We start from the raw sequence: 72,089 nt of genomic DNA, 5'->3' as shown, positions 1-72,089 counted from the left end.
TTGTACCCTGAGATGGCTTAAAAAATGGAATATTCATTAATGGGGCATTGTCTGCAGGAAGAAGTGTTTGGTTGGAAGTAAAATTGGTTGCTTGTGATTGTTGAATGGGTCGACCTGAACTTCTTTCATGGGAATAAGAATTACCATCTTGGTTACAATAATAAGAATTATATGATCTTGTGGCTCTGTTATAACCTTGAGAACGATTCAGTCGTGGTGCTGCTTGACTGGAAGTGTTAAGTACACGCCTCTCTATCTTGATAGCTTGTTAAATAGCCTCAACCATCGTATATACAGATTGAGTCATTCCTTGCTGAATAAGTCTGTTTAACCCCTCTATAAAACGTGTAACTAACCGTTCTTCAGTTTCATTCACTTGGTTACGTGCAACTAAACTGCAAAATTCAACTACATATTCTTCAACCAGTCTAGCTCCTTGTCTACAATTTTGAAGTTTGATAAATAGTTGTTGTCTATAATCTCTCGGTAAAAACTTATCTCTTAATAAGCCTCTCATTCTTTTCCAAGTGCGTATAGGAGGATTTAGATACTTACTTCAATCTTCACGGAGTTTTTCCCACCAAGCTGAAGCTCCACCTTTTAGTTATATGCTACCAGTTTCACTTTAGAAGAACCAGGTACTTCCATGAAGTTGAAAAACGATTCTACTTCATAGAACCAATCCAACAAATCTTCAATTTGTAAACCACCATGAAAGTTAGGTATATCAACTTTCAATTTATATTCTGGTAAAGTTCCATAAGGATTCATACTAGACTTTAATCTTCTATCTTCTATCCACTTTTTTTCTTGGTCTTCTTCTGCCTTGTCCTTGTCCTCATCACTGTCGAGATCCACAGTTGCTGGCTTTTTATAAGGACTGTTAAGAAAGCTCTCAAATTGCTTTTAGAATTTAAGAATTTTTGAAACTTCTTTTGGGATGGAAGTATTCTGAACAAAAGAACTTTGCTTAACTTTTTTTTGTTTCATCGTCTTCTTTTTCTTCTGCTTTTTTTCTTCTTCTTCTTTTTCTTCTTCTTCTTCTTTATCATCGACTAACACTGGCATCTCTTTGTCATCCATCCTTGCATGTTTGGCTATCATGATCACGTAAGTTGCATGTGATTCTAACTTCTTCTCGAAATCATCAAATTTTCCAAGCTTCTTTTCGAAATTTTCTGTGGGAGATTTGATGCTTGTTTCATTAGTTTCAAGTTTGGTTTCAATATTTGTAATGGAAGTTGTAAGTGGTTTCAAGAGTTCTTCAATATCAGCTTTTGTAAGTGACTTATCTGCCATTGAACTGAAACTAAATATAGATGAAAAATTGTTTTAGGGCACTACACCATTTTTAAGGTATTAGCAACCTATAATAAATGTTGCTAAACGGGGTCGCAACAGGATTTCGCCGTTGCTAAAGACGGTGTCGCAATTTTTAACAACGGTGTGGTCTCTGTTGCTAATCTCGGTCAGCAACGGTGGATGCCGTTGCTAAATATTTAATTCGCAACATCTATGCGGCGTTGCTAATTGTTTTGACAACAAACAAAAGGCTTAGAACCAAGCCGTAGCTTAGAATCAAAGCCACGGCTCAGGATATCAAAAGTTCACATGGAAATCAACCTGACATAAAAACCGTTTTTGAAATCAAATAAACTGAGAATCCATTAAGAGTTTGAAAATTTACACAATCTAATAAACTGAGAATCCATGTAATTGAAAAGTTATACAATTTGGAAACAATATACCCACACAAAAATAACTTGAAGGCGAAGACAGATCTTACTTTAAGAAGATTTTGCAATACAGTTCCGGTAGCCCGACTTTTAACCTTTTCACTTCACTTTCTTCCTTCTCCCAGCACAAGACCTGAACAATTTTGAATTTCAAAGATGCATAAAAGAGACAAGTAGCCAGATCAGTAAAAGAGAAAGAACAATTACCTAAAATAGAAGATGATCAGCACTTGCGTAAAGTATGGATTTTTCTACTGACCACTTTGAAGTGGATATGGATTTTTCTTCTGACCACTTTGAAGTGGATATGGAGTTGTGTCTTCCTCGTAGGAACGACGCGAAACACAGGATTCTTTCCAAGGTTTTGATCGCGTTGTTGACTCACCGTTGTTCTCGAGGATCTGCATCATGAACAAATGAAAGAATATTGAGATGATAAAAGATGATAACAAAAGAAGTCCACAGATCTACCAACTCCCACATTCATCCACTTCATCAAACAACAACACACATCTCCAATCATAGTAACTTATCTAGGATGAGAGAGGAAGATGGTTATAGTTAATTTACCTCTGACCCACTCAAGAGTTTGGAGGCAGTATGATGAACCATCTTCTGGACCTCATTGTATGAAGGTGTGATTTGCCTTGGTGCAGATTTCTTTGTTATAGTTGGCTAACGAAAATAAAAATTCTGAAGGACTGCCTTGCAAACAAAATAATATTGATTAAGCGCTGACCTTGATTCCTACAAGTATACCATTGATCCATAGTGATAAAACACAAACAAAATGCTGCCAAAAACATATCTTGGGTTGTAAAAGGTAACAAATAGAGTATTGCTTGCAGACGCATGAGCAGATGAAGCGAGAATTTTTGTATATGCATGCTATCACTTGATATTACAGATGATGAGAGTGTTGTTTCTCTATTAACCCGACTTATACCCAAAAGAAGTTGTGATTTCTCATCTCATCTCAGCACAAGAACTATGTTACTTTTAGTGTGATGAACAGAAAATTTATAATGGCAACCAAAGTGAACTTTACTATATTTGGATACTTTATGAAAAGGACTGAATCTCCTGTGAAAAGCCTTTTTTTGCTAACAAATACACTCCAACCCGTCGTCAGTAAGTGTCTTTTCAGTTGTCCTGAACAATGAAAATGAGCATACAGAGTGCCGAAGGGACACAAATAGGAAACAAAAAAAGTTAGTTTGCAATTTTCACATACCCCGATGATTTGCCTGAATGTCATGCCACATCATGCAAGTCTCTGGATACTAATTCTGGAGCCAGTTGCATCGAGAAGTCATGTCGATCATGATCCTTAATAAGCACTTCAATTTGTAGATATAATATTAATTAACAAGTGTGTGTAACATTGGTACTTTAATTAAGATGTGGACAGAAAAATAAGAAACCACATGCACTAGCGGAGGAATGTTCTTTTTAGCCGCTCTGCGAGGTACAAAAAATCCACCATGAGTACTCGTGTCACAAGCCACAAGGGGTTTTCAAAAGAGCTCAGATGGCTGCTTACTTTGCTTGAGCCTCACAGTTGCCAACAATGCTTCTTTATCATACTGAAGAGAAGATATATTAGACTCAACAATCTGTCGCCGCGATATTTTGCGAAGAAGAGCTGCAAGAAACAAATGGGATTACTAGGTGGACGCGTATGTATATAACAGAGTTCCATAAGGGGAGTGAAAAAGTGGTATTTGAAGAGGTAACCTATGAGTTTGGGCCGACGCGGGGTCCATATCCTCAGAAATGAGAACTAGGGGTTGCGCGACCAAACCAAATCCTGAACCTCTTTGCACAGTTGAATAAACAGTAGGATTAAGCTGACCTGATGCAGGGCCATTAGAACGAGGCAAGCTGGAACTACCGGAATCACCAGTAAATGGAGCAGATTGACCAGCAGGCAGTGCATTTGTACTATGACTAGGTTGTTTTTGCCCTGCAAACCTTACAAAATCCTATTAACCACCAGATGTCTTAGAAGATCCTCCGGCTGCCGGCAGTATGCATTAGAATCACTTTAGCAAGACTCAACAAGACAACAAATTTAAGTAACAAAAACTATAAACTACACATTTCAATACCACCAGGAATATATGTTGATTAATATATGAGTACAACATGTTTATTAACCCATAAATTTCATGTTTCAAAAAAAAAACCTAATTCTCAAAATCTAAAATCAAGTTTACAGAAACCCTAATTGAAGACAGTTTGAGATTGGGTATAAGTTTATTCAAAAAAAAAACAGAGGTGAAGAGAGCTGAAGCTTATCATGATTTCTAAGTTCCATATAAAATCAAAATCAAAATCGAAAAATAAAATAGAAACTAAATCTCATAGACAGCCAAAATTGAACCCAACACATAAAACTAGAGCTTAAAGATGATTATACCTGGTTTACTACGATTATCATTAGCAGCTGAAGAATTATCACAGAAAGATGACCTAAAATTTCCCTTCTCTACATTCAACTGCAATATTATTCAAAATGAAATCCATTAGAACATGAACTTTGTTCTTCGGAGTACATGAACCCAAAACAAAAATACACAAAGCGCAAAGAACATAGGGGATTAAACGATCTTTACCTTATGTCGATACAGAAGAACCAGAGTTCTCCAGAGCAGATCTGAATTGAAAGAGAGAGAGAGAGAGAGAGAGATTTATTTGTGGCTGAGAAAAATAGAGAAGGTAAAGAAGATAAACCCGATTACATCACACGCATACATCACACGACTGAGAAATAGAGAAGGGTGAAATATAATTTAGGCCAATTGACCTTCTGTTGACTTGGGCATAAAAATAATGAACGAAAATGGGTCATTTGTCCAAATATTTTTAAATCACGGTTCAAATGGACGAGTAAAAAAATAGTTTGGGTGAAATGGCCAAAAAAAAATATAGTAAGGATGAAATTGGTTTCATCATAGCTTAAATTTAAAAAATAGCAAGGATGAAACTGGATACATCCTGTGTAAATTAAAAATAAGAAAAAATATTTGAAACGGAAAATGGGTCATTTGTCCAAATATTTTTAAATCACGGTTCAAATGGACGGGTAAAAAATAGTTTGGGTGAAATGGCCAAAAAAGAAATAATAAGGATGAAACTGGTTTCATCCTAGCTTAAATTTAAAAAATAGCAAGGATGAAACTGGATACATCCTGTGTAAATTAAAAATAAGAAAAAATATTTGAAAATGGGCACGATGAAACTGATCACATCCTGCCTATTTTTACATTTTTGTCCATTTAAACAGTATCAAAATCTAACTGTCCATTTCACCCGGGAATTGTTGATTTTGGTCTTTTTAACCAATTTTGTGTATTTGAAAATGGGCACGATGAAACTGGTTACATCCTGACTATTTTTACATTTTTGTCCATTTAAACAGTATCAAAATCTAACTGTCCATTTCACCCAGGAATTGTTGATTTTGGTCTTTTTAACCAATTTTGTGAATAATGAAAGTGTTACCGACCACACACATATATCACACGCATGAAAACTTGGCAGCTGCTATTCGCAACCGGAACTTTGCTGTTGCGAAATTAGCAACAACAATGTGTCGTTGCGATATATTAGCAACAACAATTAGCAACGGAAATTTAGCAACGGCGTTAGTGTTGTTGCTACTCTGGGTTGCTATATCCTTAAAATGATGTAGTGGGGTTTGAGTTGCGGTTTGATTTGCGAACGCGATACCAAAGATCTATCCTAGATGAGAATCTAGGATTGTGGCTCAGATGCCAACTAATGTAGTAAAGATAAGGTGAAAGCAAACTAGTTGTTGGGGATGCGAAGAGAGTTTAAGTTTCGTCAGAAACTTTGATAAGCCTAACTGAAGACAAACAAGATAATAGGTTGCAATTGATTATAATGATATTGAATAATAAGAGATCTAGCCTTTAAATAGGCTTACATGAACCGACTAAAAGAAAATAAAAGGACTTCTACGTAAACTAGGAAAGGAAATGCTTGCAAACTAAGTAAACTAAAACAGACGTAAAGGGATCAACAGTTATAGTTGGTACAGACTCAAGGAATCAACAATCATTGTTGATACAAAATTAAGGAATCAACTTGGAGAGTTGATACAGAGAAAGATGTACTACATCAGTTTTATCTCTTTTTCTTGTTTCAGAAGTTACTTAGTAGTACTAAGTTAGTACTTAATAGTGTACGGTTAGTTGTATTAGGTTTTGTTTTGACCTCAATTGTGATTTTATAATTGTATATGATTATTTTTGTGTGTTTCACCTTATTTGCTTGTGTTTTCTACTATATGGTCAGAAATTCTCTTTGAGCTCTTTTGACGGTTTTTCGTGATATTAACTGTGATTGTAGGCGGTACTTCTTCAAATATATCAATCTAAACTTCAACGGCTTGAGCATATTATTTATTTATTTATTTTCTTTTGAAAGAAAGCATCCTTTTTAGAAGAAATCTTTTTATCATAATAGTTAAAGTATAATCCAAAAATCATCCTCCAATCCTTGAACGTCCATTCAGGTTGCTCATATCAGCACTCGTGCTGATATTTCATATTACGTTACTTCTCTTCACGAGCTATTTATATCTTGGTGTACTTGAATTATATGTGATCTACATTTTAACTTGTATCTTGAATTTTGATCTTGATGTACTTGAATTACATATGATCTAAACTTTAAGATGAATCTAATATTGTGAAGCTTATTAAACAATAATAAAAAAAATAAAAAAGATAAAAAAAAAGGAGTAAAACCGTAAACATTTTAACAATAATATTATCGACCAGGAAATTGTAAAGCCGGATGTAACCTGTCCTCACTTAGCGGGAGCCACGTGAGATGACGTCACAAGTCCGTTCCTGAAGCACAAATGCTGCCATTGTCTCGAAATATCAAGTAAATACTATTGACTAGATAAAACAATATTACAATACACGGAAAATCTCAACACGCGGACATTCTCGAGCAGTGGAGTACTTTTTATTTTATTTTTACTGAAAACAAAATTCCACCTTCATAAACTCCTATGAGTAGAATCTAATTCTAGTGGAAGTGCTCTTCTTCTAGTATAGCAATTGAGATGCCTTTTGGTGAATAACTAGGTGGGAAAGAATAACGAGAAAGAAAACAACTATATAACAATAAACACAGACATCCACAAACATCATTTTAACTTTACCTACAAACAAAAACAAACATCATGTATTCAACTTTATACATTTCAAACAAATGGAGAAGAAAAAAAGTGATTTTCTTCTAGTACTTTGGACAATAATACTTTCAGATAAATCTTTTAATTTTGTCTTACATTATCACAAAATGTTTAAAAATATCATAGTGAAATAATGGACTGCTGAAATGCAAACCCGTATCAGAAGTTTACATAATTTCAAATACACGAAATTTTGGTATGAAAATGTAGCGCTAGTAAAAACAGATGTTACCCGAAAAGAGAAACAAATTAGTGATCTTCCACTGTGAAAATGGCCGCACTCGTTTAGTCATTACTTTGGTGGTTGTTGCTGAGATTATTTATTTCTTGGTTTTTCTTTGTTTCTTTTTGTATGTTAGTGCAAATGACGTAAAAACGAAAGCATGCTTTCTTTGCTATTCATTCGAGGTCTGTTGGGGGATTAAATAACCATATAGCTTCCTCGCAGTAGTGGAAACTTTTATCCACTCTCTCTGTTTCTGTGTTTTGTGCTAATAAGTAGTAGCTCGAATAGCTATAGGCATTTTCATTCTGTTTAGTGTTCTAGATAGAGATAACAAGTAGGCGATTAGCTAATAATAGGCATATAGAGGAGTGCGTCCTGAATACTAAAAGTTAAAAAGTGTGATTCCAATGTAGTTATGTGACTGATTAAAATACTATACAGTGTGGTAATGTCAAACTTTTCGCACTGTACTCATCATCCGCAGGAAAGAATTCCCTAGTTCGTTCTTTAGTTCAGGAAATGAACTAAATCATCTCCTACCTTATCCATGCACTTTGGCCACACAATTCGAGGGTTTTTCTGTGTGTGTATCTGGACTGTGGAGCATGAGGGTTGTTTTCCCCGAGATTTACCCGGGTGAACTGAAAGATTTTTTTGGTTTACGTTCACTTTGACAAAGTCATGAGTAGTTGGCAAAATCCTCTATATTTGAACTTTAGAAGATGCTAGATTTGAGTATTGTTGCAAAATGGAATCGTGAGCAGCCAGTGCGTAAGAAAAAATTGTATGCTTGTAATCTTGTAATATACTAAGCCAGCTAGACTCTTAAAAGGAATACAAGACCAGATTAATCCCAAGCTTAGAGAGTGAGAAGACGGTCTTTATCATCTTCACTAAAGATGGTGCAATTTGGGCTTGCAGCAAGAGAACATGTTATTAAGCTACCTAGAGAGAACATGCAGCGTGAATCAACTACTCATGAAGTACCCAAGATGGTCATGTGACCATGCACGTGTTAATTATATGTCGAGCAAGAAACAAAGCATGCAAGACACTGATTCCAGAGAGAAGCTTGTTTTACGGAAGAGATAAAACATTTTCTTCTTGCTTCACAGACAGAAACCTTTACAAATAAACGTCAGAAACAAACCCTAAACAGTGACCAAGCCAGCCTGATCAGATAAGAAACTGATGTACATATGATGATGTTTCTGGTTATTAACAACCAGCTTGTTCGTATTTTCAAAGTCAAAAAAGTCTAAAACGGCGCGTCAGTGCGTCACTACAACAGCACCTGTACAAACTATTTACTAGTAGTACTACACTGAAAAAACAACCATTAAAATAAAGAGGACTGAAAAGTTTAAGCCGTTTTTGTGTGGGATACTGACATTACCGGTTGCAGGAAATGGTCGGTTATGTTGGTGACAGTACAAGGCAGACAGCACGCGAGGTGACCTAAGTACGGGTTATTACAGGTAACTATTCTCTTTCTTCTCCTCTGGTGGCCTCTGCGGCTGGTCTTGTTGATTCCACACATTTCACCTCGAACTTGTCACACTTACTCCAAGGCACTCGCTATTTTCTGTTCACTTTTATTTTGCTTATTTTAAATTTTTGCTTAGAGAGAGACGAGCCCGAGGTCTTTAAATTCAACACCAAACTCATTTCCCATCTCGCTCTTCAAAGCAGTGCACTCAAAGTTTGAGAGATTTTATTTTCTCATCATAACAGTGTTGATTGGGTTTTGATTTGATAGAAGATTTTAAAGTATAATTCAGGGTTCAGTCAAGACGGGTCTTCCATTGTGGATGCTTGGGTGGGGTGTGGAAAGGTTGCGAGCTGACATGAATCGTTTGCTAGCCTTACTCTTCCATCAGGTTTCTTTACTACACTCATCAGATTATCATTATTGATCCTCTTCTAATTATATCTTCTTCCTGGTTCTCAATGTTACACCAAAGAGTGAAACATTGATCTTCATCCCAGAATTTTACTTGGAGAGATCTTTGTCGATTATATTTTTGGTTTACACTTGTGACAGTGACACTATACGAAAATTTTATCTCATATTTGATCTATATGTCATTAGGGAGTCCTAGACGAGCAATTCTTGCAGCTTCAACAGCTTCAAGATGAGTCATCACCGAACTTTGTTTCAGAAGTAGTCACTATTTACTTCCGGGAATCAGAGAAGCTTCTTAGAATCCTTAGAGAACTCCTGTAAGTTCACTGTACCCCTTTCACTATTCACATTAATATACTAGCATTCTAGCTAGGTAGCATAACAAGTATATACAAGGTGATAATTGATTAAGCTAAATGTCAAATTTTGGGGTTTTGGAAACGCATTAGTATATAATAAATGCGTAACAAAAATGTGCAGGATGGATAAAGAGTTGTTGGATTACAAGAAATTGGGAATACATGTGAACCACTTCACGGGCAGTAGTTCAAGCATTGGAGCTAAGCGAGTCAGAAGTGTTTGTGTTGCATTTCTTGCTGCTTCTGAACAGGAAAATAGAGCTGGGTATGTGTAGTTCAGTACCCTCCTTGAAACTCAAAACGAAGTTCTTTCTCTAGCTAAAGTTCTTCCGAATCGGCTTATCGGAAATTGAAAACATCGCATGCTAATAGTAAATGAAAATTATTGGGTAGTGAATGGGAATGGAGTGTAGTTCGAATTTGAACGTATGGGTTTTACTATTGTTTATCATTTTTAATTAATCAGAATCATTAGTGGAGGGTTTAATTTAATAATTGATCAGAAGTGAGAATTCTAATGATTTCACGTGTTTTTTCAGGTGTTTGCGGGCACTAGAGGTGTTGGAGCATGAGTATTGTTATCTCAAAAACAAATTGCATGAACTGTTCCAAGTAATATACTATGCATTACGAGATTTAAAAAAGTTTCATGATTCCTTAGAGAGTTTGCTAAAATCTGTTTCTTCTAATTATTTTGTTTGACAGATAGAGCAGCAAAGAGTGATGGCTTCTGGTGTTAGATATCCCATGCATCACAGATGAGAAGATGATACAACTTTTTTCTTTCCAGATTTTTGTACTTTAAGTAGTGTGTGTAGTTCTTGTTGCCGGTGATGGAGACAGTTTGAATGACAAAGAAATTAACTGTTATCTTCACTGGTGAATCTGCGTTTACTGATTTATGTGATTATATTGGGTGATCATAAATATATTTTGGTGTGTCTTTAGACTCTTTACTCGATTATGATTTCAACATGATGTACAAAAGTCAGCGAGATCAATTGGTTTTAAAATAGACATATACACGATGGAGTACTTGGATCATCCAAATGAGAAATTAGGAAAAGATGATCCATCAATTCCCAAGGGCATATATTCTAATGAATTCCTGGGTATCGTTTCACTAACAAGTAACGTCATTATCAGCTTCATATTTAGCTAACTCATTAGCTAATGTATTCCCTTCCCGTCAATGTGTGGATATCTAAATTGTATTGCCCTGAGGGAAGACACGCAATTCCCCCAATGAACAAGCAAACTCCGAAGGACTAGAGCCTCTATCACCAAACTATACTATCATTTCGAAAAACAACACCAAAACTTGTCCCGCCTGGATTACCCAGAGAGCTGTCATCAACTTAAAATTTGAACCAACCGTACTGGAGATGCCACTTTAATTACCTCACCAATTTTTGCCCCTCTGCGGGCGGCACCATCAACACCCAATAAATGCTGTATAAATAACTTCCCGAGACTTTTACACATAATATCTTTAACTAACCTCCTAGCTACCGGATTCTAGGTTAGTTTTTCAACTGTTCCTAAGCATGCCTAACCTGATTTTGTTTCTAGCCATTTTTACTATTGCACTGTCTCACAACGTTGGCACCATTTTTATTTTAAAAACCGGGAGCCATTATTTTTATAAGTTATTTTACAGTGTTATATACATTCTTATAAAGAAAGTATGTATTATCTGAGGTATGTAACATCGTCGCTTCGCATTTTAAAAATCAACCGTTGGAAATTAATTGTTGAAATCAAGTCGGTAAATGATGAGGTTTATCCGGTTCGCGTGGATGGTGAGGTTTGCGGTATCGGAATGCACTAATTAATGCTCGCCTAGATGATGTTTTTTGGCACCCAAAATATTGACAATTTGAGTTAACTTTTTAATCTTCGAACATTACATTTTTACTTTCGCAAGCTTTAAAGATATATTTTTCCCGGACGTCAGGAAACAAAAGTAGTAAATTAGAAGAAACACTCATTTTTGCCAATTCTCTTCACTTTGATTTTTTCAACGCGGGCGAATAGAATAGGAACGAAGGTCTATACAGTATAACCTCGCTGACAAATGTATATTCTCGGAACCCAAAGAAATATTCTTTTAAAAAAGTAATTATTTATTGTTAAATGAATATTTATTCATTTAAAGAGTACTCTTAGATTTTCTTTTCCACTAATTGTTGTCATTTTTAGTTTATATTACAGAAATCTGATGGACATCAAAAAAAAAAATTGAACTATCCAAACTACAATTATGTAGTTATGAAATCACAAAATTGGTTAAAAAGATCAAAATCAACAATTTCTGGGTGAAAAAGATATCTAGATTTTGATACTGTTTAAATGGACAAAAATGTAAAAATAGCCAGGATGTAAACAACTTCATCCTGCCGATTTTCAAATAATTTTTCTTATTTTTAATTTACACAGGATGCATCCAATTTCATCATCGCTATTTTTTAAGTTTAAGCCAGGATGAATCCAGTTTCACCTTTGCTATTTTTTTTGTGTCCATTTCACCCATACTAATTTTTACTCGTCCATTAAAACCGTGTTTTAAAAATATTTGGACAAATGATCCATTTTCCGTTATGAAATCGCCTACAGTCGAAGAAATTATTAAGTCCATGATAAATAATGAGAATGATTTTAAACTATATGATAGTAGCATCGAACTGAATGTGTAATCAAAAGAGGCATTCTAAACAGAAATCACCATAAAAAATTACTTGTTACAATGCGACCAAAATATTCCAGAAGTTGCGCATACTAAAGATCAAGACCATGAGATTTATTTTGGCTTAAATGGAAACCTCAACTTTAGATGCATTTTTTAAGACGCATATTTCTTAACTATTTTTATTTTATTCATTAATGCATTTAACGAGACTATGTGTCTGGCTCCTTTATCTAAGTTGGGATTAAAAATAATTCACTTGAGGAGATTAGTTTATCATATATTAAGTTATTAGGGTTGGACCGCAAAGTGAAAAAGTCAAACCGACAGACCGTCAATAATAGTGATCGATCATGTTACTATAAAATTTTGGCTTACCGATCTTAGTATAATTGATGAATTTTGGGATAATATATACCCTCATGTAATAAATAGTCTTTTAGTATCTTAATAAATCTTATGCTCCAAAAAAAACTAAAAAAATACTAGTGAAAAATAACAGTCATCAAATGGACGTAGTACTGAAGCTTAAATTGGAGATATGCAGGACAAATGCAGGTCAAAGTTAATAAGATTTTGCACATAGTGATAGTTTCTACTCATGATTGGCCATATTCACGTAGACTAGTTTCTGCGCATGATCGGCCGTATTAAGGAATACTAAGATTTTTCTATGATGAAGTATGTTTCATTTTGCCATTTCTAAACTATGGATGCACAAAAACAGTAGATTTTTCTAAAATAGAAGATTATATAAATTAAGTGGTTTTAATTGATAAAAATGATAAACCAACTTATATGCCATTGATTTTCAACTCGAAACAATCATTCATATGCGGCTGCGGCCTTGCATATTTTATATATGATTTCAGTTGAAATTGCTGGCCTCACGTTGAAAGTTAGGCCAAAAGCTCGAATTCTAGAGCTCCTGGGCCACGACCAATAAGAATCAAGGATTGACGTAGCAAATTATAATGGATAGGTAAATGAGCGCCGAATCATGCTCTTCCTGGGCCACGACCAATAAGAATCAAGGATTGACGTAGCAAAATAGAATGGATAGGTAAATGAGCGCCGAATCATGTTCTTGGCCCTCGACCAATAAGAATCAAGGATTGACGTAGCACAGTAGAATGGGTGGGTAAATGAGCGTCGAAAGTTAGGCCAAAAGCTCGAATTCTAGAGCTCCTGGGCCACGACCAATAAGAATCAAGGATTGACGTAGCAAATTATAATGGATAGGTAAATGAGCACCGAATCATGCTCTTCCTGGGCCACGACCAATAAGAATCAAGGATTGACGTAGCAAAATAGAATGGATAGGTAAATGAGCGCGCGAATCATGTTCTTGGCCCTCGACCAGTAAGAATCAAGGATTGAGGTAGCACAGTAGAATGGGTGGGTAAATGAGCGTCGAATCATGCTCTTCATGGGCCACGACCAATAAGAATGAAGGATTGACGTAGCAAAATAGAATGGATAGGTAAATGAGCGCCGAATCATGTTCTTGGCCCTCGACCAATAAGAATCAAGGATTGACGTATTAATTTGATAGCAACTTTTAATTTGTTACTGTTGCATTTTTTCCTTGGATTAGAACTCGATAGAAACATTAATTAGATTCCAGACTGATAATCTCTCCGAACCAAGATGAATCTGTAAAAATAAGTAATAATTTTCTTTTTTTTTTATTACGAAAATCTAATCATATCTTGATGAAACTGATAGAAGAGAAAATATTTGTCAATTGGTAACTGAAGATGTTTATTACAATTTACCTATCTGGGAAAAAATTACAAAATTTAAGCAAAATCCACGAATATAAAAACATTGAATTACTTAACTTATGCATTTATATAATAGTAACAAATTCGGTAGGACAGACTTAAACCCGTGCAACGCACGGGCTCAACACTAGAGTTCCTGGGAAAATGCTGGCCTCACGTTGAAAGTTAGACCAAAAGCTCGAATTCTAGAGTTCCTGGACCACGACCAATAAGAATCAAGGATTGACGTAGCAAAATATAATGGATAGGTAAATGAGCGCTGAATCATGCTCTTCCTAGGCCACGACCAATAAGAATCAAGCATTGACGTAGCAAAATAAAATGGATAGGTAAATGAGCGCTGAATCATGCTCTTGGCCCCCGACCAATAAGAAACAAGGATTGACATAGCACAATAGAATGGGTGGGTAAATGAGCGTCGAATCATGCTCTTCGTGGGCCACGACCAATAAGAATCAAGGATTGACGTAGCACAATAGAACGGGTGGGTAAATGAGCGTCGAATCATGCTCTTGGCCCCCGACCAATAAGAATCAAGAATTGACGTAGCAAAATAGAATGAGTAGGTAAATGAGCGCCGAATCACTTTCAATATACATAACCTATTTTTTACATAAAACCTATACGCTTACATGGATTAGTTACCTTTGGGACAACCAATTTGAACCCGTGCAACGCACGGGCGCACATCTAGTCCATATAATGAAAATTGGAACGCCGTATTCTGAATTAGGGATTCTGAATAAACGCCTCTTGCTTCAACAATGGAATAAAATATACTCCCATGATATAGTTTTTATTCGGCCGGTTTTTATTAATTCTCCGAATATTTCTAACAAGAGAAATATAAATTATATACCATATATTAATGAAAAAATTAATTTACTCCACCATTCATGCATATGAATATCAACGTAATTTATATGCCATTATGAAGTATCTTTTGCTTTTATTGTTTTTGAACTTTGAAGGTAAAATTCATGCATCTTTTGATATTCTCATAATTAATCTCCCAAAGAATCACATATCTTTTATATTTTCTTCCTTAAAATACACTAAAATCCTAAAATTATCACCCCATCATTCTACATATATACTGTACGATACCTAACAACAGGATACCTAACAACAGAAACCGAAGTTTAGACTAGAAAAATACTGTTATTAGTTTTGGATCATATAACACGGTTTATACTGTTATACAGTAATCTGCTATTCCAACAGATGGTGAGAAATGTTCTCATTTCTGTTCTCGTAAATTACTACTTTCTTTAGTTCTTAAGATTATTTTGTTTCATATTTTTCTAGATTTCTTACAGACTATTTGGTTGATGTTTAGGAACTTATTCGCATTATCTGGGTGATGTGTTTACTAAGCATAGCCCAAGGAAGGGACATTGGTTTCAGTAGATTTGATTTCAAGAAACTATCTGCTAACGGTAATGTCAATATCAATGTCATGAACTTTGGTGCTGTTGGAAATGGCATAGTTGATGACTCCAAAGTGAGTATATATGTTCATATTATCGGCTTATCATATTTGTATTTTTTTCTCTTTTTTGGTATATTTTGATGTTCTTATCTCCATTGTGCAGGCTTTTCTAAATGCATGGACACAAATGTGTAATGGTACTACGGGTCTCATGACAACCCTAATCGTACCACAGGGGAGAACGTTCTTATTGAGTCCTACAATATTCAACGGTCCTTGCAGAGTAAAATATCCTGTTGTGCAGGTAAAAAATCGTCAATGCAATTTAATATAGTTTCCTTTTTATCATGTACGATAATGTTTCTTGGACGGTCATCCATTGCTTGCTATGTTTACTGATATGAACATCTAAAAAATATTAATTTCCAATTCCAGGTTGATGGGAAAATTATTGCACCAGTAAAGGGTGCTTGGAATGGTAAGCCAGATAGATGGATTTCATTCACAAATGTGTATCGTCTCACCATTAAGGGATCAGGTCAGATTGTGATGGTCAAGGTTCAACTTGGTGGGATCAACCTAATGAAATGAGACCAACGGTATCTGGATTCAACTCTATATTCAGTTATCTTCTCAATATACCATGCGATCTTAATTAGTATTAAACATATTGGTTGTGCTTAACAATGTTGTGCAATTTGATGTAGGCATTAGTATAGGGGAACTGTATGGGTTGTCTGTTGAGGGGATTAACGCATCTGAATAGCCCGAGAAATCACATCAGCATATTCGGTTGTCGTGAACTAGTCATTTCTCATGTAAACATAATTGCTCCTGAAAACAGCTATAATACCGATGGTATTGATATTAGTCATTCCAGAGGCATCAGCGTTCAAGATTCGTTCATCGGAACCGGTAAATTTACTAGCATAATCTCTTTAAGTGCTTTTAAATTTAGAAAATATTAACCAAAAATAATTCGTGCTATTGCAGGTGATGATTGTGTTGCTCTAGGTGATGGAAGCAAGTATATCAATATTACTAACGTGCGTTGTGGTCCTGGACACGGCGTAAGGTTGGTGAACACTTTTTCTTTCGATTTCTCATGGAATGCTGAGTCCATCAAGTATGAATTTGCATTTTTTTTTCCTTCTAGTATTCGAAGCTTAGGAGCTAATGGGAGTGAGCAAAGAGTAGAACACGTGCATGTTCGAAATGTTCATTTTAATGGAACTATGAATGGAGCAAGGATCAAGACATGGGAAGTGAGTATAAATGCACCGTTATTGTGTTGCAGAGTTGGCCGAGTACGGGTTATAAAAATAATTTGCTCTCTTTGTTTGTTTTTTTTTCCTTCTCAGGGTGGCAAAGGATACGCAAAACGGATATCATTTGATGGGATTACCCTTGAAAATGTGTATAATCCGGTTATCATTGATCAACACTACTTCAACAAACGCAGCAGTGAAGTAAGATGTGATGCCATTTTTATATGATCATTCTAGTTTTAATATGAATCCAAAATGGTCTGTTTTTGAATTTGATCTAAATTTTGAATATTTTTATTCGTTGCAGAGGTCTGCCGTTCAAATTAGCGATGTAGTGTTCAGAAGAATTCGTGGAACTTCGACAAATGCTGTAGTGATAAATCTAAATTGTAGTGAGGTAATTCCTTGCACAAACATTGTCTTGGATAACATTGGCATACGATCAACAAGACCGGGAGCCAAGGCCTCTTCCTACTGTGCGCATGTATTTCATTTCACTGATCAAATAAAATGTACGTTATTCTTTTGTTTCAAAATCTCATCCATCCATTGTCCACCTGCAAGAAAAATGAGTGTCATGATTCCCCATTTTTTTTGTTCTAAGAGCAACCACAGTCACGACCAAATTTGGGTACTAAACCCAAATTTGGTCCCAGAAAGTGCCGCAGTGGTGAGGAGTAAAGCCATATTTAGTCCAGAGAATTAGGGTTTGTGACCAAATGTGGTCGCCAACCCAGACTAAAATGATCAATAGTGGGACGGGGTTATTACGAGCGTATGAATCGAGACGGAAGTATAGTGGGCGCTTCACACCGGGCGTATGTATAAAGAACGTATGATATTGGGGCGGATGTATACAGAGCGTTTGAATTAGGCGTATTTATAAACACCGCCGGGCCATACGGAGATAAAACATACGCCCCATAGCAGGAGTAATTAGAATGTACGTTCCAATGGGGCGCAGTTATTAAAAACGCCTGGTTTGGGCGCATGTATTACGTGCGCCTGTGTGAGGCGCATGTATTATGAGCGTCTGTGTGATGCGCATGTATTATGAGCGTCTGGAACGGGCGCACGTATTGTGAGCGTTTGTTAGCAGGCACAACTTTAATTTACGCCTGCTTTGGGCGCATGTATTACGAGCGTTTGTTACCAGGCGTACACCCAGACGTGCGCCAACGGTTATATTTTGGAACTGATTTTCTGATTTTCTGATTTTCCGACCGTTTGATACATTGCAACGGCTCTTTCGTATATCTATATATAGCATTTGATAGTACTAACTTATTTCTGCATCCATTATTATCTTATCATTTATCATTTCTGTTTCAAGAAATATAGAAGTATGGCACCACGCGGTCCCAATTTTACAACAGAAGAAGATACAACGATATGTAGAATCCATTTAGCCATATCTCAAGATTCTGCTACCGGAACCGATCAACCAGAAAGATTATTATGGAGTCGGATCAAAGCTAAGATGGAAGAAGCCCTTCCTTGTAAACCGAAACGTACTTGGACTTCTATCCAGAGTCGATTTCAGGGAATAAGTAGAGAGGTTTCACTTTATTCTGCAAAAGTGTTGGAAGTTGATGGTGAATATCATAGTGGCTGGAATGAAGTCTTGAAGGTAAGTAATCGTCAATTTTTGCACCCTTAATAATTATATACATGTAAATGAACTGATGAGTATTCAAAACAATAACAGGTTGAAGAGATAAGAAAGCGATTCAAAGAAAGTAATGGTAACAAAAAATTTAAGCACGAAGAGTGTTACGAAATTATAAAAGATAGTATCAAATATTCAGGACGGTCGACGTTTGTGTTTGATTCAGCCCAACAAATGGAAGATTCTCAGAGTGGTGAGGAAAACGCTAATATTGAGGAAACAATTCCAGGCGAGTCCAGTGATGATCTATATATTGGAGATATAGAGAACACACGTAAGCGTCAGTTGGGGAAGAAAGCATCGAAACAACTAAAGAAAACAGGGAGAGCAAAATCCAATGCCCAGGAGGAAATGCTAGAGGATATAATTAAGGAGCAACAAAGTTTCAATGCTCATTACAAAGCACAATCACTAATGAAGATGGGACAGAGACAAGCTGAGTTTGAAGCAATACAAGCTAAGTCTGCGGCAAAGTTTGCGGCGAAACAAGCTAGGCAAGAAAAACTCGATTTAAAGAAAGAAGCGGATGATGACTTAGCCATAATGTTGAAGGATGTCTCTGCATTGGACCCTGTAACAAGAGAGTACGTCGAACTTCGAAAGATGGAAATACTACAACGCAAAAGAAACCAATCTTAAAGCATTACCGGATTAGTTGAACCTTAATATTTATCATTAATAAAAAAACTAGTGAATTTTAATATTTATATGATAAATAGTACATTAGTAAGCAATGTTACAACATATTTTCGAATGAAGAAATACGATACAACATATTTCCATCCCAACTTAATAATTATATCTAAAATTTGACCATATGTGTTCGATTAAATCTTGACGCAAGCGAAAATGTGTTTCTTTATTGTGTATAGCATGACGCCGATGTGCAGCTCTCATTCTGGAAAGTTCCTCAGTACCTACCCTCGATATATTCATCGGTGCCGACCTGTTACGTGAGTCATATTCATGTGGCAAATCGCCGGGAAGACGCTCATCCTCCACTATCATATTATGTAAAATAATAACCGTTTTCATTATATAGGCAAGCACATCCGGGTTCCACATTCGTGCAGGTTGTTTGACAATGGAAAATTGTTGTTGCAGTACACCAAATCCACGCTCTACATCTTTCCATGCACCCTCTTGCATCGATGAAAATTTATATTTTTCTGGTGTATCTGGTTGTTTAATGGCCATCACAATAGTAGCAATCTGTGGATAAATGCCATCACCGAGATAATATCCCATATCATATGCATGCCCGTTTATTTCAAAGTTCACCGGCGGTGTTTTCCCGTTGATAAGTTTTCGAAAAATATAAGAACGATTCATTACATTAATATCATTGCAGGAGCCGGGCATACCAAAAAACGCATGACAAAACCAGAGATCATGTGACACCACTGCTTCTAGCACAATACTTTCACTCCCTTTATACGCGGTGTATACCCCTGATTCTGCTGACGGACATCTATCCCATTTCAAATGCATACAATCCACGCTCCCCAGCATCCCAGGAAATCCTTTGTCTTTGTTTTCTTTCAGCAACAGTTCAACATCACCCGCAGTTGGTGAGCGTAAATATTCTTTCCCATACAGTACCACAATCGTCTTACAAAATCGACGGGTTGCTTCTAAAATGGTGGTTTCTCCAATGCGTAAATACTCATCTATTGCATCTGCTGCACATCCATAAGCTAACATTCGGATTGCTGCAGTTACTTTCTGATGAGGGGATAATCCAAGAATGCCACAAGCATCTCTTTTTTGAGCAAAGTAAGGATTTATAGACACCACATCTGCCAATATTCGGTTGAACAATTCTCGCCGCATTCTGAATCTCCTACGAAATATGTTAGCTGGGTAGGTGGGGTTGTCAGAAAAGTAGTCATTCCATAGAAGTATATCTCCGGCTTCACGATTTCTTGGTATTTTTATACGAGTATGAGACCATGTCATACTTGTAATGGCAGTTCCCAAACTAACTGCTAGGTTATTTCGGGTCAATGCAACCGCATCTTCATCTGATGAGTAAAAACTGTTATCAAAGATCGCAGAAGAAGAAGTAGAAGAAAATTCGGAGTCCGAAGAAGAAGAAGAAGATTCAGCGTTATTGTCACAGTATTCCATTGGAATGTATAGTTTGAGAAGTGATTGGGAGAGTTCGAAGAAGAAGAATATTTGCAGTGTTGGTTTGTATTCACCGAGATATGTAGTATTGGTTTTATAGACACATGATAGACACTTATGGCATTGCAGATTGAAAATGCGAGTGAAAAGAATTGACACTGTAAAAACTAAGACTAAAGCTAAAAATAAGCGACACTGACAATAGGTCAGATTGAAAATGGAGGCTTAAAAAGAAATAACACTAATTAAACTACAAGTACCCAAACGGAGGCTGAAAAGAAATCAACAAGTCATAATGAAAATGGAGTCTGAAAATGGAGGCTAAAAAGTGACTCTATATAGAGATAAGAATAGATATTGTAGATTCACTGAAAACGGAGGCTAAAAAGTACCCAAAGTGGAGGCTAAAAAGTACCCAAAGTGGAGGCTAAAAAGTACCCAAATAACTGACCTTGCCAATCCAAGTTTGCGCTTAATCTGTAGGAGTATGCGATGGCGTTTGCCTTGGTGGGATAAACGTCATTCTCGGAAGGGGGTTAACAGACGACATTGTTGATGCTTGACTCACTGGAGTCCACACCGCTGGTGGGATAGTTTCAGAAAAACTGCCGAATCCAATAGGAGGACGCGGTGTTTGTTGCATACGGGATTGCATCTGATCCTCCAGGTAATTGTTACGAGATACAAGTCCTCGTATTACTTCATCTTTTGCCTTTAAAAGTATCATCCTGTCTTCCGTTTCATATAATATAAACTCGCGAAACGCACGATTAAAATCGGCATGTTCTTGAACCAGATTATAAGCTTCAGGCTGTCGATTTAAAAAAAATTAACGAAGAAATGAGATTACCATATATTTTAATATAATGACGGGATGTACTTACGTATGATAATTGTTGTGGTGGTGGAATAGGTACATGCTGAGCAGGTCGTTGAATAAGGTGTTTAACACGGTTACCATCAATCCCATGTAGTTCAACTACCCAATCAACTTTGGTCACGAATTGATGGAAGTTAGTTACATGTCGCCAATATCGAAGATACATATTATATGAAACATCTTTCACAAACATATTTGCATCTACCCATCCAGCTTCTTTCACAAGTTTTGCTTTCTCATGACTGACCTCGCCAATTTTAAATGGTGGATTTCTAGGAATTCCAAAAGTAGGATGATTTTGCCTCCAAGATCGTTCTCCTAGGTACCATATATTCTGTAAAATTACCAGTAATCAGAGAAAATAAGTTCTTCAATTTAGGATAAAATGATAACTTTGAAGTAATAATGTTCATATAAAAACAAAGTACTAATTCGGAAGTAGAACTAATAACTCGTGTTGTGTTCATATAGGTCAGACACTTATGTCAGACACAAGGTCAGACACTTATGTATGACCTTTCTACTTCCTACTTATATAGGTCTTCTATAATATAGAACCATATAACTGACCTTGCCAATCCAAGTAAATATAACCCTTTTGTTTGAAAGCTCCAAAGCCTTGCGACCAACATCAGAGTCAAGAACACAAATGGCGGATTCCCACGGTTTCCATGTCACGATGTCTGCAGTCAACTGATTAAGCGCATTCCTACAGTGAACAATATCAATAGTCTTTTTCTTTGCTTTCCACCGGGAAGTTCTTGGCCATTTTTCTTCACTAGTTGGGTCGCACGGTCTACATATGCCCAGATATTCATATCCCCAAAACTACTCCATCATAACCAACCAAATAAATCAACTGCCAAAAAATATACATTTAAATGAAATAAAAATAAATAATAATTTACCTCTAATATTTGGAACGGCCCACTTAATGACTTCTGTCCCCTACCAGAGGCGTTGAGTGCCACATACAATTTCGCAAAAGCAGGACCACCCCATTCATACATATCAACTGCATTTAGATCCTCAAAAGCAGCTAACCAAGCCGCATCAATGTAGTTCTTTGCATTGGAAAAGAAAAAATTTCCCAAAACATACATAAAAAAGGCCCTCGCCACTTTTTCTGCAAGTTTGTCATCCAAATTAGCTGCAACCAAGATATCTTCTTTGAAATATGTAGTCAAAAACTTAATTGTGATTGCATCTGAAATCCACTGTGGCGAGGGGCGTTTTTTTCCAGAAATTGGGGGATCTTCATAATCAAAGGGTTCTTCTATTTCTGGAAAAATATGCTCACGGACATAATCAAATTTGTACTTGCCTGGGTTATACGGAACCTCATCCCCAATTCCAATACTCAATCCTGTCAACATTACCCAATCAAGCGGCGTGAATCCCATTCACCAAAAGGGAAGTGAAAAGTATGCGTTGTATCCACCAACGCTCAACAAGATAATCAATCAGTGGGTGTGATGCTTCTCCTATTTCCATGGCTAATAAACGTCCCCATCCTGCCTTGTCGATAATGTATTTAATTTTTGGACTATGTTTTGTTATCTCCTTATAATAAACAATGACCGAGAAGAGTGAACCACGATGTTGGTACCTGAATTTTGGATCGCTTGAATATGTAATATCTGTAGAAGCGTGTTTGTCACTATCTTCCAGGCAATTGTAGTTGTCTAGGGATACCATTGACGGTGTTGTTTCATCTTCGCTATCTTCATCGAACCCGGTATCTGGAATCTCCAAATCTCCAACATTAGGGTCTATTTCAGGCTCCATTGGACCTTTACCTTTGCGTTTCTTATTATTCATCTTTTTTCCTTGTGCAAATCTCGACGTTATTCTGCTCAACATCTGAGCACGATATAAATACAAGTTAGTGATTGTTTTTTCAGCAGTACAACAGTACCCTCCATTTTAACAGATTTGCAACAACTGAGTTAGCAAATCAGCAGAAAATGAACAAATCAACATCTGTTATGCTTAAAGAAATCAAATTCCACCCAAAAACAAATCAAGAAAATTACGCCTAATTAACCTAAATACTTAGGAATAAAAACCATACCTTTAATCTTCAATCAAATTTCCCCGCACCCAATTAACGAATTAGATTACTCGTTTCTTTCACAAGAACATAGATTAATGGCCATCACATGAGATTTAGGAAGAAAATTTGCCCTAGATTTTTACTTAGGTTTCGTCGTCGTTTTTTTTTCTTCTGTAAACATAGGTTATGTAAAAAGAGGAGGAGAAGAGATAATAACGTATATATCCAGACGGTCTTTCTAAAAACGCCCCACTCAGACGGATATTCTATGCACGCTCCACTCAGACGCTGCTTCTATAAACACCCCACTCAGACGCTGCTTCTATAAGCGCCCCACTCAGACGTATTTTTAATAAACGCCCGACACAGACGCACAATCCATCTACGCCTGAACTAGACGCACTTTCTATGTCCGCCCAACACAGACGCACCTTCCATATCCGCCCTACCCAGACGCACCTTCTATGTCCGCCCGAGTCATACGCACTTTCTATCTCCGTATGTATCAGACGCACATAACTTCTCCGTCCCAGTAGACGCACTTCCCATCGTCGTCCCATGTTAGGCGTGAACTATACCTACGCCTCAATCAGGCGCACGTAATAACTCCGTTTCATTCAGACGCATATTTTAAAGAACGCTCGGTCAAGAAACGTGAGTATAAGTTCCGTCTGCACCAAGCGTTCGTATAAGTTACGCTTCACCAAGTTTTGGTCGTCCCCCATTGCGCTTGAACACCCAGAATACCAAATTTTTTTGGCTTTTAGTCTGGCTTTTGGTATTTGGTCCGTCTCATGACTGTGGTTGCTCTAAGATGACTACTTTTCCTTCTTATGATGAGCATCGTACTGGCCGCACAAGGTTGCTTTCTTATTCTACCGATATCTGCAACCTCACATTTGATCGAATGATGAGCATTCCAACCAATCAAAAGCATGGTGAAGTACATATCTCCAACAGCAAACACGAAATGGAAAAAGCCATGTCCATATGGAACATCATTTTCATCTTGTGTCTCATCCTTCATGAGATGCAGAAATTTTTGTCATCATTTGCAGTATAGAGGAATTTCATTAGCTTACCATTATTATACTGAGTGAGGGACATATATACCTGAAAAGATTGTATGGAATCAATCCTTCTTGAGAATGTCGCTATAACCATGGCAAATACTGCAAATGATGAATGAAGCTTTCTCAAACACTATCACGTAAGCTAGCTGGCATGGAAATAGCTTTTGAAAAAGGCGTAACCGGTAAACAGTGAGTGAATAAATAGATGCGGGAAGACATGGGAGGGCAAGACTAAGAAATTTTACCATTTGAATGTTTAGTTTTTCCCAACATCTCAATTTACTTTAGCTTCACAACTCTGTGTTTTAGAATCTGCTCAAAAACTAAGACCCCTAAAAGAAGAGCCGCAAATAGTTTGAACTCGATGAAAAGACAATTTATTTAAACTTGAACTCATGACAGATTTATCGATCATGCATCTCTGGCGAACACCAACATCCCGTGATCCAACAATAACTAGATGGGGTAAACCGAGTGGAACGATAAATTGATGTGCAGTTGAGAGATTTGGATGGTGTATTTGGAGCGCAACAATAGCCCATTTGGTGGTAGAGCTAAGACAGTGGACAAGACTATTTTGCTTGATAAGCAAAATAGTGTGCTTCGGTTTTTTATGAAAGAGAGGTCATTAAAGGGATATATGCAAATCAAAATTGATTTTATTGGAAGACAGTTCTTGACATGTAGTTGTGTGATGGATTAGCTCTAGGATTATACATATTTTTTCCTTTTTCTAATATAAAGAAAGGCGTAGATTACAAAACTGCAAAGTTAGCCTTAGCCACCAAGGCGGTTCAAAGAACAAATTCTTTCCGTTAGTAATTGCTTCATGGTGATTTAACCCAAGACATGACAGGAGTAGAAATTGCCCAGAGATAAGCACTTACCATGGACGCTTCCTGCCAATAAACCTTCCAGTGTTACTACCAAACATTCCAACAAATACGGATAATCATTTCTCCTCTACCATGAAAGTTTCTAATTTTTCAGACAACCATTGAAATTTCAAATGTATATATTGTATTTTGTACAGACCAGTATTGCCGAATAAATAAAATGATCAGCAATGTCCAGTTTAATACTCCGACAGTGTAATCTCACCTAAAACTGTCCTAACGAATCCTGAACTTGCCCAACCTGTAACATGGAGAAAAGAATCAACAAAGGTTGAAGTCGACAGAACAAAATTCAGCCCTAAATCGTTTCTAAATCGTTCTCTCCTCTTCTCTTAATTTGATTTTTTACATGTTCTAGCTTTTAACCTGATTTTCACTTCAATCTTAATCTGTTTTTTTAATCTTATTCTTCTAATTTAGTGTGTTTATGGATCTTCTATAGGTTGGCGGTGCGCTTGGATGAAGCTTGGAGAGTTAGAGTGGTTTTGCCTGACTCCACAAATATTATCCCTTTCTTACAATCTTTAAGGCTTTTGATTACGTGAAGATCTCCCTCATACTGTCAGATCCTAATATTTTATAATCCTTGATTCACTCTTCTATTCAATCTCTTTCACACGCTGATCGACTCACTAAACCCTGACAACAGACTTTCTATGAATAACACCTGTACTCATCTCAGGAAAATTTATAAGTGTAAAACATTCACCCCTCAAAAAATCGGTCTGAACTTTTATCATATTTTAATCTTCATCGTTTTCTTCTCCAGCCTTTTATGTAGATTTCATTCTCTTTTTTATCAGCAACAAAACTTTATTCTCATAAGAAACCAAAAAGGGCAACAATATCAAAGTCTGATGGAAAGTTCTCTTTTTTCTAACAGGCTAAAAGCCTTAAAACTCCCTGATATATCTGTTGAAGATCTCGTACAAGGTGCAGCTCAATGGAAATTTTGTTTTCTAGGTAAAGTATATTCAGTAAAGATTTATACTGTAACTGAGCTGGACAAAGAGTTGAAGAAGTTATGGATTAAAAGTGAGGATATTTTTATTAAAAAGGAAGAAGATGGCTCCTTTATGGTCAAATTTTACTCTCAAGAGGAATATGATGTAGTCCTCACGTTTCTCCCGTGGTTTATTGAAGGTGACTTGTTCGTTCTTGAACCTTGGAATCCATCAATCCCCAAAAGTGATGTTGATCTCACTAAACAACTACTCTGGCTTAGATTTTACAACATGCAACCAGAATTTGCGAACCCTCCTATTGTAGAAGGAATAGCTGTTGCGATGGGTCAGGTACGTGAATTAGACCCTCCTGATTGCATTGTACCAAAACGCAAAGTACAAAAGGCACTTGTTCTGATAGATAGAGACCCACTGAGAAGAGGTTTCTGGATGAAGACTGCAGTGAATCAAGAAGTCTGGTTACATATTTTTTATGAAAAAAAACCTTTTAATATGTGTGGAAGATATTACACTCACTACAAAAAACTTGAGCATTGGCAACCAAGCTAGTTTGGTTGCCGAATATGAGTTTTTAGTTGCCAAACACATTGGCAATTAATGGTAGTTGCGGAGCCTAAGTTGCCGTATGGGGTGTTTCCAAATGTAAAGGCAATTACTAAAAATACATAGTTGCCATAATTTCATTTGGCAACTTATGTTACAGGAGCCAAATACATTACTTAGTTAAATGCAATTAATTAAAACCACAAAATTTTGCAGTTGTTCTAGAGTTGCCAAACATATTAACAACATAATCATCGTAGTTGTCAGTAACTTTCCACATAATATGGCAACTAAATTAAAATCTTGTTGTGGATTTATTTAGCAATTAATTTGGTGGTAGCCAAATACTATGATTTCATAATTTCAATAGGTATAGACAATTAAGTTGAAGTTGATTGATAGTTATCGAATCGTTAAACAATTAAATTTACTAGTTGGCATATGGTTCCCAAATCATTCCGCAACTGTGATATTGTAATTGTCATTCCGCAACTGTGATATTGTAATTATTTTGGTTGTATGCATGGATGATATTGTAATTAATATTGTAATTAATATCACAATTAATTATTATATTTATATGGTAATTAATATCTTCATTTATCTTGTAATTAATATCGTAATTAAACTCAAATAATTATCATAATTAATATGGTAATGAAAATATTGTAATTAACCTCATAATTAGTTAATTACTATTTTTGATCATATCCTAATTAATAATTTTTTTGTATAATGTATGCATTGACAAAACAAATTAATAAAATATGCATTTCATTTCCAGAACCAAGAGTAAAAAGTCATAACACCTTGGATGCTTCAAAAAGCCATACTACACGTTATCATCCTCCCTACCCTAATATCCTAATACCAGAAAAAAACAAGAAAGAAAAAAAAACACAAAACAAAATAAAATAGAAATTCATTCATCACTGGATGGCCCACTCCGAATTGGAATCCTCCACGTCAGTTTTTCAAATAAAGAAAATCATTCATCATCCATGGCACCTTCCACATTTCGATCCTCCATATCAGGATAGTCACGGATGTAGTTTTCATCCTCAAGGTCATCATAGTCATCCTCATCATTTTGACCTTCCACATCAAGATCCTCATCTCGCCCACTGACCTCTGCATCATCCTCCATTTCATCATCTGGTACAACCATGGAAGGATAATGTTTAGAAAAAAAACTATTAATTAGATCAGTAAGCCGACGTGTTTCTCTTCTCTGTAGCATGTTTTCTGTCTGTAGAGACTCAATTCTTCCATTCAACAATTGTATTTCTTTTTCCCTTAAATCAGCCAAACTCTTGTGAGTGTGAGAAGCTTTGCGACCACGTTTGTTAAGACTCCCACGTTGTTCATTACAGACAGTTTCATATATGTCAGATGGAGTTTTACTAGATTCTCCTCGCAGTGTTGCTTCTTTCATGTCCTCCATTATTTTCTACATAAATTACAGATAGCTATACATGATCATATACTGTTGCAGAGATATATTTAGACACAAAATTCTAAGTATATTTGTAGTATGTCTTACTTTCATCTCCTGACATTTCGGTGGCAATTTTTTAGAACCATGGGTTTCTGAAAACAAAATCACTGCATCACAAGGCTTGTTCTCCGCAATCTTTGAAGCAGCAAGCAGTTGCAAACAAACCAAGTAAGTTAACACTACACGGTATATAAAACACGGATTCGAACCAACATCAGTAGACAAAGAATGAGATACAATTAATGCATACCAAATCATATTCTACGCTGGCAAAACTTCTGTTGCCCGCACTATGATTAATTTCCTTTGCTTTAGCAGCCGCAATCCCTCTGTCTGATTTTTTCTGTCATTTAAACTCCACCATCTGTTAGGTTAAGCAACTCTGCAGTGTATTCATAACATATATAGCTTGATATTTTAAACATTCTACACATACTACAGGAGGCTCTTTCATGGAAAGTCAAAACTTAATTTTATTTGCGACAGTCTAAAACTAAGTATGCTACGCATATTTGACAATAGAAGAACAGATAGGAAGTTCAAATGCATACCCTTGCGGAAAAGAACACACTCCTAACTAGAAACAATAAATTTTCAAAGAAGCAATGAAATTGTATAAGGGGTGTATCACTAGGTGACATAAAATTGGGTATGCTATCTAATTTTATGGTTATAATGTATCCACAAGTAAATTCAGAATCTAACACATAAGCAATGATAGTTTGATGAAAAGATCACATGTAACTGAATGTATATACCTTGAAATATGGCGTGTCGAAAGTATTGCACATATATATCCAATCCTCTCTGTTAATCTCCAGTTCAGAGGGTGGTTCGGAGGCCAAAGCTACCTCGTGACTACTAAGGTTTTGAATCTTTAGGTATGCTTTATGAATTTTGTGCCTATGCCTGTTATATGCATTCCTCATTATTTTCTTGATTGCTTCCTCTGGGTCTTCTCCAGTGCTAGACTTGATTGTAAAGTAGTCCTGGTTGAGAAAAAACTGATTAGCTGGGAGTTATAATTGACATTAAAACATCCGAATTATTGCTTTCACAAAAAATATTATTAAAATTGGAATAACACAGTGACTTCTAATACATACATAGAGATTTTTGATCACCCGCTGAATTTTTTCAGGAGGAATATCATCAAATGCATCGTAATTCAAGGGACAGTTCTGACTTTGCCTAGTCCACATGCACACTGAATTGATTGCGACTTCGTTTTTATAACCACATAGTCTACCTTCATAGAGATCCAATTCAAGTATTTGTCCCCTGAATTTGGAAAGTTCCTTCATACAGCTGCGCCCTCTTTTTTTCCTTAATGGTACAACTGTTTAATATTAAAAATGAACATATAAGTGAACTCGCGCAAAAAAATAAAATGAAGTGTTCTGCATCTTTTATTTTCACATATGCATACATTTATACTTACTCGTTATTTCTGCAGTACCACATTCTTCATTTGATTGGGGAGAATTAGATGTTGAACGTGAAGGATGCTGCCGCTGGAGGTGTTGATCTTCAGGAGTATCATTTTGTTCTGGCTCATGGCGTGAAGTATTCTGATGCAAGATGTTTTGGTTTCCAAGAGGAGCGCCATTTGATGGTGTTTGAGATTGTCGTTGGGAAGATGAACTTCGACTACCCTGATGTTGTAATCCCAATGGTTGTTGCCGAGAAGAACTTGATACTTGAGTGTTATAAAGTTGATCTGATTGATGTTGGACTTGACGATGTCTTTGCATATATCCTGCATTTGAAGCATTGTACTCTGCCTCAAGCGATCTTTGTACCCTATTATTGCCGAGTCCCCTTGGAGATCTCCTTAAAGAATTAATAAAATGATTAGACCTGTTGGTTAGTACTCGATTACTACCAAGTCCTCTAGGAGATCTTCTCGGAGAATCAAGAAAATCATCATCAATTAGAGGTAACCTGCTTGGTGTTATAGGAAGACTTTGTCCACCCCTGTCTCGCAGTGGTGGTGAACTTGTTGGCAAGGGAGTGTTACGAGTTCTTCCTGATCTTTCTTCTGGTGGTTGAAGGTATTCTTCCTCCACTTGTTCATGGTCTTCGATTTGAGATGATGGTTGCTGATTCATTGGTTGTTGTTTCTTTCTACGAACTTGTTGGAATATTGATCCTCTTCTTGATTTTCCTGAACGCGATGGTGGTTCACCCAATTCCTCCAATGAATGGCGCACTGATTGTTGACGACCGAGTTGACTAGTCCTTCCTCCTCTATTCTTTACGCTACCTGTAGGAAAACAATGAATGAACAAATTAACACATGCTACACACTTCATTATATACCGTCATATGACAATATAATTCTTACCGTAATTTGACCTCAACTGTCCAGGGGCTATGCTTGCTATGTCGGAGCTCCCAATTTTTTTCTTGGAAAGTTGTTTTTTGGTTTGAGACATCTGGAAAGGAATAAGAAAAGATCAGTCACGAAACCAAATCTGAATAGCAATAATGATATTACAAAACTATAACAATCCTGTAAAGGAATTTGTCTTGGTGCGGGTGTCATTGCGATACTCATAGTTTTTATTGTTGGTGGGTTGTGGGTCGTATGTCATAACGAAACACATATTGCTGTCACAACTATAGATGCATTATTTTCTGTTTTGAACAATAGGTGCGGGTGTCATTGCGATACTCTGTAGATGCATTATTTTCTGTTTTGAACTATTTTCCACAACCTGATGGAAAGGAACACCCAACTTAAGCAGGATAGCATACACCCAACTATTCTACACAACTTGATTGATCCTATGTAACCCCAATTTTTTTTTTTATTTTTTTTTTGAGGAAACTGTACTAGAGAAGCTCTAAAAAGCTACAGACAAGGCCAAATTTAGACCAAAACACTAGCCATCAAAATATGTAACCCCAATTTCAGATTCAGTTGAACAGGCGTAATATCAATTTATGAACACATGAATCAAATTAAAAATATGTAACCCAATTTCAGATTCAATCAAATAGCCTAATATCATTTTATGAACTCATGAATCAAATTTAAAATATGTAACCCCAATTTCAGATTCAATCAAATAGCCTAATATCAATTTATGAACTCATGAATCAAATTAAAAATATGTAACCCCAATTTCAGATTCAATCAAATATCCCAATATCAATTTATGAACTAATTAATCAAATTAAAAATCGTAAGTTATGTACCTTGCTGTTTTTGATTTCTGATAATTCCCCAAAAAATAAATAAATTTCTTTAACATCTCTGGAATGATTTTAGGGTTGAGATTTATAGCTTTTCCAAAACACCAAGCGGGAATAATCCCCGCCCAAAAGGATTTTCTTTTGATTTTCATCCCGCCCAAAAATTGTTAGGGTTCAAATCGAAAGTTTTTGGACCGACATTATTACCACTTGATATCTTCTTCCAATCCTTATCAATATAATCAACACAATCATCCTACGGCGATGCAGATATATTTCCAAAACTGTAGAACAATACCCTAATTTTCTGCCAAAATTTCCTCTCGAGGAGAAATTTTCTACCTAAGATAGAGATGGGGAGAAATACGCTGGATATGGAAGAGAGGAGAAAACTATGTTTCGATGTGAAACTGTGATTATACATCTCTATCGCCTACTTGATGGGTTGAGGAAGATCTAATGGTTATTTTACAACCACGTGTAAACACGTCAATACAGTTCACTGACACGTGCCGTGCGCATGGACACATGGTAAATTCACAGCAGATGCCTCCTCACCTCTAGTGGACATGGTAACATTATATGGAGTTTTTATAAAAAATAATTAAGGATTTTTTCTTTCTTAAAAGTTCAACTTTCAATCTGACAGTGGCTCATTGGTAAAGTTATTGGGGAACGGTACTATAACATATCATTCATGTTAGACCAAAAATCTCGACTGTAACCTATGATTCGATAATTGAGAAGGAATTTTGGAAAAAATAATGAACTCGAGAATTGTTAGCAACATTTGACTCATCAAAATTTTGAATAATTATAGTATGGGAATTAAAACGATCTCAATGTTGGTCGACCTCACTCATTTTCACCTGGACTTTAATAACAACATTAGTCAACATTGGTCGAAATCACTCAGGGGATACATGTGTGCACTTTGGTGATCTAAGTCAAATAGTGAATCCATGTTTCTTGTCTTTCTTATCGGTCTAAGTTTCGTTATTAGTTTGATGACTTTAGTCAGGGGAAAAAATAATGTCGAGTTAGCGTCCTTTATTTCTCATTTTTAGTTTTTTTAAGTGAGGTTAAGGGAAAAACATATACTAGGATGAGAGGATAAAAAAAACAGAAAGAAATATAGTTAGGTAATCTCTTTATTTTTCAAATTATATGATAGATATTTCAATAATATAGTTTCATAGTTCTTTTTTTAAATTTACTTATGTAAATTTTTATGTACATATAGTGAGATTAAATAGATTATATAGAGTCGTATAATCTTTCCTTGGAATCGATTTATGTAAATATCTAAGCATATCCATTGAGATCTAAAGAATTCTTGAGTTGGGTGAATATTTCAACCCATTATAAAGACGCCTAACTAAATTACACTCAAATTTTATTGGTTTCTTTGGATATCCACCCATTTCAGAGTTAGGATTATTAGAAATCTATGTAAATCTTCTTCTTCCTTTTCTTGTTTTCTACATCTTTATGGATTTTTGAATTAGGGCTTTTTTTTAATCTCCAGTGAGTTTTTTATCCTCAGCAAAATAAGATATTGGTTTTATTAATCAATAAATCATTTTCTTCGTCTAACCCCGTTGTTCAATTCTATCTTTTCAATCTGCAGATGGCTAAGAAACAATCTTCCATCACCTACAAAATCAGTTTGCCTTTTGCGTTAGCAGGTACAAAGTTATTTGTCTTAAAGATAAAAGAGGACTTAAGAATTGAATAGAGTTTTGAAATATTTATCATTCAATTTTGCATAATAGTGGAATCTAGTGTCTTGGTTACCTCTCGCATGCATTGTTAATAATTCTGTATATAATTTTATTAAACCTTTAATTAATTTAATCTTCACAAGTCTGAGAGTTTGAACCTCATCGATTTTAGTCAATTCTATCCTACGTGACTTGTATTTCTTCAATTTCTTTGGTATTCATCAATATAGCCCAATATCGCTCGATTTTGCTGAATTTCACTCGGATTCTTTTGAATTTTCCCTTAAGTGCATCAAATTTCACCTAATATATCCACCATCTTCATTTATTTTTGAATGTTTGGATATGATACCATAATATATCAAAATTCATCAAGTGATCCAAAATTCGCATTAGAAACCATAATATTTGCAATTATTGAACGAAAAATCTTCATTTTTACCAGACTTTTATTGTAACTCGAAATCTCACCCGTGAATCAAATAGGTATATCCTTAAAGCGTCCGCAGTGGGCGACTAAACCCAAAGTATATTTGGTCTAGGACCAAGACTGAACCCAAATATAGTCGGTATAGTCCACGCTCAACCACCAGGCGAACGTATAGTCCCGACCTATGTAGTCGATTTCGGCCATCTCGGCCGAAATTTCGGCGAAGTTCCGGATTTCGGTCCAAGAAGACAAGATTTTGTTAATTTCGGCCGGACGAAATCTTTGCGAAAATTTCGGCCGGAAACGCGTTTTTCGGTCGGAATTTCGGCCGGAATATATATATATATATATTTTTAAAATTGAGTGGATTAATCTCAAGTACAAAAATTAAACAGATTAATTCACTCACTGGTATTATTGCTTGTTGTTGTGTTTGAATTTCTTGACCTAAAATTATCATTTGGTGTTGATGATGAGGAATAGGGCTGTCAATGGATATTCGATATCCGGTATCCGTTTCCGAACATCCGGATTCCGTTAGGTTAATATCCGATATAACGGCTATCCGATATCCAATAACCTTAACGTAACGGATATCCGTTTATTAACATAACGATACCGGTAAAGGGAGATCCGTTAGGTTAATATCCGATACCGTTAGTGTATAACTATATCATAAAATTTTCGGAAATTTTCGATACCTAATACCCTTTAGGTTTACTCTTTAGCCATTTGATTACGTCTCTCCTAAGTAAATATCGGAAATTATCGAATATTAACGGAAATTATTGAATATTAACTGAAATTAACGGAAATTATTGGAAGTTTTTTGGAACCGAAATTACATCGAAATTTGAAAACGAAATCTCCCCGAGACAACGTTGTACCAGTGTCTCGCTCGGGACCGAGATAAACCGGAATCCGAGATTAACTACCTTGGTCCCGACCCACACCAGGCGGTGGCATAGTCCACGCCCCACACCAGGCGAACGTATAGTGCACGCGCCCATTTTTTGTGTGTGGGGCACGTGTTTTTCACCATAAGATCTCGGGTCTCAAGATTTGGTCATCAGATCTCTTTGATGGTGATAGGTGGCTTCCATCTATGGCAGTGAGGTACTCCTATCTTATAGTCCAGCTACACCAAATAATACGCTGGGCGAAACATAGATTACTCAGTCCCGATCTTTCTTTCTCATCTTCATCATATACCCCAGTCACCTCGTTGATATTTCTCTCAACAACTACTTCCTTCGGTTCACCATCTTCTTTCTTCAATTTCACAGGGATTTCTCTTTTCTTCTTCATTGACTTCGAGATTTCTCTTTTTTTCTTCATTGACTTCGATTGGATGAAGAAGTTGTTGAAACTTGAAAATCAAAGGATTCCATCAAAAGTTAGGGCAAAAGGTAACTGTCTTCTGTAATTTTTTCTTATAACTATGATTTCGATTTCGGTAATGGTTTTATTTTTAATCAATTGTTGAATAGAACCCTCTGGTGGTTGATTTCTGGGTGTGGGTTGTGATTTTGGTTCAGATTTATGTTATTGTTGAAGATTTTAAAATCTAACTCCCTCAAGACTCTCTATAACTATAAAATGGATTCAGAGTTTAGAGATAACTCTCATAGTCTCATATCAATCCCCCCCTCTTTTCAATTTAGTTAAAAGAGTCACTTTTCCTTCTTGATTTTACTGATCTGTGCTCTTTTTGTTTGTCTACTACCAGGTTTCCAACGGAGCTGGAAAGGGCTTTAATGTGACGAATTTCTGGTAATTGCGCTCCAATCCTTAACTTATGCCTATTTTTCTCACTAATTTGACTTGCATAGGTTGCTAAAAATTTTAATTTGGATACTATAGATTCATATTATCTGTTTGTTGGTTTGACTTTAATCTAAGATCTCTTCTTGTTTCGCAGAAATTTTGTTTCTCTAATCCATAGTTGTTCTGCACCTCCTTTTACGGACTCTCATAGATTGTCTTCTGTTTACTCTTTATGTTCATATGATGGATTTCCAAGACTTCACAATTATTGACAAGAGCTGGATAGGACTTCCAAGAGACCACGATGCATTCAAAGCAGGAGTTCGAAATTTCATAGACTATGCGAGCTGGGATTTAGAACCCGACCAGAAAATATTTTGTCCTTGTAAGGATTGCAATAACAATAAGAGAGAGCTTGTGTCTGTAGTGCACGGACATATTCTGTGGAATGGCTTTATGCCGGGATATGTCGATTGGGTATACCATGGAGAAGGGGAAGACCAGGTGAGGGAAACAACCAATACTGGAAATGTGGTGCAGGACGACGATGAAGAAATGTCTGATTTGCTGCAAGAAATGAACTATGACGCCTCCAATTTTTACAAGTTGCTGAACGATGCGCAGGTGTCACTATATCCTGGATGTGAAAAGTTTTCAAGATTATCCTTCATTGTGCACTTGCTTCATGTCAAGTCCCTCGGTGGATTGAACATCAAGGGGTTTGATGCGTTGTTGAGTCTCTTGACCAAAGCCTTTCCGGATGCCAAACTACCAAAGAATTTTTATGAAGCTAGAACAACAATCAAGGGCTTGGGGCTTGGCTACATTTTGATCGATGCTTGCGAGAATGATTGTGTTTTGTTCTGGAAAGAGAATGCAGATAAAACTTCTTGCCCGGTATGTCATGCTTCAAGATGGAAAACTACTGAATTGAATGTGGATAACGAATCAATCAGAAGAACACCAAGAGGTAAAAACATTCCAGTAAAGCAATTGCGGTACTTCCCATTAAAGCCAAGACTTCAGAGGTTATTTATGTCTTCAAAGACCGCTTCTTACATGCGATATCATGCCAAAAGACGTCCCAAAGATGGAGTTTTGAGGCATCCAGTTGATGCAGAGACATGGAAGACCTTTGATAAGAAGCACCCAGAGTTTGCAGCTGATCCTCGCAATGTAAGACTTGCATTAGCAACTGATGGGATGAATCCGTTTGGGAATATGTTGCATCCACATAGTACATGGCCAGTTGTTCTCATCAATTATAACTTACCACCGTGGTTGTGTATGAAAGAGGAAAATTTTATCTTGTCTATGATAATTCCTGGACCCAAATCCCCAGGAAACGACATCGATGTGTATTTGCAACCACTCATAGAGGAATTGAAGGAATTGTGGGATGAAGGTGTTGAAACTTACGATATTTCAAAGAAAGAGAATTTTAAATGTCGTGCAGCATTACTTGGCACCATCAGTGATTTCCCTGCACTAGCTATGCTTTCCGGGTGGAGCACCAAAGGGGAATTTGCTTGTCCGTGCTGTGGGCCTGACCGATGTTCAGAACGACTGAGCAATGGGGGCAAGTATTGTTACATGCATCATCGTCGATACTTGCCTGCTGGTCATCATTGGCGCCACCAGAAGTCAGCCTTTAATGGTGAGAAAGAACTTCGAGAACCACCACATCTGATGAATGGGGATGAAATTGCTCAACAGCTGGCTCATTTTCGACAAGTTCAGTTTGGTAAGAACGCCAAACAGACTGGTCTGACAGAAATAACACCAGTTACTTTTGAACACAACTGGAAAAAAAAGAGCATATTTCATGAGTTGCCGTACTTAAGCTCAATTATATGTTTTCATAATGTCGATGTGATGCACGTTGAGAAGAATATTTGTGAAACTGTATTGGGCACAGTGATGAATGTAGAAGGGAAAACGAAAGACAATCTTAAGGCCCGGTTGGATCTGATGGACTGGGGATTACGGCCGGAGTTACATTTGAGACAAGAGGGAGATAAAATAGTGGTGCCAACAGCTTCTTTTGTCATGTCGCCCAAAGAGAAGGAATCTTTTTGTAGAACTTTGAAGGATATTAAGGTTCCCGATGGATACTCATCAAATATTTCTCGGTGTGTGAACGTTAAGGATCGAAAGATTATGGGTCTGAAAAGTCATGACTATCATGTATTAATGGAATATTTATTGCCTATTGCCTTACGTGGACACTTGGATGGGGATATATTGGAAGCACTGAGTGAGTTATGTATGTTTTTTAAAGTGTTGTGTACACGGGTTCTCAAGATAGAGGATCTGGATAAACTACAAGATAGTATCGCAATTACTTTGTGCAAGTTGGAAAGAATATTCCCCCCATCTTTTTTTGTTGTGATGATGCATTTGCCCATTCATCTAACACAACAAGCAAAGGATGCAGGTCCAGTTCAGTATCGGTGGATGTATCCGATCGAGAGGTAAGGGTATTCATTTATTTTATGTGCAACATTTGTCTAATTACATTGACGACTTGGGTGAATATTTCTTTTTGTAATTTTTTTTATACAATCACTATTTTTGCATCCTTTGAAGTCTTACTGTAATTACTTTAGGTATCTGCGTAAGTTGAAGTCTTATGTGCGGAATAAAGCTTGCCCCGAAGGATCGATGGCTGAAACATACCTTATAGATGAATGTATCACTTTTTGTACGCGTTACTTGAATAGTGTTGTTACAAAATTTAATAAACTTGAAAGGAATGAGGATGATGAGGCGCCACAACCTGATGATCGATTAATAGTTTTCAAACAATCCGGTAGGCCCGTTGGAGCTGAAACTTGGGGACAGCTTACGGAGTCAGAGATGAAACAAATCCAACTTTATGCTTTGCTGAATACCAAAGAAGTGCAGCCATATGAGGAGTGCGCGTGCTATTTATTTGTGTTTTTATAGCCATTAACTTGTTCAAGATCTAGTAATATTTTAGCAGTGTTGTGGTTAACTATGTTAAGCGCTGCACCTGCAGGGAACACAAAAGTGAGCTGCAAAGCCGTGGCTTAAGAGACGCCGACGTTAATAGAAGACACATCAAAGAGTTTCCTGATTGGTTTGCAACTAAAGTAAGTACCGATATATCATTGTAACACAATTTCTTTTGCGATTTTAATGACTTTCACTTCGTTTTTTTCGTCATTGATAAACATCTCTATGCATGTATGAATAGATATACCAATTGCATAAAAAAGGTCAGGTGAGTGATGAACTATATTCGTTGAGTCAAGGTCCTGCTAAAGAATGTTTGAGTTACAATGGCTACATTATCAATGGGTTTAGATTTCATACAAGAGAGTGGGAGAGTCGACGAAAGTCACAGAATAGTGGACTGTGTGTCCCTCGGGAAGACGAAGGTGTAGCTGAAGATGAAAATGATTTTTATGGAGTTGTGAATAATATTATCGAGGCACGGTATGTGGGTCAACTCCGAGTTCTTCTTTTCAAATGCGATTGGAGACCGATTGCAGGAACAGATGAGTTTGGATTTACTAGTGTCCATATGAATAGAAGATATTATGTGAATGAACCGTTTATTTTAGCATCTCAAGCACAACAGGTTTTCTATATCAATGATGTATATAATAAACAAAATGAAGTGGTTATAAAAACGCAACCTCGTCGGTCTTTCAATATTCCAGAAATAGATTCGGATGGGGAGACTGAAACAGAAAGCTCGACTTCTAGTGAGGCATATCAAGAATGGCATTCAAGCTATTCGATAAAAGATCTTAGAGGAGAGCCACATCAGGATCGCAGTGACAGTTTTGTTTGGGATAGGAACGACGTTCCCCCAGAAACTATCAGTCGTGCTGCAGCAGCAGTAGCTTGTCGAAGCCAAGAAGATGAAGAGGAAAATGACACGGATGCCGTTTACACCTCTGATGATGAGGATGAGTATGAATTTGATGATAATAACAACCGCGATGATATGGAATTTTAATAGTGGTGAGTATCATTTCATCTTATTGATCTAATAAAAGTTTTCCCCTTTGTGATGCTTGGATTATTTTGAATTTAAGTTTAATCTATGATGAGTTAGTTACTGAGTTATCTATATGTTGTAGGACTTGTCCAGTTATCGACTGCAAATGCCTTGCAAAATGGACGGGTTTCTATGTTTCTCTTATTGGGGTGGGGTGTTGCGAGGCTATCACCTGTTAGAAGTAGAATTTTTTTCCCTGCGAAAGTTGAGTTATGAAACTACTTTGACATAGGGTACTTGGCAATTTGGGAAGACATGACAGTTCATATTTTTAATCTTGTAAACTTCTCTTTCACGATTCCCACTTTTAATCTTTTGTAAACTTTAAGAGTGTTTCAAGACATTCATTTTCTTGAACCATTTCCATGAATGATAATCTAACCGGAGTCTTGTAAGGATCTAATTAAGTTACACATTTCACTGTGAGAACTTTTTTCATGCCTAACAGTGACTGCCATCTTAACAGTTAAGGAAGATTAGTTGTTCAAATTCCTTGACTTAAAATCACAATTTAATGTTTTCAAAAAGACTGATTAAGAATGAGTGAGATAGTAAATCAAGAACAAGTATTTATAATTTATCAAATTCTTATTTAATTAATGAAGACTCAATGAAATTTCAGAGGATACTCTTACCCTTACCCTTCCCCTTGTATTTTATTTAATCTAACTTTGGTTCCAACAAGTAATACTGTAGGTGATTTCTTGTCATCCGAATTAAAATATTCAAAACAAGAGCAGAAAACATCCAGCTATTTTTTTTTTTTAAAGCAAGCTATTTACAAAAGAATGAGAAACATAACTGCAAAGAGCCTCAAACTTTTAATTTAAATGTTAACAGGTGTTTTAACATTAACAATTAACATAATCTAGTTGGTGTATTTGGGTGCTCAAACCTTTGGCAATCACAGTTGCTGGTTTAGTTTCCGAAGTCTTAAGCAACTATGCAATAGGTTAATTGTGCAAGCTTAGTTTCCGAAGAGTTTGGAAACTAGTGCATTATATGTAGTTGGCATATCTTTGTTACTGAAGAGTTTGGAAACTAATGAAACCTATAGTTGCGATTGACGTGTTGTCAAACTATATAGGAACTAAGAGTTGCCTTAGCCTAGTTCCCAAAGCATCAGGCTACTAGTATATTTCATGTAGTTGGCATATAATTGTTGCTAAAGAATTCAGATTCTAATAAAAACGGTAGTTGTGTGCAGATTGTTGCGGAAGTATATAGGAACTACTAGTTTCCTTTGACTTTTTTCGATATCATTTGGCAACTAATAGTTGCGAGATTTTAGTGGCATTTGCTAGGATTTTTTGTAGTGACTATAGACCATAAGGAGGAAGAATGTGAGCATATAGAAAATTTGTTGTTGCAGCAAGGGTTTATCTCTCATCCAACTCTATTTTCGATCCTCTTGTCTGGGATAATCCAGACAACAGAACTTCCAGGGTGGTGATTCCTCGGTTACAAGCGCAAGAAGGTCAATAAAATGAACATATGGAGGAGGCAGCTATGCATGCAGAAGAAGCTCCAGTCTTAAATGAGGCTCAATAGCTGCATGAAGAATTGAATGCGAGAAATGGAGAATCTTCTCAGATGGGTATGACTCGTAATCTGAACCAGGAAGGGCCGATACAAATCGCCATCCAAGTGGACAACTCACTTTTTTTGGATATCCCAGTCACCAACATTGAATGCAATACACAAGGTATGCTACGAGTAGCTATTAATCGAAATAGAGAGAGTGGAAGACATTGAAAGGAAGGGAAAGAGGGTAAGAATGGATAAAGGACAGTCAAGTCATTTTTCAGACTCAACTTCTACTCAGGAAAATCAGAATAGAGAGATTTATCCTCAAATTTCTTCTTTATATGATAATCTGAATAGAAATGTAGGAGGAGATTTGGGTATGTTAAAAACATATTTAGAAATGGGTGAACTTGATGTCTCAGTAGAGGATTTTAATGCTCAAAATTTAGATCCAGATGATATTGGAAATCTGAAACTGTTTAAAGAACCCCTTCAGGAATTAATTCAACATTTTGAGCTGAATCAATCAAGACAGTATGCTGCTAGTTCAGTTGGAGAATCCTCAGAACACACTCGTATTATTCTGGATGATCATGTTCAATATCCTAATTCATATCCCTCTTATCATGGAACAGTGTCATAGCATAATCAAACTAGAGCTCTCCAAAGCAAAGATCCAAGTGCTTCCAACCAGGTAATCGTTCATCACTCTAATCTCAATCAAGTTTTTTCTTTTTCAGTAATCTATTTACTCTTTGTCAATCCTTACTGTTTTTATAATCCTTATATGCTAGTAAATTTTTTGGGTTCTAAAGATAGTCAAATCAGTATAAAAATGAAATTGCTGGCTTGGAACACTCAAGGTTTTCGGTCTAAAGATTCTAGAGATTATTTAGATGATATCATAAGAGAATATAACCCAGATGTCATATTTTTATCTAAAACTAAAACCTCTGCTGATGAAGCAAAAATTTTAACACAAAGGTTTGGTTTTCCTAAATTTTGGTTTGTAAGTTCTATTGGGTTTTCGGGTGGATTGATTATGCTAAGGAAAGATGAGTTTCCTTGCGAAATTATTAGTAGTGCAGATAATATGATACATGTTTTAATTCAATCTAATCCATCTAAAGAGGAATGTATGCTGACTTGCATGTATGGCTCCACTAATGTGGAAGTGAAAAAATTACAATGGGACTTCATTAAGGAGCTCAATTATAATATTTTTCAGCCTTGGGTGGTTTTTTGTGATCTGAATATTCATCTTCATGACAAGGTACATCAAGTTAGTAGTAACTCGAGTGATAAAGGGGTCAACAAACTAATAAACTCAGCAAGCCTTATGGATCCGTGGTTTGTGGGTCATAACTATACCTGGACCAATAAGTCCAATGGAAAATTCAATATCCTTACTCGAAGCTATATCATCTTCCATTTAGGGATTCTGATCATTGTCCAATACTCTTTCTCTTTGAGGGAGATGAAAAAATAACACATAAATCTTGGAAATTTTACAAATGTTGGTTACGTGATAAAAAATGCATGGAGGTAATAAATTATGCATGGCATAATGAATCAACAGGGGGTAATTTTGGTGAAAGAATAAATAGTACGCGTAAATCTCTTGCAAAATGGAATAGGGAAGTTTCTGGTCATATTAATGGAAGAATAAAATGTTTGAAATACTATCTTTCTCGTATTCAATCTCTTCCATATAGTGATTCTAATAGCAATAAGATTCAGGAAATAGTGGATAACATCTCTCACTAGGAAAAGATTGAGGCCGAATTTTGGCAGCAAAATTCAGGTGATAATTGGATCCTAGACTCAGATAATAACACAGCATACTTTACTCAAAAGCAAATAGAAGGCGGTCAAGAAATAACATAACGGACCTTAGGGATAATACAGGGAAATGGTTTCATCAAAGAAATGATTTAGAGACTTTGCTCACTAATCATTTATCTTTGATAGCAACTTCTTCCAATCCTATTTTATCTTCTTCTTCTTTTAGTATCATCAAAAATCTCATTACTCCTGCTGATATGAGAAACTCTTGATTTTACCAACTAAACAAGAAATCCATGATACCCTTAAAAGTATGTCCCCTTGGAGTCCTCCGGGCCCGGATGGGTTCTCTATCGGCTTTTATTTATCTTAATGGTCAATAGTTGGTGATGATATTACTTCCTTAGTTCAAGAATTTTTCTCCAAGAAACAAATGCCAACTTATTTGAATCAAACCACTATTTGCCTCCTACTTAAAAATAACCAACCTGCAACTCCAAGTGATTATAGACCAATTGGTCTTTGTAATTGCTCATATAAAATAGTCTCAAAATTAATAGTTCTCATAATGAAGCCACTAATGGAGATACTGATATCTACTCCACGGGTAGCTTATGTTCCAAAGAGATTAATCAATGATAATATTATTTTAGCACATGAGCTTATTCATTCTATTAAGAAGTCTAAGAAAAAAGTTCCACTAGTAGATCTAAAGTTCGACATGTCGAAAGCTTTCGACAGACTTGAATGGTCATTTATAGATAAAATGTTAATACATATGGGTTTCAGTGAAGATTGGAGAACTATCATTCAGCAATGCATATCGACTACATCGATTTCCATTTGTCTTAATGGTAGTGTTTGTAATTCTTATATTCCATCTAGAGACTTAAGACAGGGAGACCCTTTGTCTCCATATATTTTCATTTTGTCGATGGAATATTTATCAAGAGTATTACAAGAAGCTCAGGATCATAAATTAATTCAAGGGATCAAAATTTCTCAAAAAGCAACTCCAATCAATCATCTACTCTTCGCAGACGATTGCTTGTTGTTCTTCCAAGCTTCAGATGAAGGTATCTCTTATATATCTGATATCTTGAAAGAATTTGGTAATCTGTCAGGTCAGCTAATTAATTATTCGAAGTCTTCGGTTTTCATTTGTGGTGATATTTCTCATGAAGAAAAGCTATCTATAACTACTAGATTAGGAGTTAGAAAGCTATGTTCTTCAGATAAGTATCTTGGTCTGCCAATTCTCCTAGGAAAATCGAAGGTTTCTTCCTTTCACTATATTAAGGATTCTTATGATAACAGATTCAATGGTTGGAATTCTAAAACCCTTAATCAGGCTGCTAGAACAACCATGGTGAAATCAGTTTTGAATTGAATTCCAGCTCATTATATGAGCAATTTTAAAATGCCGAAAGCTACTTTCCAACAGTTAGATACCTTGCAAAGGAATTTTTGGTGGGGTCATAAGGAAAATAAAGGCATAAAATTTGTCTCATGGGACTCATTATGTGTTGCAAAAGAGGATGGTGGTCTGGCTTTTCACAATCTAGAGCATTACAACATCTCTTTGCTAACCAAATTAGCTTGGAGACTCTGCACTGAACCAGATAAGCAATGGGTTAAGAATATGAAACAAAAGTATTCTCCTCACTGTGAATTCTTACATCTTCAGCAAAAATGCCAAAACTCTTCTTGGATATGGAAGGGAATCGAATTAGGTCTTGAATATGTTAAGAAATACCATACATGGGATATAAGGAATGGAAATAAGGCCCTAGTGTGGTATGACATATGGATTCTAGGTCTAAATGATCCTCCATACCCAAAAGACAATTATAGAGGTAATCATAGAATTGTGCATGTCTCTGATCTCATGCTACAAAACCCTAGAAGATGGAACTCTAACTTGATAAAAGATGTCTTCCCAGAGAACATTGCTAATTTAATTTTACAGATGAGATTAACTCAGCATGGTGAAGATACATTAATCTGGGAGCCAAATAGGTCAGGAAACTTTTCTATTAAGTCTGTGATGAGTGCTAAAAAGTGCATATATTTATCCCTTTTTGTTGGCATTTAACTCATCTTTTGTGCAGTAATTCTACATTTTATCCCATATTCTGTATTTTCATTGTTTTCAAGAATAAATATTTTTCTTACTTAATTTTGCATTTTTAGGTAATAAATAAAGTCTGGATGACTTGCGGAGCGGAAAAGAGCTGAAGAGTGGTGAAAAGCCGGAAGAAATTACGCAAGGAAGCCGCAAAGAATGGAGCGCACGTCCAAAAAGCTAGGAATGGGCTCAAGGAGGAAGAATTGTTCTTAAAGAAGATATGGGCTTGGCATACCCAAGGCACAAAACCCTTACCCAAATCCATTTCCTATATCCATACCCGCCTTCATTTTCAGCCATCAGATCGGATCATCTCAGCATCCTACGGTCGCAGCATCGCCAGTACATCAAAGTCTGAAATTCATGACCAACACTACAACACCTAACTCCATCTCACGCCGTTAGTTTCATTGTATCTCATCATCCTACGGTTGCTGAAGGCTATGTTCCATCTTATCGTTGGATGCATTTCAGATGGATCGATCCAACGCCTATCACTCTCCGAACATCGAAATCTGATGAGTCCGCTCAACACCGGAACACCAAACCCTATCTACCCTAACCGATCACACTTTTCTCTCACTCGATTTCCTCTCTTCTCCTTTCTTCTTCACAGCAACCTCCATCACCTGCTCCTCCACCTGCTACACCCATGTCCGCCACCAAGTCCTCAACCACCACCATAATCACCACGTACACCGCTCCACACCCATCATCACATACCCCTTCTCTTAGCTGTCTACTTTTCCATTTTTACACGGCTCTCTGAAACCCTAGGCGTGTACAAATGGTAAACTAGGTTAAGCTAAAGACGCAAATTGAAAGCAACAGGAGATGTAGGAGACGCACAAGAGGGATGGGTCAAAATCAAAATCAAATTTCAGAGAGTTGGTATGATTTAATTTCAATTTTCAGAAACCCTAATTTACTGTTTTGGGGGTTTTTCTTTTAAAGTGTAATTGGGTATAAATATGGGTTGTGGGTGTTGTTGTAAAGCGATCTCTGGGCTAGCCAGTGACATATGTTTTAGTTTTCAATTTACTTCATGTATCAGTGACAATTTCAGTTCATGTGAAATGTGTGTTATGCATAAAATTTGACTGTGAAGTGTGCTGTTATCATGTGGAGCATGTGCATATGTGATAATATCATGATTATAAGCATGTTCATGTTCTAATTCTTTTGCTAGGGCTTAGAGGAAGCTCTTGATCATATGCTAGGATAGTAAATGTATATGTATTGTCTTGAAATGCTTTAACTGCCTTAGGATTAATGAAATGCCATTTGAGTTACTTCACTTGTGATCAGCTGTGCTGTTAGAAGACAGCTGATGCTAGGAGTGCAGCTAGGTCAGTGTGTGAAAATTTAATCCATTGGAGAGACTGCATCAAGCTTAGTTAGCTAGTTGAGCTAAATACTTGTGATCAGTTGTGTTGTTGAAAGACAGCTGATGCTAGGGGTCATTTAGCTAGGTTAGTTACTCTATCCTTCTTTGGAATCTTTCATGAAAAAAAAAACAAGACATACAGTGCATCACAATTTCCTTAGCCTAGGGTCAGGTAGTGGAATCAAAAGCCTTAGTACCCTCCCTTGAACTCAGAAAACCTTAGAAACTCCCCAAAGAGAACTTTAGCAAACCCTCCAAGTCCCTGTGGACAAACCCCTATTTACTCTTTCTTGCTTCAACTTCCCTGTATACTTGCAGGTTAGTTTGTAGGTTACTTTTCCCTTCACACCAGTCTGCCTACAAGACTATTAACAATGAGTCCTCTGATCGAGCTAGACAACAAAGTTTATTTACAAAAGAAGTTTGGAAAAATCTTTGGAAGACAAAAGTTCCACATAAGATCAAGATGTTTCTTTGGAAATGTTTGAGAAACATAGTCCCGATGCTGACTAAAATTAGCCATTACAAGAAAGGAATTGGAAAGAAATGTCCATTCTGCAACAGTCAAAATGAAGACCTTCACATCTTCTTATTGATTGTGAGTTTGCAAGAGCATTATGGCTATGAATGAATTTTAATGTGGGTCATATTCAAAATCAAAATATTCATGTTTTGACCTGGATCTCAAGCTGGTTTCAAAATCCAAATCAGTCTACATACAGTCTGGTCTGTTTATATACTTTAATGTGTACTGCTTGGCATATTTGGAAAAGCAGATGCATTAAGTTATTTCAAGATAAAAGAGTCAGTTGTTGGTTTGTCTGCCATGAAATTAGAAGTTTAATACAAAACTTCCTGGAAGACAAACAATATATGGACCATACTTCCTCTCAATCTCATCAGCAAACTTGGTGTCCTCCTAATGATAATTGTATTAAGCTTAATATGGATGCTTCTTTTGATCATAGTTTAAAAGAAATTGGAATTGGTCTAATACTCAGAGATTCTGCAGGTTCAGCCAAAGGAATCAGGAGGAGGTACTTCAATGGAGGAGTGAATGTTGAACAAGCTGAGTGCGTGGCCATGATAGAAGCTATACAGTGGGCCAAGCAGCTTAATATAAACAATGCTACTTTAGAATCAGACTGTATAAATGTGGTTAATGCTATCAGCAATGTCAGCTCTACTGTTCAGTGGTTGAATATGAGCTATGTAGAAGAAATAAGACATATGCTATCTTCCGCATTATTTTTTGGTGTTGTCTTCCGTATTATCTTTTGGTGTTGTTTATGTGAATAGGTCGGCGAACAATATAGCTCATGTTATAGCTAGTGAAGCAAGAGCTAAAAAAACTTCTTTTGATTTTGGTGAAACCATCCCAACTAAATTTGAAATGCTTGTAAGGGATGAAAAGAAGTTAATGTAGAAGTTACCTCTTTTAAGTTTTAATAAAATTGTTTGTTTACATCAAAAAAAATGCTAATAACCGTCCCCCAAAACCACAAGAGACAAAACACCAGTACTTTCTCCGGGACTCGTTCTTTTGAGTTGCGAAAGGAAATCGAAATCACTATCTAAGTCAACAGATTCGCGGGTATGTTTTCAGTAATCCACCCTACTAATGTAGTGACAACATAGTTCAGTCAGACTTGTGTTCTTGGTCCAAGCAATCAAAGTTTGGAGTATAATTTTTGAGAAGGAATTATCTTTTTGTTTGTCAAGTATGAATTTGCATATTTTGTTTTGTTTAGGTTGTATTGGAAGATTAGGAGATAATGGGAGTGACCAAAAAGTAGAAGACGTGCATGTTGGAAATGTTCATTTTTCCGGGACTTTGCATGGAGCAATGATCAAGACATGGGAAGTGAATATGTATCATTTATATGATGTCATTTTTATATGATCATTCTAGTTTTTATATGAACCTAATATGGTTTGTTTATGAATTTGACCTAGATTTTGAAATATTGATATTCGTTGCAGATGTCTGCATTTAAAGTTTGATGTAGTGTTAATTGATAACTACAATTAATCCAATTTATTTACTTGGAGCATTCTACATCACAATGGAAATCATAACAATCTTTCAAATTCTTGTTCATGAAGATCTTGAGGAGTGCTTTTGTTGATACTGTAAGGAAACAGTGGGTTTCCTAAATTGGGTCAACTTCCATATATAATATGGGTTGCCTAATGGACCATGGTTTCCTAGTATGAGTTGGTTTCCTAAACCAAGGAGGCTAATACTTGGGAACCAAGTTTGTGACTCCTATATAAGGAGGTCTAAGCTAAGTGTTTTAGTGATGGAATCATCAATGTAAATCTCATATAGATGTGAGGGATTCATCCCACCTATTGAGGTGGTTATGTGAGAGACCTAATGGTGGAAGGAGTACATCATTATGGTGTTTATGGGATACTTATCGATGTTGGAAGATATGTCGTTATGGAGTATTCATATGGAGATATTGGTAAGACATCTTGTTAAGGAGAAGATCATCTTGGTGGTGCTGGATTAGATTATTGGTGTTGAGCTAAAGGCGTCCATGATAATTTATATCAGAGTGTGCAGAGAAGATCGTCTTGTTGTGGTAGATAATGTGGTAAACATTATCTGGTATGGGTGAAGATGCTACTTTGGATCTTATAGGGTGCTTGTGAGAGTTCTTGTGTTCGGTCACGTTGTGGTGAGTCGATGGATTGATTTGTCAATCAGTTGTGTAATTCTCAGTGGTGATTCTATAATGAATAAATAGGTCGTAGTCGTTTGGTGGATGTAGACAATATTACACAGATTGTATATATTGTTGAACCACGTTAAATCCGTGAGTACTTTACTTCTTGTTGCTTTTTTTATGGCTTGCATCTATGTGGTTCTCTTTCTCTTCTTCTTATCCTAGATCGTAGTGAGGTTCATGGAGCAATCCGAGAGATCAATTGTTTCTTGTTAGCTAATATGTTTTTGCAAGATTAGCACGTAGATGGCTCTGACCCAAATAATTGGTATCAGAGCATTGTGTGGAATACCAATTGCCCCAAAAATTGGTATCAGAGAATTAGGTTAGATACCAATTGTCCCAACAATTGGTATCAGATCTATAGGTTGGGTAGAAGATTTGAAGAGAAAGTTTTGGATTTTCTGGTTGGAAGAAAATTTTGAAGACGAAGGATTTGGTTTCATCAAGTATGTGAGGATTTGATGTTACAGGTTCCGAAGATGCAGAGTTTGATGTTATCAAGTATGTGTAGGATTTGATTTCATCAGTTTTGGATACAAAGTAAAGTAAGCGCACCTCTAAAGGAATGAGATTATATCAGGTGATCTACATTCGATATGGTCAAGATGTATGGTCTTGATGTTCATGGTGCTCTACGTTGGATATTTGACATTGATATTTATTGGAGCATAAATCATATACATGGCTTCAAGTAAGTTTATTTATTCTCTATACTTCGTACTATTCTTGGAACTGTTTGAAAGACATGCGTAGATTAGTTTTCAATTAATCGGTGTTTGCTTGGCAAGACACAAGAAGGCAAGAATATTGTAGTTGGGATACAAATATTGATTTGTATGTTTGTGTAAGTAAAGACGGAATATAAGCATGTCAAAGTCTCATTATTTTTCCAAACCAAGGAAACAAAGTTACCGAAGGTTTCAATTATAGCTGGGTGTGATTGGGTCTTTGTGTGAAGACGGATTATCATATTTCGAACGTTGGTGTACGTTTGGAGCAAGATTGGAAAAGGGATATGCACAAGAGAGAATGTGTGACATTATGTATTGTTACAAGGGTAACAGTAAATTCTTCGACGATGGTCACAGTTCTATCCGAGTCTGATTGTGTTGTGGTTTGACTGTCATGAAGTCGAGACTACATGCTTGCTTAAGAAATTGATAAAAGATTATCTTGACAATTATGCCTGTAAAGGGACATTGTTGTCAAAGCCCGTTGAAGTTGCTGAGGTGATGTAGAAAATGATGGTGTGTCAGTTGTTGAAGTCTCTGTGAAGCTGGACACGTGTTTGGTATGTATGCAATGGTTGAAGATATGATGAGCTTTTTTTAGGAGTAAAACTCAATTGGGAAAATATGGTTGTAGAGTCATGATCCAATCGGAGATAGGCTTGTAAAGCAAGATTCATAGAGATGAGATCGAGATTGGCACGCAGTGGAAATGATCCGTGGATTGGTTGTATTTGGTGCTCAGTTAGGGTCATGCTCAATATGCTTTGGTACATACAAGATGGTTAGTTTCTTGGAAGCTAACATAAAGGTTGGTTTGTTAAAAACTAACACAAAGTATCTCGTTAACTCGCTTTGGTGGACATGCTCGTGGAAAGGAGCAAGTATGTGATCAGTTGTTTGAATAAGCAATTGAATCGGCTAGTTTAGAGACGAAGATGAAGACTATGGTTCTGCTAAGGTAATGCTTAGGCAGACGCATGGAGGCTATTGTGGTAGTTTCATTTGCTTATCGAGTAGTTATGGATGGCATCCCTAACGGATGTGGTGCGCAACTTGGAGTTAGTGGCTCAGAATAGTGGAACATTAACTTAGGTGGAGCAAGGCAGGACGAGATGGAGATGCGCTCATGGTGGAGCAAGTTTCAAGAGGTAGCGAAGGCTCAAAGGCGCATAATTATTGTAACTAAGTTCGATTGGTAGCATATGGACAACGATCGTGTATGGTCTGATTGAGTTGGCATGCAATACACCTAGAATGCTTCCAATCAATGTGGAGTTGTGAACATAAAGGAGTAAGGTTTTTATCAAGATGTTGCATAATGCGTGATCATATGATGATAGTTGTTGAGATGGTCAGATTTTTCACCGTGGTGGAGATTTGTACAATCACCGGTAGGTTGGATTGTTAAGTCTGAGTTGGTGACGTTCAAGTTTGGTTTGCTTTCTTCTGGTGGAGGTTCTATGGAATAATTTGGATGAACTACATTTTCGGTTTGATTCCTATTGAGTATATGTAGGCAATCAGTGATGGTGCAATCGATGTTCAGAAGATAGAGGGATAACAGTTGATCGTCTCATGCATGCATGCATGATCAGAGGTGGAGAATTGTAAGGAAACGGTGGGTTTCCTAAATTGGGTCAACTTCCATATATTATATGGGTTTCCTAATGGACCATGGTTTCCTAGTATGAGTTGGTTTCCTAAACCAAGGAGGCTAATACTTGGGAACCAAGTTTGTGACTCCTATATAAGGAGGTCTAGGCTAAGTATTTTAGTTATGGAATCCTCAATGTAAATCTCATACAGATGTGAGGGTCATCCCACCTATTGAGGTGGTTATGTGAGAGACCTAATGGTGGAAGGAGTACATCATTATGGTGTTTATGGGATACTTATCGATGTTGGAAGATATGTCGTTATCGAGTATTCATATGGAGATGTTGGTAGGACATCTTGTTAAGGAGAAGATCATCTTGGTGGTGCTGGACTAGATTATTGGTGTTGAGCTGAAGGCGTCCATGATAATCTATATCAGGGTGTGCAGGGGAAATCGTCTCATTGTGGTAGATAATGTGGTAAACATTATCTGGTATGGGTGAAGATGCTACTTTGGATCTTATAGGGTGCTTGTGAGAGTTCTTGTGTTCGGTCACGTTGTGGTGAGTCGATGGATTGATTTAGTCAATCAGTTGTGTAATTCTCAGTGGTGATTCTATAATGAATAAAGAGGTCGTAGCCGTTTGGTGGATGTAGACAATATTACACACATTGTATATATTGTTGAACCACGTTAAATCCATGAGTACTTTACTTCTTGTTGCTTTGTTTATGGCTTGCATCTATGTGGCTCTCTTTCTCTTCTTCTTATCCTAGATCGTAGTGAGGCTCATGGAGCAATCCGAGAGATCAAGTGTTTCTTGTAAGCTAATATGTTTCCGCAAGATTAGCACGTAGATGGTTCTGAACCCCAACAATTGGTATCAGAGCATTGTGTTGAATACCAATTGCCCCAACAATTGGTATCAGAGCATTAGGGTAGATACAATTGCCCAACAGATACAACTCTTGGCAGCACAGCTTGCAGTAGTTATGTGCAGTGTTCATCGAAAGCAGCCGCTCCCAGTGTCAGCATTACCATCACAGTGTGCCCTCCATAAATTATAACACCGTTAGTTACATGTAATATTAACATTACAAAAATCATCTTCAAATTCTTCCCTTCCAGTTTCTCTCTTTATCACTAACTCAAAATCTACATAGCTGCAACTCACTCATATCTCTTCCTCTTGAAATTCGGATGAGACAAGTCCATTGAGTGAGGGGAGACATACCTGTAACGATCTGGAATCTTTCCCGGTTGAGAATGTCTGCATGACCATTGCAATTACTGCACTGCAATGATGAAGCTTTGCCAAAAACGATCTACATAAGCTAGCATGGAAAACATAATCTTATTATACAACATGCATTTAGAATTAGTGAACATATAAGATGCAGGAAGACATTATATAGGAGGGGAAGATTAGAAATTATACCAGCATTTTAGAGTTCAGTTTTCTCCAACATCTCAATGTTGGCCTCACAGCTCTTTATGTTTTGGGATCTTAGCTCAAGCATAAGACTCTTTATGTTTTGGGATCTTAGCTCAAGCATAAGACCCTTAAAGAAGAACCGCAAATAGTTTGAACTCAATGAAAAGACTATTTATAAAAAGTTGAATTCATGACAGGTAGATCATGCATCTCTTACGAAGACAAACATCCCATGATCCAACAATAACTGGATGGTGTAACCAGAGTGTAGCATTTTGTGGGAAAGCTAAGACGATGGTTTAGACTATTTTGCTTATCAAGCAATATAGTGTGCTTCAATTTTTTTAATAGGGAGTTTTTTTTTCCCTTTTATCGGTAAATTCACTCAAATCACCGGTACCATCTACCAATAATTTTACCACTGTATTACAAGGACGTTGGCTTTTTATAGGGAGGTCAAATTTTATTTCATTGGGAGACAATTCTTCTCATGCCGCTGTGTGATGGATTAGCTCTAAAATGATGCATATTTTTTCCTTCTACTATAACCTTTTAAAAAAATAAGTGAAAAAAGGCGTAGAGTACAAAACTGCACTGCAGTTATAGCCTTTGCCACCAAGGTGGTTCAAAGAACAAATTCTTCCCCGTCAGTAATTACTTCATGGTGATTTAACCCAGGCATGGCAGGAGTCGAAATTGCCCAGAGAAAAGCACTTACCATAGACACTTCTTGCCATTAAACCTTCCAGTGTTGCAACCAAATATTCCAACAAATACAAGCTAGGATTGACAATCATTTCTCCTCTACCATGAAGATTTCAAATTTTTCAGACAATATTTGAAATTCAAATGTATATATTGTAATTTGTACAGCCCAGAATGAATTGCCGAATAGATAAAATGATCAGCAATGTCCAGTTTAATACTCCGACAGTGTAGTCTTACCTAAAACTGCCCACACAATGAATGGGTGATATACTGCAAATCATACATGCAACTACAGTGCAGCACAGTAAGGCTGGTGTGTTCCTGGATACAGAATGGTTATCTTTCTCTAAATAACAAAGGATGTATTTATCAATACTAAACCATCATCACAAGCAGCACTGCGGCACAAGTAGTCACAACCATGGAGAACAGTTCTAACGAATCCTGAATTCGCCCAACCTGTAACATGGTTGCATGGAGAAAAGAATCAAACAAAAAGATTGTAGACCACAGAACAAAATTCAAGGTTTTAGTTCACAAACTAAACTCTGAAACCATCCCCCAAAACCAAAAGAGATAAAACACCAGTACTTTCTCAAGCCTCGTTCTTTTGAGTTGTGAAAGGAAATCGAAATTACTACCTAAGTCAAACAGATTTGCGGGTATGTTTCCAGTTATCCACCCTGCTAAGGTAGTGATAGCATAGTTCAGATTTCACACTTATGTTCTTGGTTTAAGCAGTCAAAGTTTGTACAATGTTTGACAAGGCATTAACATATATACTCATATAGAGAAGATAACTCCAATACCCCTCCTACCCATTGACAAGCACTGTTAACCCCTTGGATCGGTACAAGGAACACCTATCATTTCCATCACTATAACAGGAATCTATAACATCTACACCATATACAAATAGAGTGTTACAGAGGAAAAAGTATCCACATAATGCCAACCAAGCAGTATTCTCCAAAACAGAAAACTAAGCAGTTAAGCGTGCGGCGTGCCTAAAATGATGTGAAAAAGGATAGGCTCCACATAGGCCAACTATTTTGTGAAATTATAGGTTCTAAATAAGAGATCCTTATTTCATGAATTATCTCTTTCAAGCAAATGACGTGTTGTATACGGTTCAAATATACTCTATATCACATTTCTCAAAGTAACAAATGCAATTCAAAAAAAGTATTTCCTAATAAAATCAGTTAAGCACCTAGAAAGAGGACAGCCAGAAACGGTATGAAAAAAATTTAACACAAAGGAAGAAGTTAGAACAGCATGAACTATACCTTCATAGATAACATAGATGAGGATGCAGAAGACAGACTGGGGAACCCGATATTATAGGAGATGCTACCATCAGGTTTGTACAGTCCAAAGTTCCTCTCTGAAGTCGGCCCAGGCTTTAAATTTTCATTGAATAATGCAAAAATATATGCCCTCGCCAGAATCTTTGGCCTGTATGGAGTACCTTTCCTTTTAGCAAGCCTTTTACGAAGATTGTAGTTATACGTTCTTGCATTTTGGTGTGTGGCTACTGCTTCATTATCATCCCCATGAGAGGCCCAACCAGTCTCCGTAACAATAACTTCCATCTTCTTAAATCCAGCGTCATTTAAAGCAGCATAAGAAGCATCAACTTGAGCATCAAACATGTTATCATAGTGGAGTTTTGTATAACTGTCATCAATCCCATCGTTTGACAGAAAAAGAGCATAATTAAGTTTAATATGTTCAGGATCGCTCATGTAGGCTAGAAATGGATAGACGTTGATGCAGAAAGGAGAACCAATTTGTGAAAAGAACTGCAAGAGTGGCTTCATGTATTGCACAATATCCGCTCGAAAAATACATGAAGATGGGGGATATGAATTAGAAAACACAGCCTGAGAATGTGCAGTTGTAATCTGAACAATATCAGCCAAATGAAGCTTGTCGATAGCATTATAAATGTTTTTGACTGCACCCACTAAAGCCTGTTCATTGTCGTGATTGTTACCTCCCAAAACCTCATTACCTACCGCAATCCCACGAATACGTGTCTCGGGCAAGAACTGCTGAACATTTGTTTTTACCCAACTCATGGCATTATTCGGATCATAACTCATGTCTTTCAGGTATTCATTAGGGAGTCCTATTACTAGGTCGAGACCAGACCCTTTAAATGCCTTGAGGACACTATGATCAGCATCATAGATTCGAACATTTTTAATTTTTGCTGCTTTGAGAAGCTTTACAACCTTGTCAGGCGAAGGGATATTGTCAGCAATTCTCCCATAGTTTATTCCGTAGGTTCCAGTGAATCCTTTAACCTCCCCATAGGCTGTAAAAGAACAAATCAACTACATTAGCAACAGTAAGTGCAAAGGTAAGTCCACAATCCCCGAAAAAGGAATGACTGTAAATTTTCTGGCTCCAAAATGAGAATCAAAGCTAATACAGAATATCGAAACTCAAAGATTTCACTGCAAAAATATGTGTTTCTAGTGGCTGGACTATTGGAAAGACGCGCTACACTTGAGAATTCATAAGACACCAAAATCTGGTTAATAAGCCGAAAGAATGACAGTATATCGATCATCTGTTCTTACATTCTGAAGTTAAATTTCCCAGTTAAAAAGAGTATCTAGAAAATGCACTATACCACTTAAACTTCATTCCTACTAAATAGTACTCAGATTGAAGAAGGTTTGGTATGACAAAACACCAACAACTTCCCATAGAGAACCTTTAATGAAAGCCTAAATTGACAAGTGAACACGAGAAGAACTAAAGAAAAAACAATTAATCTAAACCATCTGCAGATTTCATAGTGCAATTCGTAAATTCAACAGAATCCATACAAATTATAATCTAAAACTAAAAAAGATAAAATCTTTATGAACCCTGAGACCAAATAAAGTCCACTTATTCAAGTTCAAAATCACCACCACCACAGCCCATCTAATCGATCTAACAGATACAATAAAAGGGAGTGTCTAAATCAATTTACTTAAGGCTAAATTAACATATGAAAACTCAAAGAATCAGAAATAATAAAGAGTAAAGCAGAGAGGACAGTACCTAAGTCACTGAGAATGGCTGCAAATTGAAGAAAAAGAAACCATCTAAGCAAACTAAATACCCCCATGGATTAATTTTGGAGGATCTTGAGTGTATTAATGAAAGACCCTTGAACTGAATATCAATTAAATAAATGATGTTGCTAATGCCGTGGACTAGATTCCTCCAGTGCTAAGAAAAGAGAGACTTGGAATCTTTATTCTTTGTGACTCAGTCCTCAGTCACTACTAAAAGTTCCAACTTTTTCTCTTTTGTAACATCAATTACCTCTTCTTCTTCTCTCTTTCTTTTAAGTCTGAACTGGGTTTTGAGTATGAGTCACCAAATAATTCTGAAATGTTCTTGTTTTGTTTTTCTGAGTTATTTTGGTTCTTTCTCGAGGTATCCCACTGGTTTAGATTTTACTACTTCTTTCTCTCTTTTTGGTTTCTCTCTTTTCTTTTTTGTTTTTTTTGGCAGAGTGAAGTAGGAACCGTCTTTTGGTCCTACCTTTAAAAAAAAAAAAATCCTTTTTCTGTGTAAAATTTGCTAATTTTGCCTACAAAAGCGTGTGGAGAACGGATGGTTTTAGCATTTTTTTAGAGCAAGTCTTACGGTGGAATTCATCCGTCTTCCACGCCACCTCAGCATTTGGAACTGTGGATGGAAGCGTAAGTGTAATGGTGGAATAGTAGAAACGCTATTCTTAATGGAGCTAAAAAAATGCAATTAAGAATGGAGCTTTTTTTTCAGCCGTTAGATTTCAACAACTCATTTTAAATCTACGGATAAAAAAAAACGTTATTCTTAATGGAGCTAAAAAAACGCAATTAAGAATGGAGCGTTTTTTCAGCCGTTAGATTTCAACAACTCATTTTAAATCTATGGATAAAAAAACGCAATTAAGAATGGAGCTTTTTTTTCAGCCGTTAGATTTGAACAACTCATTTTAAATCTACGGATTAAAAAAAAACGCAATTCTTAATTGCGTTTTTTTAGCTCCATTCTTAATTGCGTTTAACGCTATTCTTATTTGCGTTTAGATGGATTCCACGAACCCTTCCACGAAACCGTGGAACCTTGCTTGGATTTTCTGTGGAAGACCCCAACTTGGAAGCCACTAGACTTGACATTCCATGGTTTTTCCACACTTGGAATAGTTTGGATTCCACCATAAGACTTGCTCATTTTGTTCCACCCGTCTCATTATCTACCTAATCTAAGAGCAAGTCTTATGGTGGAATCCAACCTATTCCAAGTGTGGAAAATTCATGGAATGTCAAGTCTAGTGGCTTCCAAGTTGGGGTTTTCCACAGAAAATCCAAGCAAGGTTCCATGGTTTGGTGGAAGAGTCCGTGGAATCCATCTAAACGCCAATAAGAATAGCGTTAAACGCAATTAAGAATGGAGCTAAAAAACGCAATTAAGAATTGCGTTTTTTTTTATCCGTAGATTTAAAATGAGTTGTTGAAATCTAATGGCTGAAAAAAAAGCTCCATTCTTAATTGCGTTTTTTAGCTCCATTCTTAATTGCGTTTTTTTCTTATCCGTAGATTTAAAATGAGTTGTTGAAATCTAACGGCTGAAAAAAAAGCTTCATTCTTAATTGCGTTTTTTTAGCTCCATTCTTAATTGTGTTTTTTTAGCTCCATTAAGAATAGTGTTTCTACTATTCCACCATTATACTTGCGCTTCCATCCACAGTTCCAAATGCTGAGGTGGCGTGGAAGATGGAAGATAGATGGACTCCACCATAAGACTTGCTCTTAATAATATTTAATAAAAACAAAATAGAAAACTTGAGATAAACACCTTAATAAAAACAAAATAGCATTTTCTAAATAATATATTTATATAAATATATAAATATTTATATATTTATGTAATTGGAAATCCACACCGACAGATGTACAAATAAGATTGTGAAATTCTTTTACATTCTAAATTTTTTATTTACATATAACTGTATATTTTGGGGTAACTTTATAAAAAGTATTAGGAAATATAATCGTGGTTTCATGATTTATGAGGATACATTTCATTTATAGATTATAATAATTAAATCATCCGGTTCATTAGGAAACAAAATAATCAATGGATTGCAACCCGTTAAACCAGATTTAAATAGTGAACTAAGTTATGAATATCAGGAAAATATAAAATAAATGTATAGTTGTTCGTATATCGTCTATCGTGTTGTGCTTGGGTTTTGACGGAAAAGCACAACATCACACACTACGCTTTAATTCTTGACGCAACATAGCACAATATAATCACGCATGGCATGCTTCTTTGCGCGTTGTGTTATCACAACACCAAACGTTTTACATCTTTATGAAGATGTGTGATTTACGGGTAATGATGTTTATATGATTGAACACTTCAATATGGAAATGGTGATGAAGTATGAAATGAGTAACATGGGATTACTTCATAACTTCCTTGGGATTGTCGTACATATCGAAGTCAAAATGGAATATTCATTTCTCAAAGAATATACTTCGAAAAAGTATTGAAGAAGTTAATTTGATATGTTTGGTAATAATCCAAATATCCAATGAAGACCCATAGACGATAGGAGATGATGATGACCTGAGTTTTACGGGTAATGATGTTTATATGATTGAACAATTCAAGATGGAAATGATGATAAAGTATGAAATGAGTAACATGGGATTACTTCGTAACTTCCTTGAAATTGTGGTACATATCGAAGTCAAAATGCAATATTCATTTCTTAAAGAAAGTACTTCGAAAAAGTGTTGAAGAAGTTAATTTGGTATGATTGGTCGTAATCCAATATTAACACCACCCGCAGTGGAAGAGAAATTCAAGAAAGATGATGGAGGAAGAAGGGTTGATGAGACCTATTATAGAGGTCTAACTGGAAACTTATTATATCTTGCACGTATACAAGACCCAATACTATGTTTGCTTCAAGAATGCTTTCAAGATTCATGAGTGCACCTAATTATCTTCATCTTGGGCAACAAATATTTTGTCAAGGAATGTACAAGAAACAATGAATTTTGGAATTTAATTAAGTATTCTAGAAATTTGAATGTCAAATTGATTGTATATTCTGATAGTGATTTGGAAATTCTATTGATGACATGAGGAGTACATCGGGTTATGCTTTCTCTTTTGGTTCGGGTATATTCTCGTGGGCACCGAAGAAGCAATAAACGGTTACTCAAACTACAGTGGAAGCCGAATACCGCACCAATAGCTACTTTCCATGTAGTATGGTTGAGAGGAATGTTAGAAGACATTGAAAGAAGAAAGAAATAAGAACCGAAATATTTCATGACAACAAATAAGCAATCGTAATCTCCAAAAATTCAGTTGAGCCACTGTAAAGAAAACACATCAAGATCAAGTATCACCTCATTCGAGAAGCAACCGATAAAGATGAGATCTAACTCAAGTACTGCAAGACGGAAGATCAATTGGCGAACATATTCACCAATGCTCTTCCCAAATGGAAATTTCATAACTTCCATGAGTTATTAGGGTTTATAGAACATCACATTAAGAAGAATATTATTAATTAATATAATGTCAATAAATTAGTAGTAGTAGTATCATAGAAGCGTCAGAGTACAAATAATAACAAGTTTTTTGTGTGATGAGAATGTTCCACACATGTCTCTAAGAAAAACCCTAGTCTCTCGATCGTTCCCTAACTCGTATGTTTGAAGTGAATCTTTTAATGTATTTTCTTATTGATTCTGATTATGAAGTGATTCATTTCAAATTTTCAGTTCCCCCTTTTGATATGTATTTGATTATCTAGTTCCACTGCTATCCAAATTCACATAAACCCTTAATCTCTCGACTATTCCCTAACTTTTCGCTTTTGACGTAAGTTTTCGGCGTAATTTTCTTCTTGATTTTGACTAAGATGTGATTAATTTTTCATTTCTCATTTTTGATTTGGGTTTAATTAGAGATAGTTTTATGATTGAGATCGATTTTTTTGTTTTTGTTGGATTTCTACTAACTTAATTAGATATATATATATATATGTATATATATATATATATATGTGTATATCTTTTTATTGTCTGGCTATGGATTCGTTTGTTTATTTTTAAGTCAAGAAACATATCTGTAATGATGATAAAGCGTCGTTCCATAATAAAATAGTAATAACATTTCTTACATGTGTGCATTTTGATTAAATATCAATCACTTTTCTTTTTTCAGCCCGTTGATACTCGGTTTATTGCTCCTAAGTTGTCGGCTGTAAGACAACTTAACCTTCCTGAGGTAGCCGTGATGGAGACATCAACTAACAAAAGGTACCATTTAGACCATCAAAGTTGTTTATTTTGGTACTAGTGTCTTGATTATGATGATGCCTGGCTCAAAATTCTATGTGTTTTACAAATTTGAAGCAAGGGCTTCAATATAACATCCTAGTTTAAACACGGGTTCACTGCTTATCTTGTTTAAGATATCCTAACTTTCATAAAGTCGTCATTTTTTTTTGATAGGTCCAAAAGTTATCATGATTTCAAAAAAATAAATCTATTGTGTATTAGTTTCATTAAATTTATATTATATAATATATAAAAGATTATTATTTTTTTTAAAATATGAACTTTTTTTTCTTTCTCTACACATATTCATCTTTCCTTCATGTTAATTTTTAGTAAAGTATTAATGGATAATTTTTATTGTTTTTTTTTTGAAGAAACTAAAAACTGCTAAGTTAAAAAAACTTGCTAACAAACTATTAAGTTAAAAAAGCTTACTAAGTTCAAAGGTGTAAATGGCAGTTGTAGGACTTAATCCCTTTCACAATTTGATAGACAATCTGGTTAGAGAGGAGAGGAATAGAAGAACTTTTATGGGTAATTATAGATCGACTGCAAGACTGATTGATGATGTTAAATGTTTACTTTTCAGTTGGCCAGTAGCTGCGAAGCTCGCTATTTTCAATGGCATTTCTATAGACTTAGCTATCAGTTATTGGCAAGCTACAATTACGTAATCTCTAGCTCCGACTAGCAATCTTCGTGTATCCTTTTTAGTGTGTTCACTGCTTTGTGAATCTCACTATTTTTTAATAAACTTTTCCCTTTTTAAGTCATAATTTTTTTTTCAAAGGTGTAAAACAGCTTTAGAACCTTAGGTTAATCCCCAATCTTACACTGCAAACTCTTTTAAGCTATAGTGTAGTTTGGTAGGTAATCCTAGGATTTGATGTCTGTTTCTTCTTCTGTTTGAATAGGTTTTTATTAATCTACATTTCTGATTAATTTAGGAAGCTTGAAGCTTCTTCAAGTTGTTCCTCTATGAAATCTGTTAATAAGAAATTGTGTTAACATCTAGCATGAACATATAGTATTGTAATCCTGCATCTCTATTTCTCATGTTTAATTGAAGAAGTTAGAATTTGTATTGGGTTTTGTTGCAAACTTTAAAATATACGAGTAGGATTTTGAGAAATCTTTTAATTGAAATATCCTTGTAAAAAAAACGCAGATCAGACTCCAAATTGGACTACATGCTCGTGTTATATCACTCTGCATCGAATTTTAGTTGAGTAAAAATGGATCTTTTTTATTTTATTTCTTTTGATCAGTGTTAAAAGTGAATCTTGATTAATCTTAATTAGTTGCAACTTATTTATTTTTTTAATAGAATCAACTACGTAGTGATTTTCACTAGCTAAGAAGGAAATTCTACGGGCACATTGGAAGAGCAAATTATTTCTGTTGAATTTGATGGTTGGGTGGATCATAAAAAAAAACTGAAAAAGAATAGCATTAGCACTATGTGGGGTAAATTATCTAAGTCAAGCTTTTAAAACCAAGAATAAACAACAATGAGGTTGCTCAAACAAAATTAAACGATGACATTCGTGTTGGATGATGAATAGTTGATGCTAATGAATTTTAAAATAGTGTAACAAGATTTACTTGTTATCATACTAGAGGTATATCATCTTTTTTGCGCTGCACCACCACCACAGCATCACACCACCATTCAACATTGAAACCCTGGTTTAAAGATATTCTTTATCACCAACTTCATTATCTACTCATATCTCTTTTATTTGAATTATAAACTTGTACCCATATCTCATCATCATTTTGACAATCTAATAAGTGTTACTTAATAGATGTGCTGGATCAGAAGACAGTAAAGACTAGTGTGAGTTATTATTGAGGGTTCTTAAACTCTGTGGATTGCTCAAATGTGAAGAAGCCCATAAGCAACTAACAAAAATAACCTTAGTCCGAACTATTATCGTATCCAACAAGAACTTAGGGTTCCACAATGTCACAATTTTCAAATCAATGGGATCAAGGGGACATGAACGAAGTAAATCAAGTTTCGAGCTCACCAATCAATTAATTCTTTAAATCCTCTATAGAAGTATATGTCATGAATTTTTAAATATACATGATAGAATTTGGACTTTTTTATAATCTTTTGCAAAGGCCTGTGGGTCAACATGGGTAACTACAAACAATTTGTATCATATGCAAAGGCCTGTACTTCTTCGGTTAAATTTTTTTTTTTTTTGAGGTCAAATATATTTGAATCAAGATATTAAAAAATTTCTTATTCAACAATTCAGTGTGAAGAAAAGTTGCAAAAACAAAGTCGGGTATATCATATATAAAAAAACAAACAAGGTATGAGAAGAGTTACACAGATTTAGTTCCCATCCCAAGACTTGATTAGCTTCTGATGCCACTTTGTCGTTCCCCAGTCGAAGTTCAACTCCCATGAAGGCCAGTAATTATTGTTCTGCTTCAATGAGTCAACAGAAGTTTTTGATTTTAAGGTATGACTAGAAGTTTCTTACTCTTGGCATAAAACCTTTACAGTGACAAGCACCTCTTGATCCAGTTCCGCTATCACCCTTACAAATGTTCTGAAATCAAGAGTGCCATCTCCATTGATATTAGTGATAACATGGTGTAAAGGAAATGGAAAGTTCTGAACTTGATTTCCTTCGAAGAAGCTGCAAAGAACCAAAATATTCCAACAACATTGTCATACAACTAACCACTAATCAAAATAAGTATAAACTTTTACATGCACAACAAACAGTCAAATCAATAGAAACGAGTATTAGGACTTATATCCAAATAATCTTTAATCGTGCGCGTCGTGCCCACAGTTCTTTAATTTTGGATTTCCAATTAGAATCTTTTGTATGAAATATTACTCGCTCCTGGACATCGTGATATACTCAATTCATTTTAAGAGTAACTTCTGGTATTTTCCATACACAAGATGAACCTGAACTCATTCGTGTTTGTGTCCTTGCTGTGATGATGTCGTGCATGTAGATCTTTGCATACTTGGGACACATATTCGGGTAGCCTTGGATACCGATGCAGGTCTCCAACCATGGTTAAATTGTCAATTGTTTGTAGTATTTTTCTCAAATATCTATCTTTTTGAAATAAATAATTTTGTAGTTTTTCTTTGGTTTATAAAGTCAATGCACAAAGCATTTTGTACTTGGAAAAAAAAAACTAGATATGTCGTGTATGTTGGTACCATCATCTTTATTCTAATTTTTAAAATGAAGATATACGAGTTATTTAAAAATAAATCGGTAATGTATATTATTTAAGTTTACTATTTATATTCTCATTTCTTTGAGCAGCTTTAAGTTTCAATAGAAAAAATAATAAAATCAAGTAGAATATTACTCAAAGTTATAGCTAAACTTTAAGGTGAGAAGGAAAGATGAGTTTAGATACAAAAAATAATTGACCTTTAAAGTTTTAAGGGGGGCTGCACCCCGATCGTTAATTTTCTGATTGAGAAGATTCGGCTAGTTTTGAAAACGTAAATCAAATCTTCCCGAAGTCTTGTAAAAACTAACGATTTCTAAAAAGATAAGTATAATTTCAGGATGAATTTCAATCTCTACTTACAAGATCGGTCTGGAGGCAAGGATGGCAAAGTTTTTCTTTAGGATAACACGAAAATGAGGGCAACATTTTTAAAACTTTAATTTTAAGGGATTTATGTTTAAAAAAATGGTGTATTTAGTGATTAGTTTTTAAATCAAGAGGAAACTCTTACCAAATGAAGGGTTGGAATATAAATATCAAATAGACACACATATCCCCATGAACTTCACCGAAGGGGGGTCAATCTCCAAACCCTGTGAACTCTTACTATCACGAAGTTGAAGCATTGTTTCTTCAGCAGTGTTTCAACGGAGAGTTTTTTTAGCATGTGGATATTCTGAGATTCCAAGTCGGTCATCGATATAATTACCAAGAGAAACAGGCACACAACCCTTAAGCAATTTGAGAAAGATGTTAAAAAAATTGGATTTGAAAATTGTTTGATGGCTAGGGATGTCTGAAACTATCTACATGGTAACTTCAACCGCATGGGAAGGTACGATGTTATATTATGGGCTCCAAGAGAAGCTTTATACATCTCTGATCATCTCTCCTATATTTTTTTGTCCATGAGGGAATTCAATACGTTGCTGATGGTTTGGTGTTGTATGATGAAAGGGGTGGAACTGTTAGAACTGATTTACTAAAAAGAACCAGCTCTTATTTTGAGGTTAGGTACAAGGGCAATGGTTTATGCAGGTATTGAAAAAGCGGGGGTCTAACAACCATACCCAATATTTCGCTTAGCAATCTGTATGGACAAACTCCAATATACTTTCTTGAGAATCAACTAGACAGTCAGACTCAATCTAGATAAAAGTACATCAAAGAGTTTTATATCTCAATCTCTCGATTTGATCTATACTCAAGCAAATAGAAATCTGCGAGTCTTTATCAAAGAGAGATAACTTGGATCGATGGTACCAAAGACCAATATCCAAGTGTCAATCAATTTAAATCAACAAGCAAATGTAGGATATTCTAATTGATTGATCCTAACGCACAACCTGTGATATTTCAATTATAAAGATAAACAATATAGTGCGGAAATAGAAATACCACAGACACCAGAATTTTGTTAACGAGGAAACCGCAAATGCAAAAAAATCCCGGGACCTAGTGTAGATTGAACACACGTTGTATTAAGCCGCTACAGACACTAGCCTACTTCAAACTAACTTCGGTCTGGACTGTAGTTGAACCCCAATCAATCTCACACTAATCCAAGGTACAGTTATGCTCCTACGTCTCTGATCCCAGCAGGATTCTACGCACTTGATTCCCTTAGCTGATCTCACCCACAACTAAGAGTTGCTACGACCCAAAGTCGAAGACTTTAATAAACAAATCTGTATCACACAGAAAAGTCTATAGTAATAGATAAATATGTCTCCCACAAAAATACCTACAAGTTTTTGTTCCGTCTTTTGATAAATCAAGGTGAACAGGAACCAATTGATAATCCGTACTAAGGGTGCACACGGTACGGTTCGGCTCGGTTCTTGCCGAGACCGAGTACCTGTACCTCCCTAGCCTTGGTTCCTATGTTTTGGACCGGTATTTGTACTCTGTACCTCGATTCCGGTATTATTCAGGACCAGTATGGTACCAGGTATGATTTCGGTACTAATCTCGGTTCCATACAAATTATCTCTATAGATGACAAACATCTCTCCGTTGTTGTCCAGCGTTACCTCACCTTAATCATATCTGAACGTTACAATCCAATCATCGCACCCGCGGTTAACATCACAGCCTTACCAGCTTTAGAGATCCTAACTGTAAGTGTAACTGATCTCAATATCCCGTTACAACACGGTATAGATGAATCATACAGCTTAACCATCCCCACCATAGGCTCAGCAAATCTAACAGCAGCTACCGTATGGGGTGCGATGAGAGGATTAGAAACATTTTGGCAACTTGTTTGGGCTTACCCGTTACTAGTTGGAACTGGTATGTACATTTCTGATTGGCCGATTTTTGGCCATAGAGGTGTTATGCTTGATACATCCAGAAACGAAACTACTATGGAGTTGATGATATCATACGGACGATTGGATCTATAAGTGCCAACAAGCTCAATGTGTTTCATTGGCATATAACTGATTCCCATTCTTTTCCTTCGGTTTTGCCTTCCGAACCAGAACTAGCTCGAAAAGGATCTTATGGACCTGAAATGCAATATTCTTCAGCTAACGTACAAAAGATAGTCGAGATTGGATTTCAACATGGAGAAGAGAAGAAAACTTCCCTGTAACTCTAATGGATGGATAAGAAAGAGAAAAGAAAATGAGAAACCTTAGCCAAGTATTTCTATATATACCACCCCTAAATCTAATGGCTATCATTAGTCTACTACCCATAAATCCAATGGTTATAATTCTTCGGTACATTCGGTCCGGGACGGTACGAGACTAGGGTAGGACTGTTGATTTAATGTTTTTTTGTGGGTTGTAGTAATGAGGTTCAAACTCTCGAATTTGTGAAGGATAATTTTCTTTAGACTTAATAAAAATAAACAAATAATTTTATATGCACAATATTAACAAAATATGGGAGAGAATTTTTACCGGGGATCATGATTCCACCATTCACCAAAATTTATGTGATTCAATAACAATTCTTATCATGCAATTCTAGACAATATAACTCCAATCAAAGGAAATTGTGATTCTAATCATTGCCTAAATTAGATTTTGAAAACATCCACTGTTAATCGCGAGCATGAAGTATCAAAAGCAATTTACTAAGCATACTCCATCAAGAGAAAACACAATTGATTAATAAAAATCATTTACTCCATTTTTATTCGGTGCAATTAATCATAAAAGAGTTGCATAAATAAATTTAAATAAATTTTACCACATAACTTTTGGAAGAATGGCTTCCTCCGTCACCCCTGGGATTGGGTTCAGCTACTCATGATGAAAAACCTCTCAAAATGATTCATTGATGCTCAAATGTTGTTTACAATCAAGAGAAAGGCAAGAAAAATGGTTTACAACAGTGTTTTGCAACGCACAAAAAGAGTTCCGGATAAACGATACAACGAAAGTGCTGTTAGCACTGTTCCTTGGTCGCGGGAAAGGAATTGAAAATTGTCGCAATTAAGCGACACTTTTCAACGACTTTCTGGTTCCGTCTAATGTTCTTCGTTCTTCCTCTACACCCGTAGGAAGCTTTCTTCTCTGCGTGTTCTTCTTTTGATTTTTTCTCGACTCCCAATCTCTCCCCAAGAGTCTCCAACTCTTCTAAACTCTTTAGACTTGTATTTATAGTGTTTTAGAACAAAAATATACGACCATAATACCGTATAATCTCCCATTAATCCCGTCATTGCTCGCTGCCCATATTTAACAATAATTTCCATTTTTGGCTTCTACACACGTAAACTTTGATCCTGCACGCTCTAGTTAACCTTCCCCACGCCTCCGAAGTCATCGAAATCCTCCAAAACACTTCATGCATGGCTAACACACAATCAAACTCGTGTTACAGGACACGTTTCTCTGTTTTGAGCTCGTGACTCAAACCAGGATTTCCAGCCAATTCCAATCGAATCTGATGCCCAAAATGTGTTCCCTATCCAATATCACAACTTCCCACCAAATTTCAGCGATTGAATCGCACTAAAACACCTTCATTTTCTCGATTACAAATCTACCAGTTTTGAATATATTTTTCCCGCCAAAAAACTGTTTTTGAATTTAAAGAGAAGATGGATGCCCCTTAACCAGAGCTTGGGTGCGAATAGCAATTGGGTGGAAATAGTAATTTTTGGGTGGAAATAGTAATTTTTATGGATTCCTCCGGGACATTTCTGGGATGCTTCCGGTGCATTTCTGGGGTGCCTACGATACATTTCTCTGAGGTGTAAAACACTGGTTTTTTAGCCCATTTCGCTGCAAGGGCTTATTTCTCTAAAAATTCCTACAAAGACATAAAAGAACACAATAAATACAAAATTGAGCACTAACAATACATACAATAGAGACATATTAGACACATAAATGCGTCTATCAACTGTGTACCTGTACCTGCTTAGCCTCGGTTCCTATTTTTTGGACCGGTACATGTACCCCCTTCCTCGGTTCGATACAAAAACAGGTACGGTTCCAGCGGTTCCGGGACGGTCCGGCGGTCCGGCTCGGTTCCTGAGCACCCTTAATCCGGACTTATATTCCCGAAAAACAGCCTAGTATTATCAATCAGCTCACAACAATCTTAATCTACGCGGCGAAAAAAGATGTTGTGGAATCACAAACGATGAGACGAAGATGTTTGTGATTACTTTTTATATCTTGCATATCGGAGATATTAATCTCAAGCCAATCCTTGCGATTGTACTCGTATGATAGAATACCAAGATCGGATCACAGAACTACGAGAAAGTAGTATCAGTATGGCTTCACAATCCCAATGAAGTCTTTAAGTCGTTAACCTGGTTTAGAAGAAGAAACCAAAGGTTAAAGGAGAATCGACTCTAGCTATGCAACTAGTATCACATAGAAGGTGTGGGGATTAGGTTTCCCAGTTGCTAGAGTTCTCCTTTATATAACCTTTCAAATCAGGGTTTGCAATCAATGTTAGCTTGGTAACAAAGCATTCAATATTCACCTTTAGATGAAAACTTGATTTAGATTCAAGCTAATATCTTTCAAATGTTAGATCGAAAAACCTAGCTTGTTACATACAAATGGAATGTACGATTTTATGTTTGTGTAACCGTACCCAAACATATATAGTTGCTGGTTCAACAGTAGTTAACCAAATGATTAGCCATATGAGCACTTTTATATCAACCAATCTCTTCTTCACCATAACTAGTTCAAATGACTCAAATGAACTAGTTAGAGAGTTGTTCAATTGCAAGGAAATCCTATGTAACTACACAAGACACAATTGAAGCAAAAACGATTTTATTCACTCGATCGGTTTATGAAATTTATGGCCACGGTGTGCAAACTTTCATTCCTTAGTTTATATAAACATGAATTCACAAACAATCGTCGTTAGATATAACCTAACTCAAGTTCGCCGACTGGGTTCGCGGACTTAAGTTCCCGTGAGGAGTTCTCGAACTCCAGCAGATTTTCTCAGGTTGAGAACTTCCGCCAGTTCGCGGACTGGGTTCGCGGACTGAGTTCACAGCTCTAGTTCTGGTTCTCTTGATCAACAAAGTTCGCAAACTTCGGTTCAAGAAATAAGGACTTATACATATATGTGTTTCCACAACAATGCTTATATCCACCATTGGTTATATAATCTAAACTCTCATTTCAATCATTGAAACATTCTTCTATAATGTTATAATAGTCGTTAGACATAAAGAATCGACTATCATCATCAAAGCCATTTTCAAAGTGATTGAAACATAACATGACTTTCGTCACTAGGTAAAGATAAGTTTGTCCAAAGCGAACGCTTACTAACACATATTTCGAGAAATAGATATGCGAGATAAACTCGGCTCGAAATAACAAATGTGTATAATCAAAGTCATATAGCACAACGACTTTTGTCTCAAGATAGGAGATGGAGTAGATAAACTTTTGAGTGATAGATAAGTTAAAGTCTCCACATAACTTTTAGTCAATGAAGATCCACCAGTTCCTTGAGTAGTCCTTCGTCTTATATGATGATCGCCATGGTGTTCTAGAGCTCAACTACACTTTCTATCCTAGTCCGAGACCTTAGCTATAGTAGACTAGAATCAAGACTTATAGTTTTGATCACTAACATTGATAAACATGCTTGAGATAGCAACGCATGCGAGGTCGACCGAGCAATGCTATAACAGGTATATTGAAGAAAGACATGTGGATGTGTTATGGCATGTCTGCTAATTTTAGTAACCGATCTTCTTCTAAGGTAGTTTTTGTTTGTTCTATCTTTCCTTGGGGTAGTTCTTGTTTGTTCTCTCTTTGTTTGTTTCATTTTATTTTTTTTCCTAGGTTTTTTTCCTTTGTATGTTGTAGGTCTTCTCTTTTTTCGGTCTTGTTTTATCTTTCATTTAATTTTATTTTATCGTTGTAGTAAATCTACTAGAATTACTCTGTTCTAGTAAAAAATGAAAGAAACACACATATTCTTTTAATTTTTTAAGTCGTTTTTTTTATCTTTCTGTAACCATGTTCATCTTATTGCCAGCCACAGTTAATGGTGTGGTGAGTAAAACTATTCCTTCAATAATCAATCAAATATATAAATATAATATCATGATTTATTTATTTATTATCTAATACTTCGATTTTTGTAAGTTATTTTAAAATGTATTTTTTGGGGAATTTTTTTTGAATCCCAATTTAATCAAATTTAAGTTTTTCAATCTAATTTGTATATCAATCATCCAAGTTGTGTTGCGTTTCTTCTATTGTACCATGCAATAATAAAACAACAAAACATTAAGTTTCACTTGATTAAACATGATTAAAGTTATTTCTTAAGAAATAGAAAAGATAGTATAAATGACTTTTAAGCCATCTGATTGAATACGAGGGATATGTCAGTCATCCAATCCATGACATGGAAGCCAAGGGTAAGGTTTATTCTTAATTGTGGGTATTTTTTTCACCTCTTAGTCATAATTACTGACTAGCAAGTGCTCTAGGCCTAAAGTTTTTTTTATTTGTCTTTTGGCCGAGTGGAGTTAATAATATCCAAATTTTTGAAAAATATTTATGCGCTTAGTTTCGGTGAAAGATGGTGAGTACATTACTAAACAAATCCAGGGTGTCATTGGTTCGTTATAGACTTCAATATTTCAAGTGTACTATGCCAATAAAACTAAAAATGAAAATCATATGTCTGGGTCTTATATAATGTTCTGTGATGCTCGGTGAACTAGGTGTAGAAATGTGTATTTCTCAAGCAACAAATTTAGGATACCAACCACATTTAATCCTTTTTATTAAATATCATCAACACGACAACTCATTCGCACTTTTGCAGATTTCCAAAACAACATACCCCAAGCCTAAAAAAGTATAAAAAGATTCATCATATTATAACTCGACCCTTAACTTGGATGCTAAGGGGTTCTGTTCATAGGAATCATGAATATAAATCCTTCATGTTTGTTAAGTTACAAATATTCTAAAGTGTTCTAAATAATGGACTCTGGCTTAGTCTATTACACTTGATTGAGCATATAAATACCTTTGTAGATAACGGCATCCATAGATAATAATAAACACGTGGCTTTCTCTGGTTTTTTTTATCTCTTGCTTAGGTTTTTCAAATACCATGTATATCTTAAGTAAACCATCTTGGAGGGTGCAAATTTGACTTTTCATAGCCCCTCAAAGGGCTATGAAAATGATAACTAATGCAATCAGTCATTAGTTCAATTGTGTTGTAAGAGTTTTTCCAATGGTTAGTCTTAAAAATAAAAAGTATTATACCCCATAGGATACACAACCGCTTTCATAAAAAATAATCTACAACGTATCACTGTGTGAATGATGTGTCAAATAATTATAATGATATCCTATAGTTAGACATCTTTTTTTAGATGTTTACCAAGAGGTTGTTTTCCCATCCTAGTCACATTTTTACTAATAAAAAACTAAAAATAAATTAATTCTATCACTTATGTAAAGAAAATAATAAAACC

The 72,089-nt window shown here is 36.0% G+C and overlaps 3 protein-coding genes and 1 long non-coding RNA gene across 7 annotated transcripts; 2 read left to right on the top strand and 2 right to left on the bottom strand.

Annotated features, from left to right (window-relative positions):
* Nucleotides 1-1,713: 1,713 nt before the first annotated feature.
* Nucleotides 1,714-4,433, bottom strand: LOC113353699. Of its 4 annotated transcripts, none has more exons than XR_003361466.1 (7): nt 4,355-4,433; nt 4,159-4,237; nt 3,592-3,756; nt 2,971-3,381; nt 2,307-2,437; nt 1,944-2,137; nt 1,714-1,869 (listed from the first exon to the last, which is right to left on the bottom strand). It is a non-coding gene; the product is annotated as an uncharacterized LOC113353699 (long non-coding RNA). The 4 variants fall into 4 exon arrangements; XR_003361467.1 differs by having other exon boundaries at nt 2,307-3,197; nt 3,280-3,381; XR_003361468.1 differs by having other exon boundaries at nt 2,307-3,381; nt 3,474-3,756.
* A 4,492-nt stretch (nt 4,434-8,925) lies between these two features.
* On the top strand, nt 8,926-10,294 carry LOC113353698 (pseudo histidine-containing phosphotransfer protein 6-like). Its single transcript, XM_026597219.1, has 5 exons — nt 8,926-9,078; nt 9,291-9,421; nt 9,585-9,728; nt 10,003-10,075; nt 10,169-10,294. The coding sequence occupies exons 1-5, from the start codon at nt 9,010-9,012 to the stop codon at nt 10,223-10,225; spliced, it is 474 nt and encodes a 157-aa protein (XP_026453004.1). The 5' UTR covers nt 8,926-9,009; the 3' UTR covers nt 10,226-10,294.
* Nucleotides 10,295-35,711: 25,417 nt separating this feature from the next.
* LOC113351595 lies at nt 35,712-39,459 on the top strand. The gene is made up of 4 exons (XM_026595548.1): nt 35,712-37,942; nt 38,078-38,386; nt 38,491-38,584; nt 38,689-39,459. The coding sequence occupies exons 1-4, from the start codon at nt 35,712-35,714 to the stop codon at nt 39,457-39,459; spliced, it is 3,405 nt and encodes a 1,134-aa protein (XP_026451333.1).
* Nucleotides 39,460-53,615: 14,156 nt separating this feature from the next.
* LOC113348361 (glucan endo-1,3-beta-glucosidase 14-like) lies at nt 53,616-57,046 on the bottom strand. The gene is made up of 3 exons (XM_026592085.1): nt 56,601-57,046; nt 54,827-55,860; nt 53,616-53,996 (listed from the first exon to the last, which is right to left on the bottom strand). Exons 1-3 carry the CDS (start codon nt 56,665-56,667, stop codon nt 53,913-53,915), a joined length of 1,185 nt encoding a protein of 394 aa, XP_026447870.1. The 5' UTR covers nt 56,668-57,046; the 3' UTR covers nt 53,616-53,912.
* Between the last annotated feature and the right edge of the window lie 15,043 nt (nt 57,047-72,089).

The sequence above is a fragment of the Papaver somniferum genome, chromosome 2 (assembly GCF_003573695.1).
Source record: "Papaver somniferum cultivar HN1 chromosome 2, ASM357369v1, whole genome shotgun sequence".
In the NCBI taxonomy this organism is placed as follows: Eukaryota; Viridiplantae; Streptophyta; class Magnoliopsida; order Ranunculales; family Papaveraceae; genus Papaver; species Papaver somniferum.
Note: the sequence above shows the minus strand (reverse complement) of the source record. Positions and strands in the feature narration are given on the sequence as shown.

Bases quoted from the DNA above. Each gene is read 5' to 3' on its own strand.
- LOC113353698 (XM_026597219.1), top strand. From the start codon at position 9,010: ATGCTTGGGTGGGGTGTGGAAAGGTTGCGAGCTGACATGAATCGTTTG. The intron at 9,079-9,290 runs GTTTCTTTACTA...ATATGTCATTAG, and splicing joins TAGCCTTACTCTTCCATCAG to GGAGTCCTAGACGAGCAATT. The intron at 10,076-10,168 runs GTAATATACTAT...TTTGTTTGACAG, and splicing joins AATTGCATGAACTGTTCCAA to ATAGAGCAGCAAAGAGTGAT.
- LOC113351595 (XM_026595548.1), top strand. From the start codon at position 35,712: ATGGATTTCCAAGACTTCACAATTATTGACAAGAGCTGGATAGGACTT. The intron at 37,943-38,077 runs GTAAGGGTATTC...TAATTACTTTAG, and splicing joins TGGATGTATCCGATCGAGAG to GTATCTGCGTAAGTTGAAGT. The intron at 38,387-38,490 runs GTGCGCGTGCTA...CTGCACCTGCAG, and splicing joins GAAGTGCAGCCATATGAGGA to GGAACACAAAAGTGAGCTGC.
- LOC113348361 (XM_026592085.1), bottom strand. From the start codon at position 56,667: ATGGGGGTATTTAGTTTGCTTAGATGGTTTCTTTTTCTTCAATTTGCA. The intron at 55,861-56,600 runs GTACTGTCCTCT...GTTCTTTTACAG, and splicing joins AGCCATTCTCAGTGACTTAG to CCTATGGGGAGGTTAAAGGA. The intron at 53,997-54,826 runs GTATAGTTCATG...ACCATGTTACAG, and splicing joins CATCTATGTTATCTATGAAG to GTTGGGCGAATTCAGGATTC.